The sequence below is a fragment of the Sceloporus occidentalis genome, unplaced genomic scaffold (genome assembly GCF_023333645.1).
Source record: "Sceloporus occidentalis isolate IW3139 unplaced genomic scaffold, rSceOcc1.0.p SCAF_107, whole genome shotgun sequence".
In the NCBI taxonomy this organism is placed as follows: domain Eukaryota; kingdom Metazoa; phylum Chordata; class Lepidosauria; order Squamata; family Phrynosomatidae; genus Sceloporus; species Sceloporus occidentalis.
Window position 1 is genome coordinate 1587068 of NW_028317087.1, and position 67603 is coordinate 1654670.

At 38.5% G+C, this 67603-nt stretch overlaps 1 protein-coding gene across 1 annotated transcript; it reads left to right on the forward strand.

The window, feature by feature from the left end:
• Nucleotides 1-5226: 5226 nt before the first annotated feature.
• Nucleotides 5227-35810, forward strand: LOC149283253 (NF-X1-type zinc finger protein NFXL1-like). Its single transcript, XM_089497792.1, has 22 exons — nt 5227-5458; nt 6804-6977; nt 8237-8346; nt 8631-8764; nt 9217-9395; nt 10852-11013; nt 11702-11802; nt 12189-12303; nt 13392-13516; nt 16648-16770; nt 17617-17707; nt 19059-19179; nt 20234-20393; nt 20975-21066; nt 22571-22592; nt 23137-23271; nt 25140-25306; nt 25919-25988; nt 30187-30291; nt 32937-33023; nt 34294-34347; nt 35634-35810. The coding sequence occupies exons 1-22, from the start codon at nt 5227-5229 to the stop codon at nt 35808-35810; spliced, it is 2736 nt and encodes a 911-aa protein (XP_089353918.1).
• Nucleotides 35811-67603: the final 31793 nt, after the last annotated feature.

A 67603-nucleotide genomic window follows, 5' to 3' on the forward strand; every position in this document is an offset into this window, starting at 1 on the left:
GCAAGAAGGTGATAGCTACAATTCCAAAGAAAGAATGTGCTGAAGGTGCAACTGACTTTGATTTGTCCCTAAGAGAGCCAAAAATAGAAAGGGCGCTCGGGGTCCAATGGTGCGTAACTTCAGATGAGTTTCATTTCAGAGTACTAGTAAGGGAAAAGGCTTTCACTAGAAGAGGAGTGCTGTCTACAGTTGCTTCAATTTTTGATCCTCTTGGATTTGTCGCTCCCTTCATTTTAGTTGGGAAAAGGATATTACAAAGGATGTGTCAGGACAAGATAGGCTGGGATGAACCGCTTCCTGATGACCTCAGACCGCATTGGGAAGCTTGGCTTCAAGACCTTCATAATCTGTCTTCAGTAAAGATACCACGTTGTTATGCGTCCAGGACATTTAAAGATGTTAAGCAATATGAGCTACACCATTTTTCTGATGCTAGCACGTCTGGCTATGGAGTATGTTCATACCTCAGAACTGTGACTAAGTATAGAAAGGTCTACTGCACGCTTGTTATGGGTAAAGCAAGAGTTGCCCCAACACGGATAATAACAATTCCAAGACTGGAGCTATCAGCTGCAGTTGTGGCAACAAGAATTGGTGACCTGCTAAAGAGAGAGCTAGACATGGATGGTATCTGTGAGTACTACTGGACCGACTCCAAGGTTGTTCTTGGTTATATTAACAATGATGCAAGACGGTTCCATGTATTTGTAGCCAATCGAATTCAGCAGATCAGGTCAAGCACTGAGCCTAGTCAATGGAGGTATGTTGCTTCAGAGCATAACCCAGCTGACCATGCTTCTCGCGGACTAACTGCAAAACAACTTGTCGAGTCAAATTGGTTCACTGGACCAAGTTTCCTATGGCAAGAAGAACTCCCTAAAGAAGAAGACATCAAGGTGGGAAAGATTGATGATAGAGACCTGGAGCTCAAAATGACACAGGTACATGCAACCAAGACAAAGGAGGAAAGGTCTCTGTTAAATCGCCTACAAAGATTTTCAGATTGGAAAAGGGTAGTGAAAGCCATAGCGAGACTCAAACATTGTGCAAAGTGTGTAAAAGGTCTGGCAGAAAGATCCAGTGAATCAACAACGCTTGAAGAAAGAAAGGATGCTGAACAATTCATAATTCGTATAGTTCAAGAAGAAGTGTTCAGTGATGAAATCAAGTCTCTAAAACAAGGGAAGGAAGTCAATTCAAAGCAGTTGAACAAGTTGTATAAACTAAGTCCGTTTGTTGATGACCATGATATCCTAAGGGTGGGAGGAAGATTGACACAAGCGGCTCTCCATCCCCACGTCAAACACCCAGCCATCCTTCCAAAGGGGCATCACGTATCTCGTCTACTCATAAAGCACTTCCACGAAAGGGTGCAGCATCAAGGTCGTGGAATGACCATCAATGAAATCCGCTCCAATGGCATTTGGATCCTCGGATGTAGTAGTGAGGTATCATTTCTTATTTACAAATGCATTAAGTGTAGGAAGTTAAGAAAATGCAGCCAAGAACAAAAAATGGCTGACCTACCACCAGAAAGGATGGAAACCACTCCTCCGTTCACTTACAGTGGTATGGATTGCTTCGGACCGTTTTATGTTAAAGATGCAAGGAAAGAGCTGAAGAGATATGGGCTCCTGTTTACCTGCATGTGTTCGAGAGCTGTCCACCTTGAGGTACTAGATGATCTTAGTACTGATGCTTTCCTTAATGCGCTGCGTTGTTTTATTTCTATACGTGGAAATGTAAGTCAACTCTATAGCGACCAAGGTACCAACTTTATCGGTGCAAAAAGAGAGTTCATGGAACTGATGAAGGGAATAGACCAAGAACGTATGAAAGAGTTAGGCTGTAGTTTTGTCATGAACCCACCTGCTTCCAGTCACATGGGTGGTGTCTGGGAGAGACAGATTAGGACTGTGAGAAGTGTTCTAACATCCATTTTAGACCAATCTGCCAGAAGATTGGACAGTTCATCCTTAAGAACATTTATGTACGAAGCAATGGCGATTGTGAATAGTCGACCATTAACCTCAGAACACATCAATGATCCAGTGGGACCAGAACCATTGACACCGAATCATATTCTAACAATGAAATCCACTATCATTGCACCACCGCCTGGAGAGTTTGTAAGAGAAGATCTCTATCTTCAGAAGAGATGGAAGAGAGTTCAGTTCTTGGCAAATGAGTTTTGGACTAGGTGGAGGAAGGAATATCTGTTGAACTTACAACAAAGAAGTAAATGGAACAAGAGCAAACGAAATGCCAAGCCAAATGACATTGTTTTACTCCAAGATGACTTAGTGCCACGAAATCAGTGGAAGCTAGCCAAAGTGGTAGATGTCTTCCCAGGAACTGATGGCAGGGTCAGAAAACTGAAACTTCTTGTTAGTGACACAACAATAGATAACAAGGGCACACGCACTAGTAAGCCAGTGTATCTAGAAAGACCCATACACAAAACAGTGTTATTACTTGAAGCTGATTAACGGAAGGGTAACGTGATTGTATCTGATTAATGTGTGCAAAATGCGTTTCCTCTAAATGTTCATGTTAAGTTATGTGTTATAATATCAGCTCCTTTAAGAATCACATGTTGTGATGGTGGGAGTGTGTTTGCAGCCACAAAGTTTTCTGTGTCCATTAGATGGCGCTTGTGAGCATAATTGTCAATGTATTTTATTCCCATAATGCATTGTTACAAATCACTTACATAAAGGATTGAATGGTCTTGTCATCAGAAGTCATAAAGTTATCTTTCAGAATCATAAGCCATCTGATTAAGAAAATTCAAGATACACACCCCTCTCTTAGTTCACAAGCAGGCAAAAGTGGTATGTAGGTGTATTTGTGTCTAATTATGAGTTTCCAGTCATGTGTTTTTTGATGTAATTGACTGTATGTCTGATGATTTGTCTTTCTTATTTATTTTTATTTAGTTCTACGGTGTTGATGTAACTGTCTTAGTTGGAACCTGATATGTGCATTAAACATCTGTGAGATAAGAACCTCAGCCTTCTCATTGTGACTAAGGGCGGCATAAGCCCTTCTTATTCTCAAAAAAAAGAAAACTCACAAAAATGTTAAAACAGCCATTGTCACAAAGGGTACAAAAAATAAAAAAAAACAGCTCTGTCCTTAACGGGTTAAGCCCCGAGTCTTACATCAGGAAAAATCGGCAGACTAGATGGCAGACAACATCAAAAAACACAGACAATGACCTGGCCCATAGATTACCTATCTCCTGATCCAAAAACTGTGTCAAAAATAAGGGTTTATTCACTAAACAGAGAGCTGATGGGAGAGTTTTAGTTTTTTTACATTCTCCCTTGAGTTCTACTATCCAATCCACGCATTAGAGCAAATTACAATAGTATAGTGATTTTTATTATATAACCAGTAGGTCGAAACTAATGTAATGATTACCATCAGACGTTATCAATTCTGACAGAAATTACACCTCACAGTTTATCGAAACACAGACATAAAGCAGAGTACTGACACGTCGGCGCAACCTAAGAGACGATTGCCGCACAGGCTGCCGGGTGTTGTAGTCCTCTCGGAAGTGACAAGCCTGTTACTTGATTGAGCGGCTGCGGCGTGGTGCATTCTGGGAGATGTAGTTTGAAGTGCTGCTTGAGCGGCATGTGTGCCTGAGAGGCCGCGGCGGGTAACTAACCGGTCTATTTGAGGGGCCTGATAACGATGGACTGATCGGTGACAGGTAACGACACGGTCTTCCGTGATTTAAGATTATGGGATTTCACGTTCAAATAAACGAAGCCCTCAGTAGGAGCTTTCACATACAATATTAAACGTATTGCATGGCTGATTTTGTATAGTATTTACTGTAATAAAAAATGCTTAATATCCTATTTTATTATGTTAAATTATACAGTGACGTCGTTCTTTCGTGATTATTGTATTTTTCGGATCTCCCTGTGTGTAATTATTGTTTATGTAAACATGGCTAAATCTCCCCGATGGATGCCGGACACGTATGGAAGGCACTTTCGTTCTCTCGCCATTGCGGGCGGTTCTTTTATTGATGTTTAAAGAGCTCATCTTTGAATGGATGAGATTTTTGTGATCAGTTGTGATCGGGTATGATGGCACGAAGAATGGTCTGAAAGGATCTTCAGTGAAATTACTACAAACTCAAAATGCAAAAAAAGATATATTTTTGGATTTTCTATATTTTAATATTTTCTAAAGTATGCGCTTGTTCTCATAAATTTTTTGAATAAGCGCCTGCTTATTTTGTTTCATGCCATGTTGCATATCCATGAGCAAACGCAAGGTTCATAGATACTTGTGAAAGCGTATTAAATGTAAAGTACAGATACATACTTACATTAATATGTTTAATGTATATGCTGTTGGTTTCTATAAGGGTAAGAGGGTGTGAATTACCCCCTCTAAGTTATGGTACATCTTTCAGGTTTGTTGATTGTTCGGATGGGCTTGGGCCACCTGTCATCATCCATCCAAGTTGAAGCGGGTTGGATAGAAGCAACTGTGCCTAGTGTTTAACAAGGGGCTCTATTCACTAAAAGGAGAGTTGTCAGCAGAGTTGGGGTTTAAATTCTCTCGCTTCACTTTTCATTATGGAGGTCCAATACCAGCAGGTTTCTCCAACTAGAACAGTTGAACCAGCCCTGTATAATGCATGAGATAATGGATCAGGAGACCACTTATTTAACTATAGATTATACAGGGCCAGGTAAGGTCTTCCTGCAGCAGACGAGCATTGAAATTAATAGAAGCTGAGACACAACTCTCCTGTAAACTCCCCCTTATTGAATAGACCACTGTAAATACTATTTAAAGAGACAGTCATATTGAGGGAACGCATGCTATGACTTTGTGGGGTCTATTCACTAAAGGAAGAGCTGACCAGAGAGGCTGGTCATTTATAACGCATAGCGAAATCAGCAAGATTTCTTCAAAGCCTCCTTGCTCATTGAAGTATGCATTATGTAGGGCCAGCTGGGCCCCTCCAGGAGCAACCTGCCAGTGTTGACCGTTGGAGGGACAGTCTAGTGCCCCAAGCTGCCTATTCGATAAAGAATATGTATTAATGTGAGTACACCATGTGGGCACAGGCAGCATAAAGTGTCTTGTGCGTTAGTGGAAAGGAACTATCAGGAACTATTGACATGTTTTATTTTATATAAATATATATATGTTTTTTACAGGTTCTGCTAAGCTTCACCGTTGAAAGGAATGGAGGCTCCCTGGCGTCAAGGTGGCAGAGCCAGAGGCCGTGGCACATCTGTCAATGGCCCTTCCCAGGCACCAGGCCAAGTACCAGCAACGGGAAGAAATGTACCGTTCCCGAGAGGAGTTCAGTCCGATGGAAACGGTGCCAACAGGCTTGGTGCTGGCAGAGGAAATTCCTCATATGCTTCAGCTACTAAGCCGTTCGGTGCTCAGGATGTGAAAAGTGAAACCAATGGTAAATAACGCGTAGTATACTTTATTACATCAATAAACTATATTCGTCACCATGAAATATGTCCAGATGATTTTATGGCGTGCTCCATTCCTCCTGCCTTTTGTTTATTGGGCACTTTATCTTTCATATAGAAGACATTTAACTTGGTATGATCCATTCACCTCCTATTAAATGCTGATTTGGAATTTTTCTAAAATAAACTTGGGATCTATGTCTCAATGTAATGGGTGGGTTGGTTTATTTGATAAAAGCTTGCTAAATACGCCTTCTCATAAAATAAATAATAAATTCATACAGAGGGCTTGCTTGCACCAACAAGGGGACAGAATCTGCTAGATGGTGAAATTTAGGGTATATGCTCTTTTAGTTGAGGGCACCTGAGTGAGAGTATGAAGAATTTTCACCTTGGCTGCCTTTTCAGCTGACATACAATTGTCCCGGACTAAATACGGGTCGAGACAAATATATTCCAACCTTACTTAGTCTGTCCCTGATCATTACAAAACTTAAACGTAATGGAAATTCCCTTTGTTTGAAAATGATTGGAAAATCACTGTCTGAGGGTCAAATCAACACACTATCCGCACTACTATAACCAACAGTGTCACTGACCGCAGGTCCTGTATCATTTTTTGATTACCCGACCTTTCCAACAATGCACGGTATGTACTTGTTTAGGCTGAAGTGCTAATCGCGGTATAATGCCAGTAAAATTGGCTCATGGACGTAAGGGCAAAATGCCAGTAAAATGACCCCTAGGGTGTGACACTGGTTATCAATCAATTATTACAGTGTACTTTGAAGAAAAGTGGGTGTTTTGCTACTTTAGCTTTAAAAACCATTAACGAGCTCTTCTGTTTGCAAATGGTGCGTTACTCACGTAGTTACCCAAGTCTGTCTTATTATAGAGAGATGCCAATGCAGTTATGTTGGAATATCACATGTGCTGGATGAATATGCTAGAAATAGGAGAATTCCCTGAAATAATGCTTCCCATTTACATATAACATAGGAGTAATAGGCGATATTTTTAAGTGCAACTCTGGTGCATTTCTTGTGCGGATTGCTAACTGAGTACAATCAACATTTTAATCTAATTGAAGTTAACTTTAACGCTTTGCTGAGCCGTGCCTTAAAAAAGGGCCAGTAACTTTTATTGTACGCCTATTTTTTTTGGCCGTTTGGCACAAAGATGTTTGAAAGCACCATTAGGTTTATAATACAATTGTAATACTTTAATAAACTGCACTTGGCGTTTTGTAGATGTGTTTGTGTGTTTTCGTAGAGTTATTTGAATCACTGCCTCGTAATAATTAAGAATGTGTTTTTTGTATTTGTATTGTAGCTGAGACAAATAAAAAGAAATTTGAAGAAATCCAGAAAGCTAACCAGGCGATGGTTAGAAAGCTTGCAGAGGATCACTATAGTTCTTCAGATGATGAAGACAGAGATGAAGATACAGAAGGAAAACAAAAGGAGATACTGACTTTAACGTTTACAACCTACACAAATCAAACAGGTAGGAAAGCACTGGGCTGATTGCTGTAGTTATCAAATTTGTGGACGCAGCAATTAGGATGATAATTATTACATATTAAAAATCTCTTTTTTTAGAAACATTTGGGGTATAAACTGTTTTAGTTGAGGATCCTGAGTGACCCTGAGAGAAAGTATAAAGATTTTTCAGCTGTAGCTCCAGGAAAACTGACCCGCCACGACCTTTGTTTATTCTCATTGCCAAACTTAAACATACTGGAAATTATTATTATTGTTTTATATAGCGCTAATAGACATTGCCTTCATTTCAAAATGAAAGGAAAATCTGGCGGGCCAAATCAGTCGAGGGAATAAAACAGCTTTTCCTTTGCCAGCTAGAACCTCCGCATAGATCAGGGGCGTCCAACCTGCCGCCCTCCAGCTGCTGCTGGACTACATCTTTCCTGTCTACCTGTTCCCTAAGCAATGCTTGAAATTCATATTTATACGCAAGGTTTTTATTGCACCATCTTTCAAAGATAATTTATGAGGAGGCATGCCTGAACGTGTTGATGTATTTAAAAACTCAGTTAAGCACACCCTCGTTTATTTTTAGCCGAACATTTTTTGGGCAAAGTATTGCGTGACGATCCATTATAAATAAAATTCCCTAGGATTGAATAGTCCCTTCTGAAAGACTTTCATCACCAAAAGTTCACTCGTCTCTGAGTTTCTCAGCTCAAGCTAGTTACATTTTGGAGCTGAAACACATTGGTGTACGTAGTGTGAGCGCTTGGCAAATTCACCGTTAACTTCCGCAAACTGTTTCATTTTCAAAACCATAAGGACCAGGGCTATTCTACACTCGTAAAACCTTTTACATTTTTTTATGTATTTCTCTTTTTGCATTTCTTTTTCTTCTTGAACATTGAAAACATCGCTTGCTCTGATCACTCTCCCTGCAGATCACGCAGTGATCAGGAAGTATGTCTCTGTGGCCTCCGTTTCCTGATCACATAAGTGTGAACAGACACAGGCGGTCATTTGTAAAGACTGTGTTGGGTCTTGTTGACCTGCAATGCCAATTTTAACACAACATACAAAGTATGGTATACTGGTCCTCAAGGAGTTAAATGGGTTACTTTGGGCTCTCCGTTTGCTTCGAGTTTCCTTTTAAGATGAGCAACATGCAGAAAGTTTTAAACTACTTTTAAATAAAATGAATTTATTTTACAATTTTCACCAAAAGAAGATCATAGTAGTTAACATGGTAACATATTTTTTTTCTGTGTCCTGTTCAAGATGGGGATGCGAGTGAATTAGCACGCACCAAGCAGTATATGAATGAGGCTTTTCAGACAGGAGCCCTAACGTGCTTGATTTGCATTGCTTCAGTCAAGAGGAATCAAGCGGTGAGTAATATTCCTTGTTTCCGACATGTTGCGTAATGATGAAGATGGGTTTTCCCTTTTTTTCCTGATACCAGATAGACAAAACCTTTGCTCAATATGCAGTTTTTACAGGATTTGTATATAAATAGGCCAAGGTTACCTCTCAATTGTCCCCTATAAAGAATTTTACCAAACCCTATTGTTCCCTAGTTTTCATTGTTGCTCTCTCCTAATGATCCGGTGATTTACGGACATATCCCTGTGAATAAACGGCTTCATTGTGATTATGAATGGGTCATTTGTAGGTCTGGAGTTGCTGTGGCTGTTTCTGCATTTTTCACATGCCGTGCATCCAGAAGTGGGCCAAGGACAGTATATTCCTTGCGTCTTCTCCGCTTGCAGATGATGCCTTTGAAAAGAGAGATTATCCTTGGCCTTGGTAAGTGGGGATACTGTTACAGTGATATATTTGCCTTTTCTTGAGTAAATTGAATTTTTCCTTCAGTATGTCACAACTGCTTCTTTTTCTAAATTGAACTTACTTCGAATGCTCCCTTTACTGATGTAGTATACACTAGTTCTTTCAACCTTTATCTTGGATTTATTAATCACTCATTCAATTGACGTTTTTTTTTTTTTGCTTTGTAAAGAAGGCGTAAATGCCAAATATAAGTTTTTTAGCGCAAAAAATCAAGCCAGGAGCCATTAAAGGTATATAGATATCATTGACTTGAATGATTTATATTTGTCAGAAAGTAGACACCAACAGCTGTAACCAGCTTATAGTTGTCCTTTCCAGGTGTTGGGGGAATACAGCCTGCATGCCGATGAATATCTGAGATGCAATCTCTCTATGTGCTTGATTTTTTTGGTCTTTCCTTATATTTTCAGTCCCAAGTGCCGGTATGAATATAAGCGTTCGGAGACTCCCAATAGGTATTACTGTTATTGCGGAAAAGTGGAGGACCCGCCGTTAGACCCCTGGCTCGTCCCTCATTCGTGTGGCCAAGTTTGTGAAAGAGAATTTAAGCCGCCTTGTGGTCACAAATGTTTACTCTTATGCCATCCAGGTAATGAACCAAAAAGCAATTTATACAGAAATCAATGTACAGAAATGAGTGGAACGAAATTAGTGACAATTTTTGAGGCCTCTTTCAGGTGTATTTATTAAACTGAGTTTTTGGATGAGCTGAACGTTTCAGCTCCCTGATATTGCTATGAATTACGAAGGGCCATGCCCAGTGGGACACAAGGTTGAGATCACCCTAAATACTCTGTAGTTAGAGATGCTTCATAATGCACATTGAAGTGACCAAATCTATTGATTATTGAATTACTTCTCAGCTAGAGCTACCAGGTGGTGCACCTAACGCTTATAATATAATGTTTTATATTTTGGCAAAACTATTTGGGAGAGCAGGCATCCATCAAAACTACCCTATGCTTTTTTATATATATATATCTATCTAAATATATATAATATAAATGAAATCAGTAACATTATGACCACCTATATCAATCCAAACTCACAATAAGTGAAGCACAACCTCTTTCAACCAATATATACCAACACCTTATAGTGGAATAGTGCTGCAAAAACACAAACTCCCCAAATGTCCCAAGAATAATCACAATAAAATAACAAAAAATTGTCTGCGCACCTAAAAAATCAAATCAAAATAAAATAATGTAAGTAAATTAATTATATAGGTCAATCAATTAAATGAAACAATATATAAATACCCTTCTAAAATATACGCATTGAGTATCCAACAGGCTCATAAAAAGGAAACAACAAAAAAATAAAAACAGCATATAGTGTAATACATTAGATAGATAAATAAAATAATAACAGGACAGATTCTTACAGTAAGCCTGGCTGGTCTGAGATTTCGCAGCACCATACGCAACAAACTGCGATGCACTGTGTGTTCCGACATCTTTCTATCAGAACCGGCATTAATATTTTCAGAAATTTGAGATACAGTAGCTCGTCTGTTGGATTTGACCACACGGGCCAGCCTTCACCCCCCACGTCCATCAATGAGCCTTGGCCGCCCATGGCCATGTCGCCGGTTCACAGCTTTTACTTCCTTAGACCGCTTATGATAGGTGCTGACCACTGCAGACCGGGAACGCCCCACAAGAGCTGCAGTTTTGGAGATGCTCTGATTCAGTCGTCTAGCCGTCACAATCACATACTACGCTTGCCCATTTTCCCTGCTTAAAACACATCAACTTTGAGGACAAAATGTTCACTTGCTGCCTAATATATCCCACCTGCTGACAGGTGCCATGATAACAAGATTTATCAGTGTTATTCACAGTGGTCAGAATGTTATGGTTGATCGGTGTATATCATCATACATTTTAGGCTGAAGGGTTTTACGCTGCAAGTCCTTTATAGACGGACTCTGTTTTAAGTAGAAGTACCTCTTCATCTTTTTCATTTTGTTTTTGCTTCATTTCCTTTATTCGCTAATTTTAACTCTGGTTAATCTCCGATTCCTCCTTAATGTGACATAGGTCCGTGCCCTCCCTGCCCCAAAATGGTGTCTACAACGTGTTTTTGTAAGAAGGCAAAGCCAGTTCCTCGCAGATGCAGCACCAAAGAATGGTCTTGCCAACAGCCATGTGGAAGGAGGCTCCTCTGCGGTCAACATAGGTGTGAAAACCCCTGTCATAAAGGTAACATATTATACGTGTTGTATGCTGTGCTATCATAGTTAAAGGTTGTCGAGCCTTGGTGTGTAGTTATGTCTGTATATGTGTGTTGTATGGCCATGCCCTTCTCTCTGAACAGGGGACAGAAATGATCACCGTCTACAGTATCGTTGCAAAATGAGCTTTAATTGGAAATATGTAAACCATAAAAATGAGTCTGGAGAAGAGACCCAAGTAGTCTCAAAAGCTTACAATTTAATGGAGTTAACCAATAAGGATAGCATCTTTACCTGACTCGTTTTCTTTCCACGGCCAACATGGTACGATTTGTATCCATATTACTGTATATGATGGTGTGCTGGCCTCTAAATACTCTGCGGTCTCCCATGTCCTTCCTGTTCACTTTGTGCTTTTGTTTCTGATTTGCCGTTTGCTAGACGTTCCTGTTATTTACAAGCGAGCAATGAACTTTCAAATATGCTAAAACATTCTATATGATTTTTGTTTGCTTGGTTTACGTTAGTAGGTTTTTGAGATCTTTGCCCAGGGAACCGCAGGATGTAGAATAGCATCACCTATGGTAAAGTGCTGAGTATACTAGGGTAGGTGTCCTCAACATCGTCCCGCAAAGCACTTGGGGTTTAGTTTAGTAGACTCGGCAATGGGATGTATAATTGCGAGGGGTAAGTTTTTTCCTGTGTTTTCATTGCAGGAGACTGCCAGCCGTGCCCAAGAGTTAGCAAACAGAAATGTCTCTGTGGAAGAAAGACAACCGAAAGGCTTTGTGCCAGTCCCTCCTGGCAATGCGACCAGGTACGTTCCAGCATGGAAATATATTTGCACGATTATAATACCCTTTTTTTATTTATTATCTCACTTAATCAAAATATTAACTGCACTCCCTAGTAAGCATAACTATTAAACCTCTAGGTAAACAGAGAGCTAGATATGTAATAATGAATGAGTTCATTGAGAAAGCTTTATAACCCTGTGCATGCCATGCCGTAACTATGAATAATTTCTGGAAGCTCTAAAATGCACCACACCGCATACGAGGAAGTATAGTTACCGTAACATATTCCTTAAATACAATAAGACTCCATTTAATTATTCGAGCTCTCACGCGCTATTTTTCCAGAGTGTGTGCAAGTATCCCCCTAAGTCTAGTATTAATTTACAAATGCAAACTGTCCTTGTAGGTTTGCGGTAAAACATTACCGTGTAGTAACCACACCTGTGAGCAGGTTTGCCACGCTGGATCGTGTGGACAGTGCCCTCGGTCGGGGAATCGCTTGTGTCCCTGTGGAAAATCAAGTAAGTTCACGTATTTGGATTAGGCATTCAAGGTTTTCCTTCAATGACCTTAAGAATGTGAAATTTGTATGATATTGTGTGACGGCATTCAACATTCTTTTCTGTGCAAACCTTGCCTAAATGAAAAATGTTTTCTTGAGAGTATTTCTGAAAAGCCCCCGTCTACTCACCGGCTGGTGCTTACAGCTACTGCCTTATCTGAGGTCTTCAAGTGATGAGACGGTCTCTGATTTTACAGAAGCCTTTTGTGTCTAAAATGTATGCTGGTCTTATTATTGAAGACCCCTGACAAGATCTTGCAGAAGCTTTTGGTTTTAAGTGTAAACACAAGTCTTTACTCTTTGACTGAAGTCTCGTGTGTGTACATGTGTGTGTATATATACTGGAGGTGAGAAATGCAGAGAGGTGGAGAGATAACCCAGGGACTGAACAAATAAACTTAGGGAACCAATAACCACAGTAAAACGTCAAAGATAACAGCAATTAGACATTGGATGTTTAGATGAAGTTCATATGAAGTTCTGGTAGTGTGTAAGGAAACCAGAATCCACATTAAGTCCCTCTTTTATGGTGTTAAAATGTGTAATCATTTTCATCTCAAATGTTTTTCTTTCCTGAGAGTCTCTGAAATTTCCTTTGAGTACTTTAATTTTTAGGTTTTGGATGGAGTGATTGTTCTGTGTGAAATGATGTCCTACCGGGTGCAATATTTTTCTTCCTCATGGTTTTTGATGGAGCTTCGGTGCAGGTTCATTCTAAGGTGCAGCTTAAGCCCAGTTTCTCCAATGTAGCACCCTTTGTCACATGCAGAGCATTGTATCATGTACACCACGTTTGCCCATGTACATGAGTAAGAATCTTTGATGATGTATGTTTTGTTGTTGTGACTGGCTGTGTTTCTGTCACATATATGTTGGCAAAGTTTGCAGCGGGATTTGTTACATGGTACAGTCTCTGTATACCTAGTTTGCTGGCTACATAAGAAAAAGAAGTTCATGTGAAGTTACTGAGCTGATTAAAGCTGATCCTTTGGATGCCACCTTTGTTAACATATACAGATGATATGATATTTTGTTTTTCTGATGCAGAATACACTTTGCCGTGTACCGAAGATGTCCCTACATGTGGGGATAACTGTGACCGAGTTCTGGAGTGTGGAATACACAAGTGCTCCCAGCGCTGTCACCGCGGACCCTGCGAAACCTGCAGACAGGTCAGTTTTTAGCCTCTTGCCTGTTCTTTGCTACGTATAACTGTAGAGCAATGAGGTCTCGCTAATGTTTAGTGTACCGTATCATTTGACTATGTTTTGCAAAGAGTCTGTGACCAGGATAAAAAGGAAAGCCTAGTGGGCAACAGTTGTCTGCAAAACTTGAAGAATAACATTTTCAGACATAATAATTTAAGTATTAAAGTTGTTAATTCGCTGTGTGGCTGTCCGTATTGAGACTAAGGTGTCCATTTCGTCACCAATGGCAGAAGTAGGGTCTCTAAATATCTCTATTAAGAAGGAAAGAAAAGATATACAGATGCGTTTGCCCCCATTCCAATTCCTGCCTTTATGATAGTCTTGTCTTGGACTGTCTACACCAGCCCACCATTTCAAAGTGAATCACCTCATCACAGAACATAAAAGGGCCGAGTTGGCTCAAGGTTACCCTCATGGTTTTTTGTCAGTTAGAATAGTGAAGAACGTCTGCTATGCTAATTCCATTAATGCTGTGCCAAGTTCTCCTGGCTTTTTCATCTTGCATATAACTCTGCGGTCAGTGAATCTGGCCCCATATCTGCGATATGGAACTAGTTATGAGTGGGTAACACTTGGATTGAGTTAACGTAAATTATATCTAAAATAAATGATTTCAAGAATTGCTTCCTCTCTCGGTATGTGTATAAAGTCCAGTCTGCAGTAGACGTTTCTGATCAATACTGAGTGGGGGGTTTGCCATTTTTGGGGATTTTTGCACATAATCATTCTATACATATACAGTCAAGGTTATAGCACATATCCCTGACTATGTCTGTGAAACCCCACAGATACTGACAGCTCTTATGACCTTTTTTAATAATAATATATGTGGAGAACGCTGAGCCTACTGAACTGCATGTGTGTTTTTACTGCCTCTGGGACCTTATCAATCTGAATTTGTAATATTTAGATTTTTGCTAAATGTTTCATGAAAATTCACTAGCAAAACCAGATTATTAAATGTATATAATTAGGGTGCTGTTAATATGCCAGTGATAGCGAGCAGTTTTAACTGAACTGTGAAGAATTCTGGAATAAATATTGTCCCAATTCTTAATTTTTAAAAAGAATGCGGTAAGAGACTGAAAACTCCGTTCCCCTTTCGTTTTAATTTCAGACAAAGTTTGGCTCTCAGAAATCATTCTCCTTATGGTGCCTTCTTCAGAGCATATGACTTGACTTTGAGCAGGACTATAACGCTTTAGCTGTTCTTGCAGGTTGAGTGGTAGATAACGGCATGTATGCTAGGCCAATATGTGCAATCAGCTGCTGCTTGTACCGCAAGTTCACCTGCCATTGATTTTAATAGGAATACTACACAACAGGTGCAGGCAGTGTACTTAACTGTACATCCCCCTCTAGTAGTAGCCATCAGGGGAGAAGTAGAACGAGACAGAATGCCCATTTTATAACACCCATAAAAATATAACGCATAGACTCGGCATTCAGTAAAATGCGTTGATAGAAAATGGACCCCAAAATACTTAGACACAGTGTCCTGCACGGCCTCACAAATGAATGTATATTGTGAAGGAATACAGGATGAACTTTGTACGTTATCATGTGTATAAAAATCCATATGGTGGTTGGAGTGTCCCTTTAAACGTACAGCTTAACTGTGCGTGTGCCCTATATATATACCCCCTTGTATACAGGAATGAGCGGACCGGAGGGACAATTGCCCCCTGGACCACTTGCTGAGGCAGGAGTGAAGTGGGAAGGGTGTGATGGTATGAGGTGTGATGGTATGAGGTGTGATGATGGTGTAAGCTTGTTTTAATGTGTTCTTGTGTTTGTTAGTTACCAGTAGGGGGGGGCTAGGGTTCCACTCGTCAAAGTGGCAGCCCTCCCCTGTTTATGTAGCACATTCTATGTTCTATAATATAAGATCAGCAGCCAAAGGGTAGCTTAGTGTCAGAAATAAATATTTCCTCTATATATTTAAGTTGGCTTAATCAGTTGTTCCAAATTGGCATCTGTGTCCTGAAATAATTCCTCATTCTGTTTAAATTATCCTTGGAGAACATACTGCTGTATTGTTTTGAGAGAAGCATGTCTGGAGAATCGGTAACATATGAGTGCTAATTGGACTTTAATTATTTCCATGTATTTCCCTTGCCCGTTTCACAGCACCACCGGTCCCATGGGGTACCGACCTCAGCAATTTGTTTCTTGCTATAGAATACCTTATATTGTAGGCAACTGTTCAAAACCACAACTTTCGAATAACATTTCAGTAATTTCAAGGTATATATGAAGCCTTAGTGAATACCTAGAAAAATATAGTTCTGTTCATAAAGAAATCAAAATGCCTACCATAGTCCAGGGCACACAAACCGGGCCGGATCCCAGTAGGCTCCCCAGGCAAGAATACTCATTTTTTGTTTTTCTTTTAGAAAATGTTTTTTATAGTATTATTGTGTTTACACAATTTCATTAATAATAATTTTTTATTTTATTTTGAGAGGGCCACTGGGATTTTGTTCCCAATAAGACAATCTAAGACCATACCTAAAGCCACAGTCCTTCCACCTCCATTCTTCAAAGATGACTTGCTATAGAGGTGAATTAGCAATACTGAACAATGTATGAAAAAAGAGAACAATTCATTTATAAAAGGGGAAAAATTAGAGATATTCATCCGGAAATATGCCGATGTTAAATTGGGACTATTAGATTTTTTTACGAGCATTTACACCCCATTTAAAATTTTGTAACATTTTTGTGCCGATTGCTTTTTAGGGCATTTAATTTTAAATAAGACCAAATATTTCATGGATGTTGAGGTTAATTCTTCATGAACATTACTTTTTGAAATTGTTGATTAGTATAAGTTGAAGAGATTCATGTTCAAGGTTGCTAAGTTCTCATTCTCTCGACAAATTGAGGAAAGACTCTGTGACATTGAGTTTTTAAACCTTGCCGCAGTTGTCGAGGACCATTTGGTTTTGAAGAATTTGAGTGTTGCGTGAGAACAGCTCATAACTGATTGACACGTACTTTAGACATACAAGAGCCCTGAATTAAAACATCTCCTTAAGGAGGACAGGATGGATATCGAGTCCCAGTAAATGTCATTATTTCTGCTTTTAAAGGAAGTTGAAAAGCAGTGCCGCTGTGGAAAACACTCAAAACGAATGCCTTGTCATAAGCCTTACCTGTGCGAAACCAAATGTGCCAAGACGCGGGATTGCCAGAGACATCAGTGCAAGAGAAAAGTAAGTTCATAGCCAACATAACTGCACGCGAAGACCGCAGCGCAGCTTCGGGATAATTTGGTGGATAGGGTACAAAAACAACCCTGTAATTTAACAGATATGGAAAATACGGTGAAGCATTTGGTAAAATTTCCAGAATTTTGAAATATTTATTTTTTTGTCTTATATTTTGAGTTGTCTTCTCCTATCCTTATGTATACATTTGCCCAAAAGAACATATATTTATATGACTCCAAGTAATAACTAGATACATTCCTTTATAACTGAAAAGAATTAGAGTCCCAATACTACTGTGTCTGGTCCATCCTTACCTATTGTGTAATACATCCTGACCTTCTTTTTCTTGACTTTTTTTTTTTGTATTTTTTTTTTTTTTTTTTAAATATATCCTTAAGTATACACCATATGTTTAGACTTTTATCTTCAGCAGGTTATGTGAGATGTCCTGATTTATCTCTGTGACCTAGTGCGCTAACGATGGTAATTCACGGCAAGAAATTATACTGAACTCAGATTTCAGTTTGAAAACTCTGCAAAATGCTCAATTCATCTGTGCAATGTTGGAGAGCTCCTGATACACGTGATGGCTGGAACGTCCCTTTATCTGAGATGGCAGTTATTATTTCTCTTTATAATTTGTGTCATTAAGTTTGTTGTTTGGCAATAGAATAGAGTTGGGTATTCTAGTCATGTAGACTTAGATTTGTCAAGAGTCAAAGACTTTAAATCAGCGTTTCTGGCCTCCTTAAGAAGAATAAAGTTCCTTTGTAACAGAGAAGGCAATCGATTTCAACAGCAGAATACCACCATTCATGATCCGATATCCTTTAATCTTTGTTTATTTAGTGTTGTCCTGGAAGTTGTCCTCCATGTGACCAGCAGTGCGGCCGTTCCTTAGGTTGTCGTAATCACAAGTGTCCCTCCGTATGTCACAGAGGTAAGTCGCGTTTTATCTTCTCAAGGTTCTAAATAAATTTTATTCAAATTTTCTGAAATTCTGATCAGTATAGAAGCCTTTAAATCTGTTTAAGGCTAATATATATAACCTTGTTAACATTTCATGACTCCCAAGATCACATACTTAATTCTATGGCATATTTGGGTGGTTTTGTGGGTTTTTTTTTATGCTTCTTTTTTAGTCTAAAATGACAGTACCCGTTTTCTTCAGACGTATGACCCTATAATGTATGGAAGTTTTACTTTACTGAGAAGGCGATACAGAAGTTTAATGTCTTTCCAGCAGAAGTGGTAGATGTAAATACAGAGAGGGAATTTAAACTTACCTAAAGTTATTCTGAATATAAGATGAGACCGGGGGCTGATTAAAGCCTCTACATCAAGAAAAATGGGCAGACTAAACGGCGTTTCTAATACACGTTAGAAGAACATTATTGGAACTCAAATGTATCACCAAAAATGAACGTAGTCTATCATTAGTCTTTGTTATAAGTGCAGTGACTTTTCACTTTGTTACAGTGACCTACGTTTTATAGAGTTACTGAAAAATAAGTTCTCGTGGTGTCAATCCAATCCTAGTTTCTGAGTTCATTGTATGTTGTTTTAGCACATTTATTTTGTTGTGTGTTTGTATCTCACAGTGCCACATCCAGAGTATGATAAAATGAAGAATTTATGTGTCTGCCAACATTTTACGGTTCTAATCATAAAAGAAACATTAATTTATGTGATTCTTTGAAGCCTCGTGAAACTGAAAAACACCCTGACCTTATTTATGGCCTTGTCACCACTGGAATCTTTTGGCACTCGGTAGCCTAATCTCTTTGAGAGGTTGTGATGGACTTATGAGGGTTTGTGATGTGTGGCTCTTTCATTTGAATTTCAAACGTAACGGGGGGCTTTTAAAAATGGCACAATCTCTGACAATGTTGGTTCTCCACCCAAAACCCCTGATTGTCTGTGTGGTGATTGTTTAACATTTAATATTTTAATTTTAGTGTTTGGTGGCTTCCATGTTGCATGAACCCCAACGCATTTTACTCTTATGGAAGCCAGGGGGGCTGTCTCTACTGAAACCAGGAAACATGTGAATTCCTTGCACGTGCTCAGTAGCACTCTGATTTGAAGTCACTAAAGCCGCAGCCAATAACATTTGCTAATATAACATTAGTTTTCAGGTAGCATACATGTGATTGGCTGCTGCTACTCCCATTGATTTCATGTTGGCTGCATACAAGTTCTCTTTAACTGTTCCACCAATTGAATAATAGTTTTTCAGTACAGGACCAGAGGACCGTAACATTTTTCTCCCCTTTCATTTATAATTTCAGGCAGCTGCTACCCTTGTCCTGAGACAGTCGATGTGAAGTGCAATTGTGGAAAATCCATATTGACTGTTCCGTGTGGCAGAGAACGCAGCACTAAGCCGCCACGGTGCAAGGAGCTTTGCGGGTGTGTACAGATCTGAGTCTACCTACATGTGTATAGTAAAGGAAAAAAGTTATGATGTACATCAATGTAGAAAAAGTACCAATATACAGCAGAGTGGTAGGGTGTGCTTCCTTATAATCACACCAAAGGTGTATTATACACAGCAGGTAATATGTATGTGTGTATATCTATATATATATATATATATATATATATATATATATATATATTGTGTGTGTAAAAAAGAAATACAGAGAATCTCATGGCACAATAAAAATATCAACCATATCTGTGTATAAGGAAATCCAGATGGTCACACTTTTTAGAGCGGCTTACTGCTCTTTTGTGTTGCTCCTGGACCCTTTGGTCACTTATTGCTTTCGCCCAAACAGTAGCTCCGATAAAATAAGAACCCGCAATTAAAAGGTAATATTTTTAATTATATATGTGTGTATATATATATATAGATATATATATATATAGATATAGATATATAAAGCTTACATAATAGTTTGTGTTTGCGGTCTTGCATAACCATCAATATTCTGGTTAAAACTTCAAAGTTCAATCCCATCCTCCGCCATATCAAGGTGTGTACTAAACTGCATAGTAGGTTTGGGGAGTGTGTCCAGACCCTTGGGCATCAAAGGGTTAAATTACAATATTTGTAATTGCGATATGATTTCAAAGCAAATTTTATTATTCCTTTGGTTTGACTAGTCTTTATTATAATATTTCCAAATTCAAATAAAAAAATAAAGCATGTTTTTCTTCTGTATGGTAATGGTTTTCACAGTGATCTTGAGAGCACAAAGCATATGTAGGAACACGCAATTTGCATGACGGATGACACAGGTGTCTCAGCCATAGGCAAATGTACATGTCATTCATTGGTAGATAAGGTTTCATGTGTCTCCGGTTCATTTATCTCATTAATGCGGAGGATTTAAGATAATGAGTTATTTGATTTTTCCACAATTGCACGTACCAAGGCCATGGACCTGGGAGTACGAGTATATCCTGGTTACATTTCACATGGTATTTTTCATCCTATTTTTCGGTTTTCATTGCCTAGACAACCTTCTACCTGCCATCACGAGGTTAGAGAAACTCACAGATGTCACTTTGGCCCCTGTCCTCCATGTCGACAGATCTGCAAGAAGTCTTTGAATAAGTGCGGCCATTTCTGTCCCACCCCGTGCCACGATGAAGCCATTGTGAAGCAGACTGGCCTGGTAGGAATTCATCTGTGATGAGAACAAGTCCATGTGTAACGCTGGGATTCATGCTGTGAATGTTTATAGTTTGCTAACCTTTAAGTGACATTACACTTTATTTTTCACCTTTTTAAGAAAAATCTTAAAAAGTAAGGTTTGCGCAGTCATTATGTTAAGAGTTTGAGTATAGAAAATAGAAAGTAAGCATCCAACAGCGTTTGGGACACCTTTACTGTCGGAGAGAGAATGAAGGCTGCAGGGAGTATCAGTGCTATCACTTTGCTATTTTTCTTGTGACCTTATAAATATTGCTTAAGGAAGAGAGTAAAATAATAGTGTTACTATGCAAATGTTCTGATTTGTTCCCCTCCATAACAGCTTATGTGATCCTGTATGCTAAAAAACAATTTCATTATCAATAAATTCTTTTGCAGAACCTTTCAATAAGGGCATAGAGCAAGTCAGTTGCTACGATGTGGTGGCTTCAGGGCTTTAATCACATAATGGACAGTGGTCACAAGTTCTTCTGTAATATGCTGTATTTCTTCTGCCCACTCCTGTGAATTTCCGTTGACAGTGGTTTTTTTGTTCTTCGTTAGCCTCAACTGGCCGGTCCATGGGAGCAACCCTGTGAGCCGGCCTTTATTCAGAAAGCCTTACCCTGCCCTCCATGCCAGGTTCCTATACCCATGTAAGTACTGAGCGAAAACGGAATGCATGCAAAAATGTCCTCCATGATTTCTTTATGTAAAGAGCTCAATTAACGTAGACATCAGGAAGTTTAGCTCCTTACTTGAGAACCGTTTTGGGCTTTCTCTAGTCTCGGGTTTAAGCAGGCATGTTCTTTGGCTGATTACTAAATATTGTAAACCAGGCCTGACCAGAAACAGGCCAGGGATGTTGTGTATCTATGTCTGAAAACAAGTAGCTTAATGAATTTTTTATTAAGATGCCTGTGCTCAACGTTGGCATATCCAGAAAACTATGGCCTGTTGGTGGCTCCTGTACTAGAGTTGTGCATCCCTCTTCTCAACTAATCCAATGATAATTGAGTCACCCATATGTTTCCTTCTGATTAGAAAGTCAATTCTTAAACCTGTGGTTAAGCAGGTGTTTAAGTTCTAACAAATTTATTTTGGACCATGATCACTTATTACACACAACTGTGGCTGTTTTCCCCATTGTAGTCAATCAAGCTATTTCATGTGTGCAGCTTCTGAAATGTTTTCTTTTACACGGGGGTCTGTTATCTTCAAGGGCCGCTCTCACTTTTACATGTTCTTTCTATTATGGCCTCGTTTGGGAATTGGTTCGGGTTCATGTTACCTTAATATCCTTTGCGTGGGTTTTATTACTTCCTCTAAACCAGGATGTTTTATGATGATGAGATGTCTGGCCTAACTGTTCATTAACCAGCGTTATATAATATTTCCAGACAGCGTCCTTCCCATTTTATCGATTACATAGTCTAATAAAAACAACACTTTTCATATGGTTTTCCCATTTTCAAAAATACTGTTCCTGTGGATGTTGACTTACTGGAATTCCCAGGGATCGCTATATTGGAGAATTATATAAACGCTATTGGGGGAGATTTAGTTACGGTTTCATTTCAAAAAGTGAACCTGTCCCTTTAAATTCCCTCACTTCTATAAGCATCATCCCGACAGTGAAGAAATACTTTTAAGCCTTGCATTTCAGTCTCCTGTTCATTTTAGGCTCTGCCCTCTTTTTATTTTTTTAATTTTTTTTAGCGTTTTTCCACCTCTGAGCTATACTTCCCCTGATTTAGTTTAACCCTTTATGTATTTAAGTGTCTCTATTTTGTCATTGCTTGCCTTTCCCTTAAGCTATATACAAATACCTGGGAACCTGGAGTCTCTAGGTGAAGCTTTGCTACCCCGGGTCTTTGGGTCAGGTTCCCTCCTGTATCCGTGTTGACAGTTGTTGGTCTCTTCTTTTTTAATGTTCATTTAGCCTGTGCATGTTTTTAAAGAACTTGGCATTTCAGCGTCTCAGAGAGCTGCTAAAGTCAATGAAAAAACACGTATTTGATCCTTGAAAAAAGAATGGACTTTGAGTGCTCCTTTAAATAATGAAGCAATCGTTTAAAGATAAAAATAGCGTGGAACTGCTGAGTTGCGTTCCCATTAATGTATCTCTGTACCTCATTCTTTTTCTTTTTTTCTTTTCAGGGAGTGTTTGGGGAAGCATGAGGTACGTGTCTAAAGCAGTTTTTCATTTTCTATGTTCATACGAATCTTGGTTTGGGGAGAACATATATTTCAAATAGTTCATAGAGGTTATGCTTGGTAACACTTTGGTATATGAACAAAGCTGAATGTACATGTGCAGGTTCTAAATACGCTGCTTTAGTGATGGCGATTTATTTGCGCTGCTTTTGGGACAGCATTGTTTAGTCTTTGTAATCTCAGGGTTAGGATGAACCTTAAGATGTGTATGAGAATGAGTCTGGTGGTTATTTCAATCCTCTAGCTTTTTGCCATCTTTGCCACCTACATACACATCACATGATGAGCAGTTTTCGTTACATAAAAACATAGAATTTGATGGCAGATGAGAACCATTTGGCCTGACTAGTTTTCCTGAAGTATAGACCTTGGTCTTGTTTTAGATTCAGAATAGCCATATATGTTTAAATTCCCTTGCTGTATTATTGAATAATGAATGGACTGGGGGTTATGTATAAAAGGTTGTCCCTTGATTAGTGTTTTAGAGAACTTGTCTTAATGTTTTTCAGGTAAGCCCCCTGCCATGCCATTCTGCTGGCCCGTTCTCCTGTAGAAGACCATGCGGAAGGCAGCTTGCATGTGGCAATCACACCTGCTCGAAAGAATGTCACAAAGTCACAGACGTTACTGGCAGCGGACAAAAGGTGAGATCTTTGGGGGGACATCAAGAAGATAAACTTTGTCCATTCCACATTGTATAAAAAAACATTCTCTGTAAATTAATTACACCCTTGTAGTTAATGGCATCAAACTAAACATTTGATATGGGACTGTAGTGCAGAACTCAGGACAGTCGTTCATTGATATTCCTTGGTGTTCATAAGGGCGCTGTACTCTTTTTAATTTATTTATTCTGTGATATGTCTCGTGCTCATTATCACATACCAAAATGTGACATGAATAGCCACGCAGTTTTTATAAGTATAATACATGTTTTATTACATGTTCATTAGTTTCTTCTTTTGCCATTTCTCTACATTCAAAACTAAGGTTGAACTCATTCTTTTTCACCCTCATAATAACAAAAGCATTTCTGAAACAGATGTTTCACATTAACTCTCAATCTACTTTTACTTAATTTACCCATTATTAGCCAAAATGTTAGCATATGATAATGGGATTCGGGGAATGAATTGATAGTGTTGTTGGTTGGCTTGTCTAACGCTTATGGAGGACCATGTTTTGTAATGCTGCAACATCTTTAGAACAAACTGCCGTATCGATTTTGTTCTTGCAACAGGTTTGCTAATTCTGTATCAAGTTACAAAAGTGTTAAATTCAGCAAATTAAATGGAACTGTGCCTTTTTAAAGCCCAGCTATTTAAGATTCATGGGATAGCTCATCAGGATTATTGCAATAAAGCAATGTGTCCTTGCAGATAACATCTTGCTTATGAAACACTCCATGTTCTTGACATTGCCATACTGATGATGACCTCGTCTCTTTATTGTATTTTTGATCTTCCTTATTTAGTATTAAATGGAAATTTCCACAGTAGCTGTTATTTATGTTGATGTTCTTAATGTTTTGCTTTCGTATTTGTCTTGGCCACGTTCCCAAAGCAAAGTTATATGGATAACGCAAAGTCATCGCTGATTTGCAAAGTCACATATGTTTTTTTCTCAAGTCTTTCATACTTCATAACTGTGCATTTCCATGCATCGCAATAAACTGTGGGCTATACAGTGCAAGTAATATGGTCTAAAAATCATACGGAGCCAATATATCTAATAGTCTTTGCACTAAATTGTAACAACGTAAAGTACTGCAACCACACGTCTGTTGTTATATATGGAGGTGATAGCCCTGATTAGTAGGATATATTTTAGGAAGACAATGGAGGTTACATATAAAGAGCGAGTCTCCTGTAGAGTAATGGAGTCAATTTAATGTTCCTGTTGATTGTTTTAACTTTTAAAGATCTGCACCGGACTTGGTCTTCATACACATCCACCAAATGAATAGGCATAATAGACAGACAACCCATGAGCTTTTTATATTAAATGACTTTGCATTTTATTTAAAAGGCAGATTCCGTAGAGCGGTTGGAATCGAGGTTGTACACTTAGTGGGTACATTTTGGTGATGCAGCAGTGAAGCTAATCAAAGGAGTCCTGCGACTTCACAGAACCATATTAGAATGATTCGGTATAATGATGAATGCCAGACTTTTTAAATTTTTTTTTTTTTTAAATACAGGTTTGCCTGGGTTATAATTCAAATATATATATATATATAATACGTGTGTGTTTTGTGCAGTGATATTGGCTGTATGTTCTATGAATATTGTTCCTACCAAATGTAGCAATTAGGATCAAACACTTATCCAACAAAAACCCTTGCGTAAGCCTTCTTTTCTTAATCATGGCTTGTCAGTGTATATTACATTCAAGGAAGTAATCCCAATTGTATTTTGGATTTTTACATTGTATGTATGTTATGCCTAAAAACCCGAATGTCAAACTAACTTTGGTGTACTACAATATATAACATCATTGTCTGTCTTTGCAGTGTGGTCCTGAATGTTTGGCTTGTGAAGAAGAATGCACCAAACCTCGTCTAGCAGGATGTCCCCATCACTGTAATTTACCCTGTCACCCAGGAGATTGCCCTCCATGCGTTCAAATGATCAGGACTAAATGCCACTGCAAGATCATCAGTCTTTACATCGAATGCAGGTACACAGAAGGTGCATTTCCTAGGGTGATTGGTTTCAGATTCATTCATCAGTAAACATGACCAATTGACATAAAACAGAGTGCAGTATACAGGCCTGGTGTTATCTCATTTATATCGTGTAGGCTGCCATTGTTGTCGGTTGTGATATTTAGAGTAACTGTCCCATATTGAGCTGATTCTTTACAGCAACGGAACAAGTCCGGTCCGCCATAGAGCAGGAATTGGCCAACTTGGTGGTTTAAGACTGGTTCCGTTTTTTAACCACCGGCAGTATGATAAAGGAGTGTGTGTCTATTGAATTGGGATAAGATAGAGGTAGAACACATACATGGCTAATACACATCTACATTATCTACAAGTGTTAAAGGATGAGTGTCAATGAATGGGTTGATGGAATGGTTCACAAATGTCTCTCCCATTAGTGAAGCTGGCCCGATGGATCAATGATCAGACCAAGATGTTTATTTGACATCCTTCTGTTGTGTTTTGGAATGTTAACACTGGGTGTTGACAAGCCCGTTCCTTAAGAAAAAACAGCATGATTATTTAACTATTCACCACCATCGTCTTCTTTGTAAAATGACTTTGATCATCATGTTTTATTTATTTAGAAAAATTACGCTGGCTGACACAAATGAAAAGAATATTTTGACTTCATGCAAAAATCAGTGCCCAAAAGAGGTAAGTGTTTTCATATTGGTTTTTTTTCACTCTACCTTGTTCTACACGCAGTATTAATAAAAAAAAAAAAAAAAAAGTATGCACCAGCTATATGTTTATTTTACCAATGACCTGAGATGCATCATTCAGATGTTATTACTTTTCAGAATTGTATTTATTTTTTGATTTTTTTTATATGTGCTGTTTGCTATTTAAGGCAAAATTATTTGTCAGTTTCTATTTTTCATAGCAAATCAGCCTACCCCACCAGCACCAAGAGACTGTGAAAGAAATGACACAAAGAATAGCAAAAATGCATTGTTGAGTTGAAAAAATATCCCATGCCGATCAGGAAAAACTCAAAAATGTGTTTTTCCTTTTGCTGCTTGTAAAGGGATCTGTTTTATGAAAAGGCTTGATTCATAACGTTGTGTTCCTTTAAGAAAACTCACTGATCTCCAGTTCTAGAATAACATATAACTTTGTCAAACCCCTGCTTTGTAACATGTGTTCGCCTTCCTTGGGCTTGAGATTCCGTCTATTTTGGAAAGGCCTAAAGATCACAAGTGCTTTATACATCGCCTGCGGCTTTTCCGACTCACTTTAAACATACTTTGGCAGCTTTACGTGTCCTATTTTCAGAGAATCAATATAAATAACATTATGTGGCATTGGATTAACCGAAGACAGCTACAATGCAAGCTCGTAAAAAAGGGATTTAGCGCGATACCGGTACTTTACTCTTAGATTAAGTTTGCTTATTTTCCACTGGAACCTAAATGTATTTAGCATTGTAAAGCATCATGAGGGACGCCGTGTATGAGCAGCCGACTCCTGCTTTAATCTCTCTTTATTTTAGTTCCTTTTACATGAAAAGCGCACATTCGCTTTGTGGGTTATCCCGTGGTGGACTTGAGACTTGCGTTGGTCAATCGATCATTCAGTATCGGTGGTTTTCTGATCTCAGCCCAACGCTGGGTAATTATTCCAAATTAATCATTCCATTGTGCCGACCAAAGTTGTGATGTAATTGTGATAGTTTGGTCTCCCGCGTTTGTCTTTGATGTGGTTTATGAACAGCGCCAGTTACAGAGCCGATAGCACCATATGTTGTTTACAGAACATGTAGCAGGAGACTGAAGGTACATTTCTAGAGATGCTTAGTGTTGCCAACCTTTACATTAATGATTAATGGCTCGTTCCTCCTCATACGTTGTATATTTGCAGGAGCGTGGGCCTTTTCTCTTTCTGCACCAGTGTGTCTCAATGTATATTAATATTATTTCACATTTTCTGTATTGTCAAATTTAATTTCAACTGCCCCTCTATAGTAATAAGGGGGCTAAGGAATCAGCTGGCGCTCTATAAACATCTGAATACCTGATTCAGATGTAACAATGTTCATCTACTTTTACTGTCCTTAGAAAGCCAGATACTCCCATCCAAGTCTGGTTTTGTTATTCCGTTCATAGCATTGCTTAGCTTTGAGAAACAAAATATACAAAGATATTATATCCAGCACATTGGAGCTAAACTAATTGGAAATTGTTGGGTATCTTTTACGCATTTTAGTTTTTCCTTCCAGTTTTTTAGGGTTCCAAAGTTGTACGAAAAATATCTAGGGGAGGATAGACATTTCACTGTCAACCTGGGGATGTTTTCCTTGCCTAAATGATCAACACATAGGCTTTAATGCAACAAAAGATATATTAGATTTGTGGATAATATCTGGACTTATTTTACGTCAAGTGCGGGTTCTTGCCGCCATGGCTTAAGGGAGAGCTTTGAGTGGATAATACGCATTGCGTGAAACCAAGCGCATTACCAGATTTCCTATGAATCTTGAGAGGAAGTGTTTATGGTGTTAAAGTTCATTGACTTGGCATAGCTGATCTTGTGAAGGTCATTGCTAGAAATTAATCCACAGTCTGACTTCCTGTAAAGTTATACGTTTGTCCAAGAAAATCCACCCAACATGGAAGTGAACCTTAAAGCCTGAGAAAACTTCATGCAGGAATCCCTTTGTGGGGAAAAAGCGTCATTAGGAAAGAAGTTGTAATTTGAAGAAGGATCTGTCGTACTTCATTAGACTTTCTATTCATCCATCCATGTAGTTACAATCACTCGATGATAGCGAGCTGGAGAGATGTGCAAGTAATTGTTAGAACGTCTCAGACATGAGCTGTTTGACTTGGCTGCCGAGAAGCTTTTTTTCTCCCTTTGTGGTTTCCTACGAGTGCTGCTCCCTGACCTCCGGTTTTCTTTCTGAACAAGTGTGCCTTTTATATAGCCGCACATGCTGGCTGCAGGATCTGTAGACATTTATGTAGACATTTAAATCGTACAGATCCTTTTTTTCTCTTTTCTTTTATTGTATTCACTTCATGTAATTTGAGGGTAGCAGCAAGATTTCCTGGGGAAGGAAGCAAACTGAACCATAGATACGAGACTGCCTTAACATAATCACACGGAGACTGCATTTCCATCTGTTTTGGCACCTTATGCAGGTATGGATTTACAGGCAATATAGCGAGGGAAATGTTATTAAAGGTACCGCTGGTTTCACAATGATGTCTGACATCTCAAGGGGTTTTTTTTTTCCCCAGTTTGCCAAAAGGTTAGCAAAATGGCATCCAGGTGAACCTTTATGGGAATGTGTTTAGTTACTTGAAAGGGATTATCGCTTTACTGGAGCGAGCCTGTTAGAGTTAGGGAACCCGCATGTATCAAGATGGAGTGGGGTCATCGGAATTGAATGCAATAAATTTACAGACAGCATTGTATTCCTGTTCCACAATAAATATCTGGAAACTCTGAGGTTTGTTTTTAACTGTTCCTGGCCAAAATCAGCTTGCTATGGTTTGTAACTGAAGCTAGACATACAGTAACCTTTATTAAGATTGTTATAGAGAGTGGTAATAACTATAATAATAATAATAAAAATAGAACAGATCATACATAACATATCAAGACAATCATCGCATCAGGTAAGCATGCATATAGTGACTTCTCCTGCATCGCTTAATTACAAGATTAATTACAAGATTAAGTCCTCAAACAGGGGGATGTGAAAAGAAAGAGGAAACTAAGGAAGGGGTAACATAGAAATTGTTCCGACGTATCACAAACAACTCAGGTTTGCTCTTGGTCACCATCTACTCAGTTGAGTCTGTACTCATTTTCTGACACTATTAATAGTACCGCTAGAGTATGGATATGCTTATGGATTAAATAAAAAAAAAAAATGTGGGCTATCACGTTAAATGTTTTGTCCTAAACAATTATTGGTTCAGGGGGATTTAATTTTGGTTTAAGGTGGGCTCCCAGGCAGAAAAAAAACCGTTTAGCACCATCTGTCTGCAGCTGTGCAGGAGATATTGTTGAAGCCCCGCTTCATATTTTTGTAAGGCAGTGTGCATGGTGTGTAACATTGTGTAACGTATGGCAAAGCATCAAAACATCTCTATAATTAGCATATAATTAAAAGATCAAATTTGAGGCCATAAAGAAATGCTCGTCTTGCGGTAAAATGCTTCTAATAGCTTGGAAGCCTTCCGGGCTTCTTCTGTTGGACTCCAGGGATTCTAGCTTCAGACTCTAATGATGCCAGTTGGATCAACCAGGATTTTGCGTTATTCAGTTTCAAAGTACCGCAGTGTTCCGGCAAAACTGAATAACAATTCATATATCCTGCATATTTATTGTAAGAATAGCCACCAAAATAAACAAAACTGCATAAGTCTGATTTGTCTGTATTTTGGTTAATCACATGCTCTTTATATGTAACGTACATACTTACACACGTAGAAATGACATCTAGTATTGCATTCTAAGTGTGAGCTTTTTATTCCAGTGCGGCTGTGATTTGCCGATAGGATTGCCTCTTACTAAAATCACTTCAATGTTTTGGCCTTGCTTCTGATACTGTCATGTAATTTAAACAGAGTTCCAATTGGTGCATACATTTTCCCACTATATGAACAGTAATAAATATATCTCTATAGTAAGTAAAACTTAACTGTAGTTCTCCTTTTATAAGTTAATAAATATTACATGTCAACATTAGATACTAATAGTAAAAAGCCTGTGTGAAGCGCTTGATCATTAACCCCAAAAACACACTCTGTAATACCTGTATTACTAAATGCGTGACTGATAAGAACTTATTATAGTATTAAGCTTGATTTAAAAAAAATTACCGTATATATTTATTTTACAGTTGCCATGTGGCCACAGATGCAAGGAAATTTGCCACCAAGGGAATTGCTCCACCAATTGTGTTCAGAAAGTTAAACTTCGATGTCCTTGCAGAAGAATTAAAAAGGTATGTTGAGAACTTTAAGTGCATTAATAAAAAATGCATGCAATTATTTAGATTCTGAAGACTGGGACTAGATGCATTAAAGTGTGGTGACATTGTATGTAAAAAAAACCCCATAAATCTTTATACAGGACCAGTATACTAAAGCAGAGGACCTGGTCTATTTTATTCCTTTACGGCTTTGGACAAATAAGTGTAATTTCTACTATATGTTCCTTTTAAGCCTGAGGTAGGCAAGATAGAGCCCTTTAGCTGGTTTCTGTTCTTGCTATAAGCCATATTAATTATCTTGGTTCTTGACTTTTTACTTCATATATGTCTTTTTTTGCATTACTGAACACCATTACTACATTTTTTAAGCTGTCGCCAAAATTACTAACCAACTCCTTACCTGTAAAACAAAACTGCACTCTTCTCTTCTGAGTACTTCATTCTCACATTATCTGTGACATGGCTCACTCTTCGCTACAGTTCTAATTTTCTGACCGTATATCTGACGTCTCCCTCTCCAGCACTTGCTCGTCTCCCCCGCTGCTCCTCGTTGGTATGCCTTAGGGCCAACTGCTGGGGCCGCTACTCTTATCTATCTTTATCGCCTCTGTTGGACAACTAATCCAGCACCATCTCAATTCTGATTACATGTTGTTACACGCTATATATGACCAAAAGTATGTGGACATCTGACCATCAGGGGTAAATGAGCTTGTTGGATATGCTAAGGCTCGACAAACCCTGAGGGGCCGCCTACGGTTTTTCACGATTGCCATCATCATGAGGCTCCCGGCGGGGTCACGTGTGTGTGTGTGTGTGTGTGTGTGTGTGGTCTACAGCTTTGTGGCTGAGCTGTTGCTATGCCTAAAGACTGGGGCAGATCTAGGTGGCATCCTATGACAGTGCCATGTTTTAAAGTCACTGAGCTCTCCAGCACAACCAATTCTGCTGCCAGTGTTTGTCTATGAAGATAGCTGCTTATGGGCTTGATTTTATACACCTTTTAGCAATGGGAGTAGATACAAAGCAATAAATGCCAGCTCAGTCTACAAGCAATAAATATGATTTCACCATAGTGGACAAAAACCTCTCAGTGGTTGCTCAGGTGCACACGTAGAATGCCTTGCTTCCACCAACAGAAGAGCAAATAAAGGCTGGCAATTCTGACAAGTTGGAGGCTCAAACGTGGAGTAAGTCAAATCACTGTCAGTCTTTTGAAAAAGTACTTTTGTGTGAAAGACATTAATCATATAATTTCTCCTTCCTTTATGATTAGCTCGTCTAACTGGCTGCTTGAACTTAGTTTTATGTGACTACTGAATAAAAGAGTTGCTTCTCGTTCGAGCCTCAGTCTTGTCGGCATTGCCGGGTTTTTTTTCTCTGCTAGGAATGCATGTGGCTGAAACATCTAAATTCAATAATTATGACGAGTGTCCACATCATTTTGGTCATATAATGTGCCTTTCCTCTCCGGACCTCTCACCTTGTTACACAAAACTCAACTCTCTCCTTCACCTCCCACATCCAATCATTCACTGATTTCTGCCACTTTCACCTGCAAAATAGAAGACATCACTAAAAACTAAGTGACATCCTATCAACATTATAGCAACTCTCGACTAACTAACATTCTGATTTCCCACTTCTCCAACCTTGTTCTCTGGACGTTGCCAGACGTCTTATCCCATGCTCATGATTGTAAAGATACGTTCAGTACATTTTCATCTTGGTGTTGACTAAATACTTTCCTTTTGAAGCTGTGAGCTCCTTACTAGGTCCCAATCACCTTGTCTATAGCTCTCGGATGCTCTCTGCTCATTATAATTATACAGCTGGGTTTTCATTCTCTCCTGCTGTTATGAACAAAGCTTTCGTGTTTCCTCTGTAATAACTCACTTGCTCCACACAGTGATGTCGGCTTCCTTGAGGTTAACATTTTAAATGCAATAGTAATTTTAATTCTAAAAATGTTAGACACAATGGTGACAGTTTTGCTTTTGTTGATCACATCGAGCAATATACTAACTTGATGACAAAACGGCAGGTTGTGAAAATCTATTCCCCTGGCACATTTTATACTTTGGTATCCTGATCAAGTGATTTCAGATATTCTTCTAACCTCTGTGGTTCGGTTTTCTGCCTATTATACAAAATAGACAATGAGTAGTTGATAGTTTATCTTGCTTGGACTGTAGACTGATCCCTTTAATTAATGTGTTAGCCTTTTCAGTAATATCTCTATAGACGTGATGGGTTTTTTGTGCACATCTAAGCTAAGTTAGGTCTGGTTACTGCTGTATTAAATGGCCATGGAAAGCATCTTGTTAGAACTTTCTGTTTCAAGGATTATTCTTCCAGTCGATGTTCTACTAACCCCGTAGGTGCGTTCCACTAGTAAAACCCTCATTAGTTTAGTCCCTGGTCTAAATGCGTTTGCAAAATCTCTTTATTTCAAACGTGGAAAATAAGTTACACATGCCTTCTACAGCAATCAGGATGTTTTAATAATACATACTCAGTGGATATCTTCACATCGTGACAAGCTGTATTTAAAATATAAGAATGATGGCTTTCAGAAAACTGTAGTTCCTTTATACAGATGTTTGATAAATAAACCTTCTTGAACTGCTATTCAGTGAGATTCTTTAAAATTCTAGGAGCTGCCTTGTAACGCCGTGCGTGAAGGCCACGTTTCCATAGAATGTGATTCATTGTGCGTGGAACTGAAGAAGAAAGCAGTAGAGGTAAAGTACCCATGCTTGTGATATAGAATGTTTTTTCGAGTCAGTGTTTACATTTTCACTTGCTCTAACATAACATGCTATAAAACACTGTGTACATATTCTGCTCACGAGAGCAGGCATTTAACACGTTCATGCGCATACGAAGTGGCCAGAATGACAACAAGGACATATAGTACATCCAAGTATTTTGCTCCAGAAGAGAGACTTTCCTGCTGGTGCACGAGATGAGGCCGCGGTCTTCACTTTTAATAGGAGACGGCATCTGTTGCACTGGAAAGCAGCTTAAATTCTCATGTTCTAAGCTGCATTTATCCATGTAAAGATCTGTCACATGTGTAAGTGTGTATGTAATATATATAATTGGTCAGTGAAAAAGCAATATATGATTTGCTTAGGCATGATAAACACAAAAAGGTAATCGTGAACATTTGGTAAAAATGGGGGTCCTTTGTGTTATCTTTAAAAAAAAAAGTAGCTCTTTAAAGATGTGGTGTAATTAACGGTGACAGCGCTCACATTATAAAATGTTATTGGCATATGTATATTTGCTACATGTATGTGCCCTAGCTCTGTTATCCTAGCTGAATCTACAAGACATTTAGACCAAATCATTGTCACGCTGACTTGTGAGGCTCTGATAAAGTTCTTTCAAGGAACGTACTCCGTTAGGGAAGCGGGACTTCCGCAGCATCGCCATAAACCATCCGTTTAGTGTGGTGTTTGAGTAGGGAATGGCACCCAAATATCACATGACTAAAGCAACGGGGACCTCCAAGTCCTACAGATAAAGGACGTTTATTGCTTCACATGATAGATCTGATAAAGTTTACTTGCCTAACATACTAATGAGTGCAATTAATGTTTTGAATTCATGCTCCAACTTGCATGCAGTAAAACACACGTGCCCATGCAAAATAGCCTTGACCATGCATTAAAAACGAAAATACAACTTTGGGAAATGTACTTTTGTCTGACCTAGGCTACTTATGGCTTTCACATTTAGTATTATCTTAATATAGTGGTTTCATTCCTCACATTTTTTTTTACATTTATTTGAAATTATTTCAAGATATCTGTCCAGCTTCAACCTAAAGTTTATTTTCTTGCAGAATGGAATGGTTTACATTTTTTCTTTTCTTTTCCAGAGTCCTGAATAATTCACTTTAACAGGTTTTTGTCTAATTCTGCACGCGTGTTTAGAAAGGTGATTCTGTGCAGAAAATGAAACAATCGCAGTAATGTCATTGATATTTCCTGTTTAATTTTCCAGTTGAAGGCAGAAGAAGAGAGAGCGGCTATTGAGGAAGAAAAACGCCGGCAGCAGGTACTGAAAATATTCCCAGCAAGACCCTGTGATAGCTGCAGGAATTTGCTAGTTTGTGGTCTCATTTACACCATTTGTCATGTAAATTATTAAAGATAAAGTAATATAACATTAAGAGAATGTAAGTGGAATAGGGTACATCATGAACATACTAATTGTTTGCTTTATTATTTGGCAAAAGGTGAAATTAGTAGTAATCTAATATTTGCTAAAGCAGTCTTTTAGTTGTATTGTAGGTGAAGAATGTTTTTTGTTTTTTTTTTATTAATATTGTTTAGTTTTTTAAATTTAAAGTATAATTATGTAAACATCAAATACTGATTTAAACCAAAACTTTTTTAAGGTAAATTTGCATGGAAGAACTATCGCTAATTATTCCTGTAGCAATTTGTTCTCTTCCGTACACATAATTGAGCTTTTATAGAAAAAGTCATTCTGATGGAAAGTTTCAAAAATAACCTTATCAACATAGCAACCGAACAGAACATTCCTAGTGATTTGGCCTTTTAATTTTTTGGACCTAACCACAGATTTACATAAACTTACTACATTTCAAAGTGAATCTGCAGGTTTTTGACCTAAGCAGTTTGGCGGCCAAATTGCTAGCCAATGTGTAGCTAAACCAGTAGAGGCTTGGTAACTCTCAGTAATATGATCCCAAAAAAAGCATTTGGCAAACAACCTACAAGAAGTGTACTGTCCAGTTCTGGCTAGTCATTTCTGGTACACATTCACCAAAATATATAAATCCTGGAAAAAACCATCCTTACCCGGTGTTAATGCTGCCCACAGCCTTTATTACTCCAAGTGCCCAAAAAGAGATTTCTCCTAACCCCAAATAAAGGCTTCTGATTTCGACTCAAATATTCACTTTAGAACAGCCCAGGAGCAAAATGCCCCACTCCCCATTTTTTATCGGAAATGATGTATCTGGCGTGAGGCACATGTGCACTATTACTATTATGCACACTACACTATTTGTAACCCTACAGTGTACTATTGGCATTCCTGCTTGGGGAGCTGTGAGTTCCACTATATTTGGACACTGTCCACTCGCCAACGCATGGAAGTTCTTTAGACTGTGTGTTCTGTGCATTTGTTACTAATTTGCCCTCACAGTTTACCAGTAGATGTCTCTGGGGAGGACTGGTTAACATTAAGATTACAATGATTTATAGAAGCTACGGAATTCCTTTGCCGTTTCCCACCGGGTGTCGCAGCATCGGAGGCGGAAGCGTGCAGTTTGTTCAAAGAATACGCTATAACATTTGCTTTCTTTACTCTAGGCCGAACTTGAGGCATTTGAAAACAGGCTGAAGGGAAAGCGTAAGAAGAACAAGAGAAGGGAAGAAGTGGAAGTTCAACCTTCTACATGGCAGAAATATAAGAAATATATACTAATGCCTGTTTGTGGAGTGGCACTCGCCATTTTCACTCTGTATCTCGCCCAAGTCAATGGATGAAATGTATAAGCAAATTAATATATGCATTATCAGTACATTGTAACTTAAATGAAAGTTATGGTAAATGTATTCTTTTCGTAGATTCATTAGTGCTACATTAAGTCTAAAATAAAAAAAAAATATGGGAAAAATTAATTTTAAAGAAAAACTGCTACCTAAGGTCCAAAGGAAATGTTGAATCAGCCTTGATGTACATGCTGTGCCTCTAAGGTTCTATAAACAGGTTGGCTGGGTAGATGAATAGATAGGTCTTGTGTTAACTAAACTAGTGATATCCATATACGTTGAAATATTACTGGAAAAGATAACTGGATCAGTTTTATTTTGCTGCCGTATCGTACATTTATTATATGAATTGGTGTCTTATGATGCTTTGTGCCACTGTAGCATTGCCTGCACCTCAGTCGAGCAATATTCGGTCCCATCAGCGGTGGGGATTGTAAATACGATGCCAGTGGATATTTGTAGTACACGATGTTTGATTACCAGCTGTAAAATGCTTTGATTTTAAAACAATTGCTTATAGCCAGCGTGTCTAAATGTTGTCTTTAGATGTAGTCTTTTTTTCTATTTTGCTTGCCCAGTAATCATTAAGCTATGATTTGTGTTTCTCGGTTGTGACCCTTGAAAAACCACAGATGACTGTACTTTGCCAAGACCTGTACCGAAATAAAACTGGACATTCAATCTGATTACAAACTGTAAAAGTTATTTGTTTATAGAATTCCAAACATTACAAAAAGATATAAACGGTTATATTCTTCTATATCAACTACATTGTGAAATGTTCTTCCCATTTTACTCTGGGCCTTAGTCTGACCTGCGTGGACAGGCAGGGGTTTACAGGTCGAGGCTACAAAGATGACACATTCACTCAATGGAAAAGATCATACATATATTTTATTAACCTTTTCGCGTCAGGTTTATTAACCTTTTCGCTCTTCTGGACCATTTCCATCTCTTATAGTTTACCATCTGTTCTTCTTTATGTGACACTGTATAAATGCACTTCTGCCTCTGTAGAGATTCAATTAACATGCAGCTTGTTAATATCCAATATCGCTTGGAGCTTCCGCCTTTGTTTGGGAGTTAAACTGATATGTGGTTATTTAACCCCTTCAATCCCAGGGGTTTTTGGTACCTCAAAGCCCGGAGCAATTTTGCCATTTTTGGGGTATGTCGGTTTAGCGATGATTCTCCTTTCCTGTGAATAGTGTACCCATATAAACAATATATTGTTTTTTGAAGGAAAGATAGAGCTTTCATTTGGTACCATAGTTGGATGATTAGCTGAAAATTTAGAATGAGAAATTTAGTAAAAACTAGCGAAAATTAGAAAAAAAAAAACATTTTTTTTACATTTTCCCTCTGAATCCTCACAAAATTAGGTAAAGTGATGGAAAATCCCCTCCAGGTTTATCAATTCAGGTGTCCCGATTTCAGAAATACCTAATTTATATAGATTTTCCAGACTTTCACAGCACCAGGGAGCATACTATAAGGTGTACAATTTTGTATACTTTTTATGCCTATGGCTTAACGGGTTTGGGGGTTGTGAACGGAGGCAGGAGGGTTATACTGGCTAGATGTTATCCTAGGGCATTGGGAAGTAAGGTTTTTTTTTTAAAAAAAAAATTTAATTACATTTTTTTTTTGTATTTTTTATATATTTTTTTAACACAGAAATGGTTAGAGGTCCTCTTAGGGACCTCCTGAACATGCCAGTGATGTCACAATGATATCACAGCTCACATAATTTTTTTTTTTTGTATTATTTATATTATTATTTTAATGATTTATTTAATTTTTTTAATGAATTTTTTTTCCCCCCAGCTTTTCTGTTACAGGACGGGAGGGGGGGTGAGAGAGATGGTTTCTCACTCCCCTCCCCGCGATCCCCCTGCACCGATCACACTGTGACGCAACCCGGAAGGGAATGCCCGATCGCGCGTTTGAAACTGTTTGCGCAGTTTACAGTGTAACAGCTTACCGGCTTTCATGCCGGAAGCTGTTACAGGAGATCGGACAGCAGAAAGCCGGCAATGCCGGCTTCTGCTGTCAGTGGGGAGTCCAGGCTGTCAAACAGCCTGATCTCCCGTGCAGCGGCAGGGATGTGTCCCTGACGCTGCACGAAGGGCTGGACGTACCGGGACGTCCATAGGGGTTTCTTAATAGGCGTTTTTTGGACGTCCCGGTACGTCTATAGGGAAATGAAGGGGTTAAGACTTTGGAGCGACAGCACCCATTATACTCGCTGAATTTTTCACACTTTACACCGACCAGCCATAATAATATGATGGGTGAAGTGAATAACACTGATAATCTTGTTATCATGGCACCTGTCAGTGAGTGGGGTACATTTAGTCCTCAAAGTTGATGTGTTATAAGCAGGAAAAATGGGTGACTCTGACAAGGGGCAAATGGTGATGGCTAGACAACTGGGTCAGAGCATCTCCAAGACTGCAGCTATTGCGGGGTGTTTCCAGCTTGCAGTGGTCATGATTGGCCAAGGCTCATTGGCTTGATCGGCCAAGGCTGGCTTGTTTGGTCAAATCCAACAGAAGAGCTGCTGTAGCTCAAACTGCTGAAAAAGTTAATACTGGTTCCGATAGAAAGGTGTCAGAACACGCAGTGCATCACACTTTGTTGCGTATGAGGCTGCATAACTGCAGAACAGTCAGGGTGCCCATGTTGACCTGTGACCATAAGAACTGGACCACGGAGGAAAGGAAGAAGGTGACCTGCTCTGATGAATCACATTATCTTTAACATCATGCGCATGGGGGGGTGCGTGTGTGTAGCTTACCTGGAGAATACATGGCAACAGGATACATCCAACTTACAGGACTTAAAGGATCGGCAGCTAATGTTTTGGGGCCAGATACCACAGCACACCTTCAGAGGTCTAGTGGAGTCCATGCCTCGACGGGTCAGGGCTGTTTTGGCGGCAAAAGGGGAGCTAAGCAATATTAGGCAGGTGGTCGGAATGTTATGGCTGATCGGTATGTACAGTGAAGGATATAATTTGATCACCTTCTGATTTTGTATGTTTGCCCACTGACAAAGACATGATCAGTCTATAATTTTAATTGTAGGTTTATTTGAACAGTGAGAGGCAGAATAACGCACTTCAAATAAGTTATAAATTGATTTGCATTTTACTCAGTGAAATAAGTATTTCCACCTCCATGTTTGACGGTGGGGATGGTATTCATGGGGTCATAGGCAGCATTCTTCCTCTTGAGGCTTCTATGACGGAGCGCTGGCGTAACATGACCTTCCAGCACTCCGTCATAGAATTCCAGGGAGAATCGCCGGGCAGCAGCAGAGGTTGTCTACCCGCATCACACAGACGGCCTACCGGCTGCCCCCACTAGACACCAGGGAGTCTGGAGCACGCGGGGGAAGTCTGGGAATACATTGGTAAGTCGGGGGGCAGAGTGGAAATAAAAGGAAATAAAAACGAATGCATTTTTCAATCAAAGTTTTTATTAAATATGAAAAAATAGTTTGCATGTGAATTAATATTTACTAGTAAAACTTTTTTCCTATAGGGTAGTCTTATATTCTTTTTTTCCTAAATTAATATTCAAATTTTTGGGGGGTCATCTTATAATAAGGGTCATATTATAATCGGGCAAATACAGTCAGAGTTGAAGAAAGACATAGCAGGAATACGAAAATAGCACTGGCCCTTAAAGGTTTAATATAAAGTTCATTTTCTATCAGTTTTTTTTTCTTGTTGGGATTGAATCTCTAGCATCTGAACTCTATTGCTCCCCCAAACAAAAAGAAATAGAATAGGTTCATCTTAACTTTACAGGTCAAGTTGTTTGTTTTTGTATCAGACTTTTGTGGACATGATTCTGATGAACGGCTATGTTGAGTATGTTGCTTAAATAACTAATTATAAATAATTGTTCATAGCATTTATTAACTGTTTGAATTCAGGTCCAGCTAGCCTCAAAATCCATAGTAATGATTTTGAATGCAAATGTCAGAATATACAAACATATATAATCATACCTGGGAACGTCTTCACTCCGGCTACCCGGAGCCTTCCCTTGCGGGACGGGGCCAGGACTGCCCACTGACTGACATCAGCAGGAAACTCCCCCATTTAAAGGGAAAATGGGCGGGGAGCAGGGCGTTTCAAGCTCCCATGACCCAGAGGATTCGGGTCTTGACGGTGCTTCACCCGGAGATCTCTGGGTCAAACCCGGAATGTTCTCAGGTATGATATAATGCAACAGAGATGTTCACTGTATTCCAAGACACTTTATGTAAGATTGGAAAATGATGGCGCTATATAAAACAATAAATAATAGCACCATCCCATAAATCCCTGTTGTCTTACAGGACTATTCGGTCTATTGGATCCAAAGCAGACTCTATGACCAAACATCATTAAATGTTTATGCTTTAGTGATGTACACAGCACGCTTGTATGTTTATATACCATTTTTTATCATCATACATGTTGCCTTTGTTTCTAAATAACACAAATCATATAATTTACTGCACTCGCTCAATGCAGGTACCTTCTCTAGAGCCTCTGAGGTACGCAGCCTGACACAGGAAGTACAACCTTCTCACTCCCAGACAGGAAGTACCCTCCAAGGGTGGCCCGTCTTGACATTTTCCTCTTCAATAAGTTTGCCAAATTAAGTAAAGGATAACACAAAAATGGCTTCACTGAGGCAGGTTGTTCTTTTTGACAGTGCGACTTGATGCCATTGGACAGAAGGAATGCACACATGGAAGTACTTTGCAAAGTGTTTCGGTAGCGGATAAGCAGCGGTTGCAGTCCGCTTCACACAAGCCGCTTTATGTCAGATTGGAGATCTGTTTTAATCATTACACGTTTTATTCACCTTCTGGTTTTCTGCCTTCCAATCTCTTTGAATGGCGAAAGATTCCTGGAGGGGTATTGAAGGATGTCCTGAGCTGTACTGTAGATCCCGCCACCAATCTTCATAAAGGCATATTGATGCCCTCTATAATGTAAGGGGCTCTTTTTACCTTTAGTTGCCAGTAAGATACTTTAGTACATACTGCACTATATTTGTTTTATGGTTTTTTTCATAGATATATCTTTGTGAGTGAACCTGGGTATCTCCCAGATTGTTCTGAACCATCATACAAGTTTACTATATTGGTTTATTTTTATTATATATGAGGTGCGCAGACACTTTTGTATACTGTATTTTAACTTTGAGACAGTTGTGCAGTTTGTCCTCTGTGCACCATCATCACCTTCAACCGGACAATGATCCCCACTGCACTGATACATGGAGGACAGTCTGACAAAAACTAGGACAGTTTTCACATCTCAAAGCTGGATCAATCCAAGATATTCCACATGTAAGGAACTTTATACAGTAATGAATAATGATAAATATAGTATATGGAAAACTTTTCATGTATGAAATATAACAAATGAAAAGTGTATACGTTTTGTCTCATCAGAGTCTGATGTCTTAACGTTTTAAAGCTCCACTTCAGGCACAAACGTCAATCTGACTAAACGAAGGGAAAATGTATTTCAGCCATCAAAGCTTTTACTACACAGTGCTCCCGTGGAATGCAGCCATTCACAGGCCATGTGCATGCTCTTAATCCATAACTTTTATACTGTACTGGATATAATACCAATTAATTGCCAAAAGGGACTGGGGGCATGGTTAGAGGTGGTGCCGGGACAGGACCACACCATCCTACCTGACCATCCACCTTGCGGCACAGATGCTGTGAGATGGACATGTTGAAGCTGTAATAGAGATCTGCACAGCACAGACTTCTATTAAATTCACAGCTCACCGGGCCAGTCTGGCGAGATGAGCAGATCTCCCCACCTGGCCCATAAGCCCTAAAGTGAGATAGTGGGGTAACCCAGCAACATAGCAGTATAGGGCATGAAAAATGGGAAAATTGAAAATTGGGAAATAATAACCTTGTGGAATAAGAGGAAATACAGAGTCTCACATTTAGGGACAGTCCCAGATCTCTTTATCGTTATATATCTTTACACATTACACTCCTAATACCTTTCTCTTCTAGAAACTCAAAATGTTTCATGATTAGTCTATCATAGCGTTCTATAGCCCTGAAACTAAAATATGTTTATTAAATGCAAATGTACACTTGGAATATCTGGCGGGTTTGAGTTTATGATAAATCCTCAATAACGCCATGCCATTTTTTGGCCATTAAGGTATAAGAAGCAAAACTGAATTCACGTGGAGGTACAGAAAAGGTAGGGATGTGGTGCCATCAAGGGGAACCTGAGCACCATCCAAAATGAGAATTTTTCCGGACATATATGTATATGTTTAGAATTAATCACGATAGTCTTTGATTCTTTCCAACTCACTAGACTTGCCTCCTGGGGAGCTGCTACTCTACACATGAAATATGATAGCTTTTAATAAATTTCTGTTTCTGGGACATTTGAAAAATCTCATTCAGCCGAAGCTACCTAAGGAAATCGAATGAATTGCTACTATTGTCAGACACGGTTTACTGTAAAAGATAATGCAAAGTTACGCAGAAAAGGTAGCAACAATTGTTTGTTTACTGGCTAATGTAGTTCCTGTGCGTACCACAGGAGGGCTTTAAAGTTTTCCTAGCAGGACAAACCGTAGATGCTTCTCTCTGTAGATAACTTGCACTTAACTTTACAGGCGAATATTCACTGTTAATTTATTACAATACTAATTTGAATGCCTATATCACTCATACGTTTGTCTATTTATTAAAACAATTTGTAAGAGTGTTTTGCAATTATTAATCACTTTAACTATTTGCACTGTTCCTTGAAGAATTTTTGGTATTGCAGAAGCAATGTCATTGTTTTGTTTCTTTTTTTAAATAAGATAACTTTTTACTTAGAAACACAGTTTCTAGTGTTTTTAACTGCCCAGACCCTTACCAGAAACAACTCCTCAATTTAGTAAACTTTTGCCGCATTTGGATTCTTTTGCCATTGTGCAAATCTTTTAGAAATTAATGAAAATATGACCTGGAAAAATCACTTTAATTTTCAACATGGCCAAGTCAAGCTGGCAAATTCTTTAAAAAATACGACAAGGGCTGTAGCTAAAAAATATAACTGTCTTTCCCTATAAACCATATATGATTTCTGAGGAAGCATTAGATCTGCATACACACTGGACATTAGCAAGTAAGGTGCGCTACACAAAATAACAGCCCATCATTGTGTGATCTTTTGTTTTAGGAACCCAGCCTTTTTTTGTGTTCATGTGAGGAGATCCAGAAAACAAATGCACCGTGCTGGCACAACTAAAGATGTTTGGGTGTTGCTATTGCAAGTTACAAATAAATAGTATTACATTTTTTGCAATATATGCATGTTATCTTTTATAGTGTGCTAATTCTTGTAATATACATATATATATATATATATACATATATATATGTATATATATATATATATCACAAATCTCTTTCTGTAAGCGGAAAAAGCGGACTTCTACCTGCAGCCCCATTATATTTACCAATACATAACTATTCTAATTTCACTACATGATAATAATTACATGATGTTCGGCGTGATTGATCTACCATTCTTCACGTGGTAACTGTAAATGGAGCAAGGTCCCATCTAAAGTGAAATGGCATTATATATATTTTTTTTTTATTTTTTTGTTGAGCTTCGCTATGCTTAGGATTTTAGGACTTCCCAGCAGATGCTCAGTCATGGTTTACAGTCCCTGCATTCCTAGTCATTTATAGATAACCATCTGTGAACAACAATTGGAGCTTTCACTGAGTCCAATAATAGCCAGAACACTTCCCTGAGTTACTAATCTCAGTTGCATTTGCACCCGACCAACATTTCTAGGGGAGTCCGTAAATAAAAATAGAAATATATTTATACTTATATCACTGTATTTGCTTGATTATAAGACAACCCTGATTATAAGACGACCCCCCAAAATTTGAATATTAATTAAGGGGGAAACTAAAAGCCGTGACATGACCTTTATAGAAGCCCAGGCGGCTGGGCAGCAGCGGTGGTTGTCTGTGCTCATCAAGCAGACATCCACCTGAATATAATTATTTGCTCCGAAAAAAAACCCCTTGTCTTATATTCAAGCAAATACGGTAATACACATATGCTAGACCTCCACTTCAATTGTTGCCTATTGTGGAAAGCTCTGCAGCTTCCATCTGCACTGTATTTTCCAATGATACGTTGTACACCTACCACATGCTTGTTTGTCTTTGCGGTTTTCTTTCACAAAAGTGCATCAGAAGATTGATTAGCAGGACATAGACCATCACGTCCACGGTTTCTTTGTCCAACAGGAGGCTGGACCAGGCTGCTCACCATATGGCATAAAAACAAGGCCACATGTTGGGAGAATGGACAAGGCATGTCAGAACCAATGCTTTTTTTTTTGTAATAAATAAAAGTTTTGTGCCCCATGTTTATATTTTCTAATGAAGATCGGAGTTAAGAAGAACCCCAGTGACACAAATTATCTATGACCATGTGTTATGACCCACAATTTACTTGCAACTGCAGATCTAAACATACAGCCAATGCAACCTTAAAATGGATGAAATGAATTTAGCTTCGGTGAAATGCTAATGACATTATCACATGAAAGTGTGTTATGGAATGTAATGATGATTGACACCAATGTTGTTAAAGGCAACAGCTGCTGGACACATTTAATGACTGGAAAAGATCAGATTTGCTTATATTAAAATGCCATTATAAAATAAACCATTACCAGAGTTAAATGTTTCTCAAACCTAAACACCTGGTAGCCAGATATGTTTTGTATTCTGCTTGTATTTGGCAACTGTTTGGATTGTAATGCCTATGGAGCAAGACTTGTTCCTGCCTATTTTAACATGACCTAATACTACACAGTAATGCGGAATCTGTAAACATGGACCATAGGCTTGTGTGTGTGTATATATATATATATATATATATATAAAGTAATATGATATTGTCATCATTCCTTGGACTATTCCATTAGCTGTGTTTTTTTAGATACCGCTCAATATATAATATAATTTTACCTTACAAATGCAAAAATCTTCTGTGCTCAGTCCTTAGGATGAACCTGGATGGAGAATAGTATCCTGTGACAGCAGTCCAATCTTCTTCATTAATGACAGCGGATAATTCATTTCTATAAGAGTAAATAAATAATGTATCATGCAGAATTTTCCTATGTTTGTAGCTGGAACCCAATGGTTATGCACATCTGGTATTTGAAAAGCAAGAATGCAGAAAAACCACCCAAACAGAGGTATTTACAGCCCAATCTGCTAAATTAGGTTGTGGTAATTAGATATACCTCTAGGTATTGCTTAGAAACCCGCATTATTAGGCAACTACATGCAATAAATATTCCAACGTTACTAATTTATTTGTGAAAATATACATTGATACACATACATTGTATTTGCATATTACACTGAGCATTAACATGATGATTAGCATGATACCTTAACATGATTCGAAACTTAAAATCAAAGAAAGCTCCACCTGAAGGTTATTAAGTTGGAAAATAATTTCAAGTCTTAACCAGGTCAACTACTACACAAACTAGTAAGATCATTTTAAGATACTGTACTGTATATAAAGTTGTGAGGAGACCTCTCACTATAATAGCTGACACTACTTGTATTACTCTTTCCAAAACAAGACAAGCTTGTTGGACAAATGAGCTGTATGGAGAGGTGAACTGTTTAGATGAGACTAGAAATCATTAGAAAGTAATTTTAAAAAAATTATAGTGATTTCTGCCTTCATTGTCTCCTGCCATATTCCATTTGATTAACATTACCGTATTTGCTCGATTATAAGACGACCCTGATTATAAGACGACCCCCCAAAATCTGAATATTAACTTAGGAAAAAAAGAAAAAGCCTGAATATAAGACGACCCTAAAGGAAAAAAGTTTTACCAGTAAATGTTAATTCATGTAAACTATTTTTTTTAATAAAAGCTATGATTGAGAAAAATATTTTTTTGGTTTTTATTTCTTGTATTTTCCAACCTGTCCCCCAGTTACGCACATCTGCCCCCAGGCTTGCCACTCCAATATGGCACTGTGGCCCATGATATGCCTTTTAACCCTCTATATGCCACTGTGCCCCATGGTATGCCTTTTGACCCCCTATGTGCCACTCTGCCTCCAGAAATGCCTTATACCCCTATATGCCACTCTGCCTCCAGAAATGCCTTATACCCCTATATCCCATTCTGGCATTTAGGGGGTTAAAATGCATATTATGGGGCAGAGTGGCATATAGGGAGGTATAAGGCATTTCAGGAGGCAGAGTGGCATTAAGGGAGTTAAAAGGCATTGTATAGAGCACTCTGCCTCCAGAAATGCCTTATACCCCTATATGCCACTCTGGCATTTAGGGGGTTAAAATGCATATTATGGGGCAGAGTGGCATATAGGTGTATAAGGCATTTCAGGAGGCAGAGTGCTCTATTAAATGCCCCCTTAACGCCACTCCAGAAATGCCCTATGCCCCCATTTAACACACACACACACACACACACCCTATACCCCCATTTAACTAACACACACACACACACTCTCCCCTCCCCTCCCCTCTCAGCCCTCTCTTACCGGTGCTTCCAGCCGGGGCAGCGGGTTGACGTCGCCTTCTGCTGCAGCCGGAAGGAGGTGGAGTTGGCAGCGGGGGTTTGTATCCGTCCGTCGCGTATACTTTCCCCGGCTGTCAGAGATCAGAGTTCCCCGCGCCGGTGCGGGGAACTCTGATCTCTGACAGTCGGGGAAGGTTTGCGCGACGGACGCAGACAACCCCCGCTGCTAGCCACACCTCCTTCCGGCTGCAGCGGACGTTGTCTACGCGGATCGCGTAGACGTCAACCCGCTGCCCCGGCAATACAGCAGGAAGCACCGGTAAGTGTGTGTATGATGGGGGGGGGGGGTGAGACAGGAGGATCCAGGTCCCCTGCAGCGGTGCGGGGGATCTGGATCTTAGTCTCCTAATCAGACTCTATTTGAGGTCTGATTAGAAGACGACCCCGATTAGAAGACGAGGGGTATTTTTCAGAGCATTTGCTCTGAAAAAAACCTCGTCTTATAATCGAGCAAATACGGTACTTTGCAATACCAACTATCACATACATGATATAACTGAAGACCTGTGCTTTGAAGGTGTTGGGTATCTAGCTGGTCTTCAGGAATCAGGGTTATGTTCCTGTAAAGCAAAGCAAACTTATGGCCGGTCAAAGCGCATGACGTGTGAGCCTATTGAACTCATGGAAACATGTTACTTTAATAAATTCCCACCACTATTGAGATTTTGCTCTTGTGGTTTCATTCTTTAGATGTCATTTTTCAATACTTTGCTTGCTGGAGTAAACTTAGAGAGACTCATAATGCAGACAATTCTCAGCACTTCACCAAATGTTTTAATGAACATTTTTATCTTTACATAAAGGCTAATTGTTTGACTTAAAGCGATTTTTTACCAATATTTATATATCTTGTATTCATATTTCTTCATACATATGAATTTTCTTTACGATTATACATGTTTGAATTATTTGTTGTATTTATTTATTGGGGTATACCCTAGCAATCACTTGTTGATCAATTGGCACTAGTATGCTTTCCCCCCCTTATATATACTGTATATAAAATATTTTGAGAAGGTAATGGACACCTTTTAAGTGAGTGCAGCTTGATATATAGTCTCTCCAATAATATTCTGGTGATTCTTTCATCTAGAAATCATTGTTATTGCAGTTCTCAGCGCTGTTACCTCCTGCTGTCACTCACTGTTGTTGCCTAGCCAAATTTCTGAAAACTCACCTGCTGCCTATGACTGCTAAGCATGTACACCTGCCACTGGTTACGCAGGCTATATAAACCAGCTTGACCCAAGGCCCCCTGCTCAATTGTTCTAATGCCTTGATGATAGCAAATTATTGATCTGTATGTATTCTCACACCTAAACATCTAAACATGTAAGTAAAACAAAGGCTCGTCCACTGTGCCTGTGTATACTGTATGAGCAACACAAACTTCTCTAGTGCCTCACAACTAGAAGAAAAGTATACAAAATTGAAAAGTGAAGGTGTGCGCTAAAAATGAACAAGTAATGTCTAACAGTAAAAACACTCTGTGTAAGATAGAAAGTAAACACACCAAACTTATCTCAGCTCGTGTAGCTAGATCAGTTCTCCTTTATATAGGATCTGTAATAAAATACATAATGCAGTATTGTCTGTATTATGAATAAGCATCTATAGGTGATAGATGTATTGCACTCTTTTCATGAGCAGTATAGCGCTCACTATATTCCGCGCTTTCAATTGGACCTCTCAGGCTTCTGTGTCAGACATGAGATGTCACATTCCTCCAGTCTTCATGAATTTAAATACAACAGGTCACCCGGATCCCTGCTCCCACATCCTTTAAGCCGTCTCTGTAGAATGTCCTTAATGCTCTCCCACAACATGTTTCACCTCTTGCAGGCTTCATCTGGTGTGCTGTAGAACTGTGTGCTCTATACAAAACATGTCATCATGAATATGAAGGAGAAACTGCATACAAATGATATGGTAAAACACTGTGGGTCAGAGTCGTAGAAATGTTTGTTCAAATATTCTGCAGTACGGCTTGCCCTTTGAAATGACTTAATGGAAATGAGTCACGGAGAGAAGGTACAAGACACTGACACACAGTTCCTTTCTTTAACCCGCTCACAGGGCACAGGGCACAGGGCAGCTCAAGTGTCACAAGCCCAAGGCAAGGATTCATTTTGTATTCAGGCTAACAGAGTCTCAAATTATCCAGCCTTAAAGGATATTGATGGTTACACATACTTAAAGTAACCAGCAGTCCTTGCATGATACCATAGTAACATAGTAACATAGTTCATAAGGTTGAAAAAAGACCAAAGTCCATCAAGTTCAACCTATATACATATTGTGTCCCTACTGTGTTGATCCAGAGGAAGGCAAAAAACCCTTATGAAGCAGATGCCAATTGCCCCATACCAGGGGGAAAATTCCTTCCCGACTCCAAATATGGCAATCAGAATAAATCCCTGGATCAACGTTCTGTCCCTATTAATCTAATATCCATAACTTGTAATATTATTGCTTTCAAGAAACACGTCCAGGCTCCTTTTGAACTCTTTTATTGAGTTTACCATCACCACTTCCTCTGGCAGAGAGTTCCATAATCTCACCGCTCTTACTGTAAAGAACCCCCGTCTGTGCTGGTGTAGAAACCTTCTTTCCTCCAGCCGTAGAGGATGTCCCCTTGTTATAGATACAGTCCTGGGTATAAATAGGTCCTGGGAGTGATCTCTGTACTGCCCCCTTATATATTTATACATAGTTATTAAGTCCCCCCTAAGCCGTCTTTTTTCCAAACTAAATAACCCCAATTCTGATAATCTTTCTGGGTACTGTAGTCCTCCCATTCCCCTTATTACTCTGGTTGCCCGTCTTTGAACCCTCTCCAGCTCCACTATATCTTTCTTGTACACTGGTGCCCAGTACTGTACACAGTATTCCATGTGTGGTCTGACTAGTGACTTGTACAGGGGTAGAATTATTTCCTTGTCGTGGGCATCTATGCCCCTTTTGATGCACCCCATGATTTTATTTGCCTTAGCAGCAGCTGCCTGACACTGGTCGCTACAGGTAAATTTACTGTTAACTAAAACTCCTAAGTCCTTTTCCATGTCAGTCGTCCCCAGTGTTTTCCCATTTAATACATATTCCCAGCCTGGATTTTTCTTCCCCATGTGCATAACCTTACATTTATCTGTGTTGAACCTCATCTGCCACATCCCAGCCCAAGCCTCCAACCTATGCAGATCCATTTGTAATCGTGCGCTGTCCTCTATTGTGTTAACCACGTTACAGAGCTTAGTATCGTCTGCAAAGATTGATACTTTACTATGCAATCCCTCTACAAGGTCATTAATAAATATATTAAAAAGAATAGGACCCAAAACTGACCCCTGTGGTACCCCACTAGCAACAGTCACCCACTCAGAGTATGTACCATTAATAACCACCCTCTGTTTCCTATCACTGAGCCAGTTACTTACCCACATACACACATTCTCCCCCAGCCCAAGCATTCTCATTTTATGTACGAGCCTTTTATGTGGCACCGTATCAAATGCTTTGGAAAAATCAAGATATACGACATCCAGCGATTCACCCCGATCCAGTCGTGAGCTCACCTCCTCATAAAAGCTGATCAGGTTAGTTTGACAGGACCGATCCCTTGTAAACCCATGCTGATATGGAGTCATACACTTATTTTCATTGAGATACTCCAAAATAGCATCTCTTAGGAAACCCTCAAACAGTTTACACACAACAGAAGTTAAACTAACAGGCCTATAATTCCCCGGGTCACTTTTTGTCCCCTTTTTGAATATTGGCACAACATTTGCTATGCGCCAGTCCTGGGGAACAGACCCTGTCACTATAGAGTCCTTGAATATTAGAAATAGGGGTCTGTCTATTACATTACTTAACTCCCTTAGAACGCGGGGGTGAATGCCATCTGGACCTGGTGATTTGTCTATTTTGATTTTTTTTAGGCGGCACTGCACTTCTTCCTGGGTTAGACAGGCGACATGTACTGGGGCATTTATCTCATCCTGCTGTATATTACCTGGCATTTCATTTTCCTCTGTGAATACAGCAGAGAAGAATATATTTAATAGATTAGCTTTTTCCTGATCCCCGTCTATAACTTCTCCCTCATTACTTTTTAAGGGGCCAACGCTTTCATTGTTAACCTTTTTACTATTTATATAGTTAAAGAACATTTTGGGGTTTGTTTTACTCTCTTTGGCAATGAGTCTTTCTGTCTCCAATTTTGCTGCTTTTATCTGATTTTTACATATTTTATTTTTTTCCCGATAGCTTTTTAGTGCTTCCTCACTGCCTTCCTGTTTTAGTAGCTTAAATGCCTTTTTTTTGCCATTTATTGCCCCCTTTACATTTTTATTTATCCACATTGGTTTTCTCTTGTTCCTGACTCTTTTATTCCCATACGGTATGTACCTTTCACAGTGAGAATTTAAGATATTCTTAAAAATCTCCCATTGAGCGTCTGTACTCTTGTTTTTGAGGACATTTTCCCAATTTACAGTGTTAAGGGCTTCTCTTAGTTGATCAAACTTTGCCCTCCTAAAGTGCATAGTTCTTGTGGCTCCTCTAAGAGTTCCCTTATTGAAGGACAAGTTATAATGCATCATATTGTGATCACTATTTCCTAGATGTCCCCTGACCTGCACATTAGTTACTCTGTCAGGTCTGTTGGTTAATATTAAGTCCAGTAGGGCGCCCCCTCTGGTCGGGTCCTGTACCATTTGGGACAGATAATTATCCTTACTTATAGTCAGAAACCGGTTTCCTTTATGAGATTCACAGGTCTCGGTTTCCCAGTTTATGTCGGGATAGTTAAAGTCCCCCATAATAACCACCTCATCGTGATTAGCTGCCTTGTTTATTTGCTTTAATACCGGATACCTGGAACATGTAGCTAAGACATTTTATGCACTGTAGATTTCCATTGTTTTTTTGATAATTGTAATAGTAAATACAATCAAAACATAACTTGTGACATTACAGGACATGTTCTTACTTATAGTTTGCTCACTTTAATCATATCTATACATACAAATGGGTAAAGAGGTACAACCGCTTAGACACCAAAACACGGTCATGCATCCAGTGGGTTTTGGTGTCCAAGGGTTGCCTTGGCGTGCAACAAGACTGTCCCACCATCCACTTAGTCCAATGCTGATATGAAGAAACGTTTTGTATGAAATTGCAGTAGAAGGGCAGCAGTGGAGATGCAGTGGATTAGAGATTAAAAGAAAACTGATGCGGGTTTAAAAAAATACAAATGTAGATCGATGAGAACATGTAAACTGAAGCACATAGATTGATTTCTTTAATAGCATATTTTTATAGTATAATTTGATTTTGAACTCCTACTACTTACTTTCACCCATGTTTAGTTTTGTTCTAATGTGCCCTAACAACTTTTTACACCAACCTATTGCTCCTTTCCACCGTCCTCGCTAAACATTCAGTCTAGACTACTCTAATTAAGGTAGCTTCCAAAATGACACTGTTCTGTACCAATTCCTTATTACCTGTCTTTTTATTTTCATGTAGGGATTCCATGCTTATCAATACACACTTTCATGACACAGCTCTCTTATAGATCTCATGCAAATGCCTCTTAACGTAAGTGCTGCTTTTGGTGGCTCCATCTGCTGATCTGGAAACCTAAGTCTTTTGAAGTTTGATACCATTTATATGTCAAATAATACCTAAAGCTTTGCTTCATCCCATGAACTCTTAGCGGTCTTTACACTACCTCTTCCTAGATATTCTCTTAAAAACTTAATTTATCTAAAACTGACCTCCATATCTTCCCTGCATCCATTTCTATCCCCATCCCTGAAAGACCCCTCACAATAAATAGCTTAGCTAGCATGCTTAGATACCGCTCTCCACCTCATTTCTCATATTCAATCAACTGCAAATTCCCAACACTACCAATTAAATTACATTTATGTTATTTGTACCTTTTTAATCAAGACGGCAAGAACAATGACAATTACTAACACACATGCTAATGATTTTTCATTGTGAAGAATAATACGTTTCTTTTTTTGGACTCCCTAATTTCCAGAAGTGCGCAAAATAGTCTGTACAGTATAAAAGTTCTTCATATACAAAAAGTGATATAAAATTATAACTCTAAATAGACATACCAACTAAAATTTAGGATAATAATTGAAAAGTTAAGTATTTTAAAATAAAATTAAGAAACATTCAATAAAAACTAAGAATATCATAATCTATTTTTTCACTAGGAATAAGTCAACACCTTAAAATAAAATATTCAAAAAATATATTGGAGTATGAAAATTATTAACAAAAAATGCCAATTCTTAATTTGTTTTCTCTACAGACATGTTTCTGCACTATGATTTTTATATGATTTGTGTGTCTGCTATTGAAAATAATTCTGATTTCTAATACATGTCAGGAATTCTAATTCAGCTCGGTCAGGAACATTTAAAAGACTCTAAAAACTATCAAAGTTTTATTCTGTAATGTGAGAACTGAGTCTCCATAATCTCCCAAAAAAGTAACAGATCCTAAATTGCAAGTGCTTAGAATAAGCCTACTTATGGCTTCTCTTTGTAGTCAGCAGTTCTAGAGGGAACGGGGTTTTAGGATTCTGAAACTCAACTAGGGTCAGAGGTTCAACACATGTTAATTTTACTGAATGTCTTAAACAAACTGTACCTTGTTAGCAATAGCTGTTGAATTTCACCAGTAATTACCGTATTTGCTCGATTATAAGACGAGGTTTTTTTCAGAGCAAATGCTCTGAAAAATACCCCTCGTCTTCTAATCGGGGTCGTCTTCTAATCAGACCTCAAATAGAGTCTGATTAGGAGACTAAGATCCAGATCCCCCGCACCGCTGCAGGGGACCTGGATCCTCCTGTCTCACCCCCCCCCCCCCATCATACACACTTACCGGTGCTTCCTGCTGTATTGCCGGGGCAGCGGGTTGACGTCTACGCGATCCGCGTAGACAACGTCCGCTGCAGCCGGAAGGAGGTGTGGCTAGCAGCGGGGGTTGTCTGCGTCCGTCGCGTAGACCTTCCCCGACTGTCAGAGATCTCTGATCTCTGACAGCCGGGGAAAGTATACGCGACGGACGCATACAAACCCCCGCTGCCAACTCCACCTCCTTCCGGCTGCAGCAGAAGGCGACGTCAACCCGCTGCCCCGGCTGGAAGCACCGGTAAGAGAGGGCTGAGAGGGGAGAGAGGAGAGGGGAGGGGAGGAGAGGGGAGGGAGAGAGTGTGTGTGTGTGTGTTAGTTAAATGGGGGCATAGGGCATTTCTGGAGTGGCGTTAAGGGGGCATTTAATAGAGCACTCTGCCTCCTGAAATGCCTTATACCTCCCTATATGCCACCCTGCCCCATAATATGCCTTTTAACCCCCTAAATGCCAGAGTGGCATATAGGGGTATAAGGCATTTCTGGAGGCAGAGTGCTCTATACAATGCCTTTTAACTCCCTTAATGCCACTCTGCCTCCTGGAATGCCTTATACCTCCCTATATGCCACTCTGCCCCACAATATGCATTTTAACCCCCTAAATGCCAGAATGGGATATAGGGGTATAAGGCATTTCTGGAGGCAGAGTGGCACATAGGGGGTCAAAAGGCATACCATGGGGCACAGTGGCATATAGAGAGTTAAAAGGCATATCATGAGCCACAGTGCCATATTGGTGTGGCAAGCCTGGGGGCAGATGTGCATAACTGGGGGACAGGTTGGAAAATACAAGGAAATAAAAACAAAAAAAATATTTTTCTCAATCATAGCTTTTATTTAAAAAAAATAGTTTACATGAATTAACATTTACTGGTAAAACTTTTTTCCTTTGGGGTCGTCTTATATTCAGGCTTTTTCTTTTTTTCCTAAGTTAATATTCAGATTTTGGGGGGTCGTCTTATAATCAGGGTCGTCTTATAATCGAGCAAATACGGTATTTCCTTCCTTTTCTGATTTTGGCATGAAATGTAACTATGCCATGATATATAATTCATGCTGGTACATTTCAGAGGAAGTCATTTTGTTTCCAAAATTTTAGTACTACGTAAACATGGTTCTATATATGACATCAACAACACATGCAAATTGGAGATGGTGGAGGCTAAAACAGTAAGGAAATTAAAGCATGCATGGGATGTGGATAAAGCTATACTGAATCTTAAGGCTAGATCAAGATCTGAGTCTTTACATCAGAAAAAATGGGCAGACTGGATGGTCCAACTGGTTTATATCCACCATCAAATTCTATGTTTCTATGTTTCAGTAGGCTGAGTGTGTTGTGTTGACTAGAGTTACGAGAAGACATCACAGTATCTTTTTTCAAGGGCAGTGGTTGCAAAAAAAATTGTAGGCGTAAGTCTGTCTAACATTAGAAGGCTAGAGACTGGGTCATGTAAGAAGAAGAAGAAGAACTTTTCTTTACTGAAAAGTAAGTGGAACAGCCTTTCACCAGAAGTGGTGGAAATGACTACGGTGAGTGGGTTTAAGCATGTTTTGAATAGTAACATTTCAGATCTTACAGCAAGTACGAAAAAGCGTTTGCTTTTTATAAAAGATCACTAGTGCCCATTTATACTAGACTGATGCATGCTGGATCATTATATCTATCCAGGTTACAGGGAAAGACTAATAATTTTTTCAACCGCATCATTTGCTTGGATGTTGCTAAAATATGTAAGCTGGAGTATCAGGCTAGTAGGACACTGCTGAAATATATAATTGCATATGTTCAGATTTGTGTGTATTGTTTTTTTTTATGTTTTAGCTATTTGATTTGATTTCCTCCAATATTTAAGGCACTTTTCCATACAAAAAGGTTCATGTTATAATGAGGCAAATACAGTGTATAACTTTAAGGGACCGTCATGCCCAGACTATTTTATTATGGAAACTAACAGACTATGTGTCCCTCTCTGTCTCCGCTTCCCTGCAAACTGAGCAGTGTGTCATTTAGAAACGCTGCTTGTTTTACTTACATGGTGGCCAGTGCATCAAGGTAGAAGTTAGAAATATAGAGTTTGATGGTACATGAGAGCCATTCTGCCCATCCAGTCTGCCCATTTTTCCTGATGTAAAGACTCGCATCTTATCCAGTCCTTGGTCTTGTCTTAGATTTAGGATTAAAACGTAACTGTGCATGTTTTACTGGCCGATATGCAGTCGTCACAAGTGGTGAAAACCTGGTTTAATTCGAGGCAAATGTATTTAGAGTACACAAATCTTCCTGACCAGGTTTATTCACTAAAATTAGATTGCATAAGATAAGACTAACCCAACACACTGAAAAAATGGAGGCCACATAATCATTGCCCTCTGCGGGGGTTTTACCTGGTGGGGGGGGGCAAAATATCCTCCCCACCTATAAAAGTTAACCTTTGGCACTCCAATTGTTGAGTACTCACCTTCCCATATACCAGACTGGCTGAGAGTCTCAACAGCTGGGGTATTAACCCTATCCGCAATACATGTTTAAAATAAACTACCTTGTGTCTGCTGTATGCAAACGGTGTCTCAGCCCAGGATGGAGTCTATGCCTGTGGAGGAGCAGTTGTGAAGGGGAGGACACCATCTAGACAGCAGGGGGGGGGGGGGGGAGTTGGCTGCAGAATAAAATCAAAGCTTTTTTGTGCTGCAGTCCCCTGACTAACAGGCCTTTTTTTGTTCTCTATGTCTAGTTCACCTACTCTAAAACAGCCTACTGTTTCTCCCTCCCCTGCTGCTGCTCCAGTCTCTTTGAATGTGCGTGGTGGTGGGGTAAGTGCCTCCTCTTGCCCCCCTCTGGACCATGCACATAACATATATAGGAAGGCCCCCCATGCAGATACAGATAAGTTATGTGTGTGTCTGACAAGCTGGCGTCAGTCTGTCACCATGTGTCAATCAAATGCACAGCACAGCAAAGTGTATGTCACCGGAAAAAATACACATTCACTATACAACACTGTATGGTCCTGTCGGACCATTTTAAACCCATTACTATATCACATATTTTAATTCATCCAAACAATATTCACCCTCACCAGAGCTTTCAGACATTATTGTATTATTTTATCTTGTGTATATACACACACATATCTATATATATTATTTATGTGATATATATTTATGTCATATATATGATAAATATATATATATCTGTATCTATATATATTATTTATGCGATATATATTTATGTGATATATGATATATTTAGTATATATATATACACACATATCTATATATATAATTTATGTGATATATAATATATATATATATACACATATATCTATATATATATATTATTTATGTGATCTATATTTATGTGATATATGATATATATAGTATATATAAACACATATCTAAATAAATATTTTATTTATGTGATATATATTTATGTGATATATGATATATATATAGTATATACACACATATCTATATAAATATATTATTTATGTGATATATTATATATATATATATATATACACATCAATATATATTATTTATGTGATACATATTTATGTGATATATATTTATGTGATATATGATATATATAGCATATATACACACACATATCTATATAAATATATTATTTATGTGATATATTATATGTATATACACACATATCAATATATATTATTTATGTGATACATATTTATGTGATATATGATATATATATTATATATACACACATATCTATATATATATCTATCTATATATATGTATTATTTATGTGATATATATTTTAGTGTGTGAGTGTGTTTCTGCATGTTTTGTTACATACTGTGATGAGTGGGAGTCTCCTAGGACCTGTTGCTCGATCAGAGGCGTGTCTCAGCATATGTAGAACTGACAAGATGCTTCTGCTTGTTCATCTTCAGCACGTGGAAGCTGAGTGGAGCCGCGATCCCTGCGAGGGGAGAATGTGAGCGAGGAATATCGCGCAGGGAAAGTGTCTGGGAGAGAGCCGGGCATGTCAGCCCACTGAGCATGCTATCAATGCAACAGTTTGCTTCCCTGCCTCCGGAAGACAGCTACCGGCCGGTCATCTGCGCTGACAGGGTAAGAACTCCACTAAATGTGCGGCGTTTCTGTCACCGTAGCGGGTCACCCGTAACAGGTGCCGGATCCCTGTGCCGGATCCCCGATCTCATTATCATATATCGGGCTGCCGTCGCTCTGTAATGTGGCAGCATCATCGAGGCGTTCTACCGGGTGATACTATAGAGGCACCCAGGAGGATGTTATACCAGAAGCCTGATGGACGGTTTCAGAATTCTCTGTGACTGATCAAGTTCTATGAATTCATCTGGGGTAAAATCCGGCATTTAAAAATATATTATTACTGGAGGGGATTCACTACTTGTCACACTCAGCATTACTGTACATTGCACTGTGTTTGCTGCCTATCACACACCGATTGCCATAGATGAGAGACATCTGTTCCCCAAACTTTGCCCACTTCCCAAATAATACAGACCCTGGGAGTAAAAAAACAGTTTTTATTACCTGTTCACAATTTGTAATATCTGGGACTAGAGAAGTGTGCGCAGTTTAATGGTTAGCAAAGGTGATCTTCCATATGCTGCAGACTACAACCCTCACAATGACCAGCCAGACCATCTTGAATCTATGGTCCTAGTCACTTCAGGTCACACAGATCATAGTAACATAGTAACATAGTTCATAAGGTTGAAAAAAGACCAAAGTCCATCAAGTTCAACCTATACCATCAGATAGATGACTGGGGCTGTCTGGCTGGTCATGATGTGAGTTGCTGTCATCAGCTTGTACACATATCTGTCTCCCTGGTTAGCTTAGTTTAGAGCATGCTTGAGAATGGTTCTTATTGGCTCTGTATAAATTAAGAAGGCTGTACCACGATACAAGTAAAGATTACATAGAAGCATAGAATCTGACGACAGATAAAAACCATTTGGCCCCTCTAGTCTATCCATTTTTCCCAATGCAAATGCTAATTAGCCTATACCACTTCTGTTTATCTACCACCCTTTCTGCAAAGTAAAACTTCCTTACATCACAGCTTAACCTCTGCCCCTCTAGTTTTAGACTACGACGTCTTGTTCTAGCATTTCTCCTCTGAAATAAACTCCCCTGCTGTACTTTGTTAAATCCCTTTAAGTATTATCTCATAGATATTGGGTTTCCTTAGTCTTCCCTGATAATTCCTATTCTGCATATCCTACACCTGAGCAATACGTGCCTTCTCTTCATAGCGTTACAATGTCCTAATTAAAAGCTATGCCTTCATCATGATTATGGAGAAAGCTTGAATGAAGATGTTTAAACAGGGCATGGAATTGCTGAATAATTGTGAGTCTGTCTCGGTATTATGCGCCCGCAGGATCTTACTCTGCAATCCACAGAGAATGCAAATCCAATTATGTGTTTGAACCATGGAGGTATTATTTTGAGCCAGCTGAGACCAACAATGCTGTATTCCTTCCCCCAAACTTCCTCCACATCTGATATTTGAAAAATCTAATTATGAAATGACTTTGATGTAGTCTTTCTAGGAGGCAGCCATATATAGGTTCCCTAAGTGCCCGTATGGTGCACAACCCTGCAAGGGTTAAACTGAAGACTCCAAAGAAATTAAGGTTTTTGTTTAATAAAAGTTGACATTTCCGAAACAGAACAAGATTTATTAGTTTAAAGTTATACTAATGAGAAAAAAAATATAGAACAGTGTCTTTAACCCTTTGAGAGCAATATGGGTGAAATAGGCAACCCGAATGAGCCACCTTGTTGATCCAGAAATGACATTAATGATTATTTGAATGCTAAACATCACTAAACATATAATAATTCATATAGCGCATATTATACACTTGTATTAGTAGGCGGACTAGCTTTGTAGATGTTAATATTTAACTCACTATTTGATTTCATCTATTATCTGTGGCGAATTTGTATAAATCATTAAATTAATCACCCTCTCCGTCAAGAAACTATAATATAAAAGCCAAGAAAAAAAAACACAGCAGTGAAGATTTCACAGTTAATAAAGTGAATTTCTGTCAATGTCATGCTGTGTCAGTTGTGATAAATGTATCGCTGGTTTTGATCTTCGACAAAAGGCTTTTAATGGAAGATTTAGAGGTAGAAGGTGATGACATCTCACAGGCAATAGGAACAGGGACAGGTGTGTGTGTCGAGACATTGCTATTCTTCAAACATTTTAATTTCTGTTATCAGTAAAAATTTATATTTTAGTCTTGAGGAGGTTTGAAGCTAAAACAAGTAGAATATTTATCACTGGAAATTGAATATAGGAGCAAGAGAGAGACTAATGGGTGAAAATTGTTATCGCTTTCTGACAAATGTATGAGAAAATGAGTTGTTTTATTACAGCCTATACCTTGTACTTTTGGTTTTTCAATATTCAATAATATTTCAAATAACTAATTTACCTGAAGGATTCTCAGCTAATCTATCATATTCAATATCCTTTCTTGAATGTATCTCTTCTTATCATAACAAAAGACGAAAGGAAGGAACTATTTGGCCCATCTAGTCTGCCCATTTTTTTACTGATGTAAAACCTCCGACCTTAATCAGTCCTTGGTCTTGTCTTATATTCACAATAGCTTTATTCCTATCCCATGCATGTTTAAATTCCCTCACTGTATCAGCATCTACCACCTCTGACGGCAGGCTGTTCCATTAATCTACTACCCTCTCAGTAAAGTCAAGCTTGCTTACACGTAAGCAACAGACCACCCATTTTTAAACTATCTTCTCTTATTCTAACATTTCTCCTCTGAAATAAACTTCCCTTCTGTACTTTGTTACGTAATAAAATATAAATAAGCATAAGAGGAAGTTTCTCCATAGTAAAAACATTGTATCTAATATATATATATATATATATATATATATATGTGTATCACTTTAAGCAGTAAACACCATTACATATTTTAATATAGTGTACTGAACTGTAAAGTGTTTGATTGGGAGAAAGTTATAGACCTCTTTAAATCAAAATGTGCTCAAATAGTTTATTATATTCTTGTATGGCATATTTGCCCTGTATATTAATGAAACATCAACAACAGCATATGTTATTTGATTTCACTTATAGCTCTCATTTTGTATATGATGAGTAAATGAATATGTATAATAATATAAACACTAGGTAAATGAAATGTTATAATTAATTTTGTTGGATACTATGAGGTTGAATGGATATGTACTTTTATGAATGTTTCTCTCATTAAAGTTTCTCCCAGGTGTATTTACAAAAGGGCTGCTGTAAAGAAAGTATGGAAAATTTCCAAAACTTCAATTAGATTTTTTTTTAATTTCTTTTGTGGTTAAAAGGAAATCTTTTCCGCCCCTAAGCTACAAAAAATTAAATGTAATTTATTGTACATTTTTAGCTGTAAAGCCTACAAATTTAGGAGTGGTTCACTTACATGAATGATTTTCAACGTAGTTTAAATTATGCCTGTTTTTGCAGAAACTTATTTGAAGTTAATTATATATATATATATATATATATATATATATATATATAATCCTAAGTATTACTGTTAGTTATGTATTCCTTTGTACCTATTCTTTGTAGTGACTATAGCTTGTACTGTTTTTTATGCATTATTTATACTTGCTTTATTTATTGTTATTTTTTAGATATTGTCAGTATATTAGTATATTCAATGTATTATTTTATTTCTTTTTAAATACATTGAACATATTGGCCTGATTGGAATCAACATTTTTTATTTTACATGTTGTTACAATTATTATTATTTCTTATTTGTTAAAAGCTGTCAAATTTATAATACTGTATTATAGAACTAATACTTAAAACATCTGCTTATTTTTAAATGACGGTACATACGTTTAGCTTTTTAATTATACATAAAGTATAGTTAAATTAACAAAAAATATCAAACATCTTGATGTTTGGAAGAAATACATATGTGCTTTGTTAGCATGTTATGGTGTTGAAATATGGTTCTGGTGGCATGCAAGCGCTGAAAATGTTAACATTTATACTAGTAGAGAGACATGCGAGGAATGCCCACCCGCCCAGAGGAGTCCACGTTCTGTTCTGGTAGTGAAAGTGTTATGAGGCTGCTTTTCTCCTTTTTTTTATTGTATGGTAACTCTTGAAACTAACAACAAAACACATTTTCCGCTTTACAGTCTCAGAGAGATTATTTGGGACTGTCAGATATGTAATCCTTCCTTTTTTCCATGACCCCTAAAAATAACTCTCTCCATGAGATGGGATTTCATATTCCCCCCAAATGACCGTCTCCCCTGACCCAATAATGCCTGAGTGGAAAGTCTGAATGTAAAAATACCTGTTTATAAATAGACAGAGAGGGTTCTCTCTTCACACAGGGTCCTAATGCTTGCTAGGATTCCGTTCAGCCCTTTGACCGTTAAGCGATGGACACCCAAAGCGGTCTCGATGGGCCATAATCCTTAATTAACACGTAGCTCTCCAGCTGATACACAGTTCTGTACCACAAGTTTTAGCATGTATATTGTTTATATGTTTTTTTACCCTAACAGTACCTCTTCGACTTCATTATTGTCCTTATCGTTTGTGAATGTAGTAGTAATCTAAGCATTCTTTGTTGGCTCTGTGGCCTCGGTTTGCCTTGTTGACTTTGGAAGCACAAAAAGGAGACCCCATCAAAAGATCTCACAGGACAGCCAGAATCTGTATAAAAACACTCTATTAAACAAAAAATTTTAATAGGCCATTAAGGAAGATTGTAATCAAATATTTTGACCCTTATTACTTCACATAAACACAGATATTCTTATAAAGCGTAATGTCTATATAGTCCCAACGTATGCAGAACCTGATATGTACATAGGATAACAAGGTCCCTACTTGCAAGCTTGAGTTGAGATGGAATGCTGGGGAAACATATAAGGTGTGGAAATATGAAGATGATTGACTATGCCAGCTGGTCAGATGGTTTCATTCGAGATAAGCTCTGATGTCTAGTTGAGTAGGTTGCAGACACCTTTTAAAGATAGGAAATCATCTTTGATTTAAATAAAAATTAAGAGAAGTAAAACATTTGAGATATATGAGTCAGGGCAAACGTTGAGCTGTAGAACCTGATTTGGTTCAGGGGTTTTCAATAAAATCACAAATCAAAATCTCCGCCAGTTACAATGTGTTGCTCCGTGTACGTAGCATTGGCAAATTCCTCCATCTGCATCATTTGTTTTATTTATTTGCCTGAGGATTTTCAACCCATGATATTTTTAAACGCATTCCCTTTTTTTAACACTTCCTTATATTGATGCAATATTATATCATGAGTTATTGCAGAAACAATATTATGATGTCTACAATTCCCTGATTGTTTGAACTATTTTGAGGCTGAGCAGTTCTTCATGGATAATAACTATATCTGGATTTCTGGAAATCAGCTGTACAATGTACAACATTCTTAAGATCCAAGCATGTGATATGAAAGAATCTATTTCAAAAGCAGAAACCCAGGCATTGTAAATGTCTTCATAAGAGCCTACCTGGCTTCTTGTAGGCTCTTTATCATCAATCATTAACCTTGATTTTATTAATTATTAGTACCCCCTAGTTGCAGCTATAACGGCTTCCACTCTTCAGGGAAAGCTTTCCACAAGATTTTGGAGAGTATCAGTGGGAAGTTGTACCCATTTATCCAGTAGAGCATTTGTGAGGTCAGGTACTTATGTTGGGTGAGACGGCCTGGCTTGAAATCTCCGTTCCACTTCATCCCAAAGTTGTTTGATGGGGTTAAAGTCAGGGCTCTGTGTGGGCAATTTGAGTTCTTTTACACCAAACTCATTGAACCATGTCTTTATGGAGCTTGCTTTGTGTACTGGGGCATGCTGGAATTGAAGAGGGCCTTCCCCAAACTACTGTCATAAAGTTGGAAGCATATAATTATCTAAAATGTCTTTGTATGATGTAGCATTAACATTACCCTTCACTGGAACTAAAGGGCCCAAACCCTGAAAAACAGTCACAGACCATCATCCTTCCTTCACCAAACTTTACAGTAGGCACTATGCATTCTAGTAGGCACCGTTCTCCTGGCATCCTCCAAATCCAGATTTGTCCACCAGACTTCCACATATCATCATAGTGAAGTGTGATTCATCACGCCAGAGAACATATTTCCACTGCTCCAGAGTCCAGGGGCGGTGGGCTGTACACCACTCCAGCCCACGCTTGGCATTGCGCATATTGACCTTCAGCTTGTATGCAGCTGCTCGGCCATGGAAACCCACTTCACGAAACTCCCAACACACAGTTCTGATATTGTATCCAGATGCAGTTTGGAACTCTGTAGTGAATGATTCTACAGAGGACAGGCGATTTTCCCTGTTTGTGAGTGTGTGTGGTCTACCGCTTTGTGACTGAGCTGTTCTTACAACTAGACAGGTCCATTTCACAATAATAGCACTTACAAGGGACCAGGGCAGAAATTTCCTGAACTTAACTTGCGCTTGCAGCAAAGGCAGCGTCCTACGACAGTGACATGTTTAAAGTATGATCCATTCCACTGCCGATGTTTGTCTATGACAATGGCGGCCTATGTACTTGATATTACATACCTGTTAGCAAAGGATGTGGCTGATACATGTTAACTTAATAATTAGGAGCGGCTTCAACATAATTTTGGTTATATAGTATAACGTCAATGTTGAGAAATAACCAAGTATTTGCAATGTAATACAGATGTCATGTTTCCTCTGATTTAGTTCCAATTTATTTTTATCACAATTATTTTCCACAATATTATTTTTCCTGCTTCTTCTTTATAGTTTAGTTGTTACCACCATTGACTTTTTTCTGTTTCTTCCCTTTATAATTTTATTACATAGAGGTTTTGTTTGCAGGATCGCACATGCATTATATATTTATTCACTTTAAATCCATAAACATAGACTGGTTGAGGACATCCAGGGACATTTTTAAACTGGATATAGTTTAATGTTTGTCCAGTTTGTCCAGTTTATTGTTGATTAGACAGATGTCTGTTTCCTTTGTAATAAGGATACCTGCAAAGAAAACCATGTTTCGGAAGAAAGTTTAAATTCTGACCGCGCTGCTTCAAGTGTTTTTTTCATAATCCCTTCAATATATTTTGAGACAAAAATATATTGTATAAGAAAAGAATTTCCAACATTATCATTGTTTAGGTTAATGATGCTGTGAAATGGTCAAAGTATTATGTAGATCAAATTTAGCATTAGCCATAACATTTATTTCTAGGTGTAATGACTATGGGCTATTATTAAATTATCGTGGTATGGTAGATTTAGAAGCAGCTTAAGGCCCACGTTGGTCAAGTGGGTCCCTTAAAAAATGAAGGATAGAGCCCTATAGAAGAGAGAAATCTGTGAGAAAGGTTCCCTATAATGTAATGTTACTGTAATGTATTTTTCTTTGAAACATGTGTAAAAATAAATATTATGCTCTTTTGTTTGTATAACTGTTTTGTTTTTTTTACTATATGTGCTTCTATGCGTCCCAAGTAGTTTTAGAAGGTTCTTCACTGCTGGGGGAGGTGTTTCTATGGAATGATAAAGAAAATCAGCTAAAACTTTGCCTGAAAGGTCATATGAGTTGTGAGTGTGCACTTAACTCTACCATTTAATAATGGCATTTTCCAACCATCTACTAATTCTACTTATAGAAATTATTGGGATGGGTAGAGCAACCAGATGGCTCCTTTAATTAGGGACCCTTATAGAAAATGTATATTGCAGGGTTGCATTAAAATCATTGTGCATTGTGCATTTTTATGTGTCCCCATAAAAAAGGAGCTACTCCCCATCCTAGTGATGGGTACAAATTACAATGAGTTTGTATTTATTCAGGTCTTGAAAATGTGAGACATGTCCTTGAGCTTCTTTCCAGAAGGACAATACAGTAAGCTGTTTCAGCTTGATTCCAGGGTCTGCTGCCCTGCTTGTACATTGATGGGCTATCTTTATCACTGCAGACTGATTTGGTTACGGATGCTCAGGCATGATCAATAATCTGCCTTATAATTGAGTTCAAAATCAGCAGAGATACAATATCCCTATTCCATGTTATTAGCAGACGGAAGAATAATGTTTAGTGTTCTTATAGATTGTGTTTAGGATATCTTAAAATAGTTTTCTTGTGTTAGAATATTTCCTAGGTATGAGCTCATCACAGTTTTCTACAGCCCTAAAACTCAATGATAACAAAAATGTGTATAGAAACAGCATAACAGATATACTAAAATCTGTAAATAAAAGTCTATTATCTTAAATGATTTACTAAACTAATTCACATAAGTAGCTATCAATACGTCACAAAGTTGCACAAAGTTCCCTAGCCATAACTCTTACCCTGTCCCCCTAACCCTGTCCCCTAATACAAAAGCACCCCTTGTTGGTTATTTGAAATGTTTTGGGGAGCGCAGCCACCATCTCTGTTAAAACCACTTTATTGCGAGGGACTGATGCCCGGGGTTCAGACGCAACCAATGTGTGATGGCAGCGAGGGTGCAGAAGAGCTGTCCTGAGACCAAGGAAGAGGTCTTACTGTGTCTGTTAGTGTGTGTTAGTATGTGTATGAGTATGTGATGGGTGTGTACATAAGTATCTCACTGTGTATAAGTGGGCTAGTATGTTAATGTGTGTTAGTATGTTAGTATGCTAGTATTTTTTTGTATTTTAAGTATGTTAGTGTGTGTTAGTCTCACACTGTGTTAGTATGCGTGTGTGAGTATGTTAGTATGTTAATGTGTATGTGTTAGTATGTGTATGTGTGCACCTAGAACCATACCAAATTTGGCGACTGCTTATCATGATATTTGTGACATATACTTTAGCAGATACTCACCTTCTGTGTATGAATTATACAGGGAAAACAGACACAGAGGCAAAAAGGGGTCCAGGGAGAAAATGCACAGCTTTTCATACTTAGCTTCCATAGTTGGAAAATAGTTATACAGACAGCATTCCTCCTAGTAATCGTGTGATTTATTAAAACCGGTAAGTGCTAGATATCACTTACATGTTGGTATATATTACGGTTGCCCAACAGTGTATTTCTAAGGTCTATTGATGATGGCCAAGTTTCTAGGACAACGTGTTCCAAAACAATTTGCTGAGCTATATGCATAGCAAACTAAGCCAGTCCCTGTTATGGAAATTAACATTCTGAATAGTTGCTTTAAAAGACTGAGGATAACCCCTAATAATGGCAATGATAGCAGCATTAGCAGAAAAACAAGTTATATTACTTATAGGCGCAGTAGCATATTAATACCTATATAGGATGACCAGCACATCTTAAGTGCTGCCCTATATCCCACATACCGCAGCGCTTTACATGTGCTGGTCATTAACATGTTAATTGTATAGTTTATGTCCTGGAAACATGGCCGATGTAGTGATCATATGCGTAGACCACCTATATGATTCCTCTCACCAGCATCTCCAACGCAGATCTACAATGTCTACAGCTTCCATATTGGGATAGCCATATCGGCCATTTTTTCGTGGACATGTTTAATTTTTAAATGTTGCCGACTACCACTGGTAATGCTGACCTGTAGCTTGTGGGATGTAAAAACTCACAGAAGGGAATACATTACTTAATCAAGTACATTCATCATCCTTAATGAAGGGAAAGACTTTAAAGGTGACGGTCAGCAGCATGCAAAAACTAGATGTGTTCAGGAAAAATGGCTGATATGGCAACCCGGTTGTCTATACTTATTTTTTATGGAACAAATAGATCTCTTAAAATCTAGTCTCTTTTTGCTTTGTTCCAACCCAAGAGAATATACTATGCACAATAAATATGTCCTGCAGCTGAAAAGTAAAAGTGGCTACAGATTATGAATTTCAAAAAGCTATTGAATTTAGGCTTTTTCCAAGAAAATGTGTCAGGCATCCCATAGGTCATTTCTTCGTTTCTTTGACATTTTCAACATATTAAAACTCTATCGAATATGCTTCTCTGAAATTATTCGTAGTTTGTAATAAATAGTATGTTTAATTCAAGCTTAAATTATTTCAGATTAAACATGTGCAGATTTATTTCAGATGTAAATAATGAAAATGTGGCCTTTCTTAAGCACAAATGTTTCCAATTAGTTTGAAATCTGGGATT

Coding starts and splice junctions, on each gene's coding strand:
- LOC149283253 (XM_089497792.1), top strand. CDS start 5,227: ATGGAGGCTCCCTGGCGTCAAGGTGGCAGAGCCAGAGGCCGTGGCACA. Junction 5,459..6,803: donor TGTGAAAAGTGAAACCAATG/GTAAATAACGCG, acceptor TTTGTATTGTAG/CTGAGACAAATAAAAAGAAA. Junction 13,517..16,647: donor CCTGCGAAACCTGCAGACAG/GTCAGTTTTTAG, acceptor CTGCTTTTAAAG/GAAGTTGAAAAGCAGTGCCG.